This window comes from Eptatretus burgeri, chromosome 4 (genome assembly GCF_056783735.1).
Source record: "Eptatretus burgeri isolate ZD-2024b chromosome 4, Ebu_testis_v1, whole genome shotgun sequence".
Lineage (NCBI taxonomy): Eukaryota > Metazoa > Chordata > Myxini > Myxiniformes > Myxinidae > Eptatretus > Eptatretus burgeri.
In genome coordinates this window covers 83,800,789-83,871,808 of record NC_140964.1, presented here as the reverse complement: position 1 = coordinate 83,871,808, position 71,020 = coordinate 83,800,789, and the positions used below count along the sequence as shown (strand labels likewise).

At 50.2% G+C, this 71,020-nt stretch overlaps 2 protein-coding genes and 1 pseudogene across 7 annotated transcripts in view; all 3 read right to left on the bottom strand.

The window, feature by feature from the left end:
- Window positions 1-14,830: 14,830 nt before the first annotated feature.
- On the bottom strand, window positions 14,831-49,076 carry LOC147028561 (uncharacterized; annotated as a pseudogene).
- A 1,369-nt stretch (window positions 49,077-50,445) lies between these two features.
- LOC147028560 (uncharacterized) lies at window positions 50,446-54,459 on the bottom strand (the record flags this gene model as incomplete). The annotated part of the gene is made up of 4 exons (XM_085876558.1): window positions 50,446-50,488; window positions 52,204-52,978; window positions 53,088-53,216; window positions 53,454-54,459. Coding segments are annotated over 4 exons (1,953 nt in total), but the record flags the coding sequence as incomplete, so codon positions are not given.
- Window positions 54,460-65,177: 10,718 nt separating this feature from the next.
- TMCO4 (transmembrane and coiled-coil domains 4) overlaps window positions 65,178-71,020 on the bottom strand; it is a 38,028-nt gene continuing 32,185 nt past the window's right edge. For all 6 annotated transcript variants that reach the window (XM_085879073.1, XM_085879075.1, XM_085879069.1 and 3 more), the window contains 2 exons: window positions 67,989-68,106; window positions 65,178-66,908 (listed from right to left, as the gene is read on the bottom strand). In XM_085879073.1, the coding sequence (XP_085735199.1) occupies window positions 66,063-66,908; window positions 67,989-68,106 (964 nt within the window). In that variant the 3' untranslated portion in view covers window positions 65,178-66,062. The remainder of the gene's footprint in view (window positions 66,909-67,988; window positions 68,107-71,020) is intronic.

Sequence of the window (71,020 nt, the reverse complement as noted above, 5' to 3'; positions counted from 1 at the left end):
ACACAGAGTGACACAGTGAGAGTGAACCAGCGAGAGGGTGAACCAGCGAGAGAGTAAGCCAGTGACAATGAGGCAGAAAGAGAGTCACATCATGAGAGAGTGACACAGTGAGAGAGTGACACAGTGACAATGAGGTAGAAAGAGTTACATCGTGAGAGTGTGACACAGGGAGAGAGTGACACAGAGAAAGAGTGAACCAGTGAGAGAGTGAACCAGTGACAATGAGGCAGAAAGAGAGTTTCATCGTGAGAGAGTGAACCAGTGGGAGACTGACACAGTGAGAGAGTGAACCAGTGAGAGAGTGAACCAGTGAGAGAGTGAACCAGTGAGAGAATGAACCAGTGAGAGAGTCAGCCAGTGACAATGAGGCAGAAAGAGAGTTACATCGTGAGATTGTGACACAGGGAGAGAGTAATACAGTGAGAGAGTGAACCAGTGACAATGAGGCAGAAAGAGAGTTACATCGTGAGAGTGTGACACATGGAGAGAGTGAACCAGTGAGAGAGTGAACCAGTGGGAGACTGACAGTGAGAGAGTGACACAGGGAGAGAGTGAACCAGTGACAATGAGGCAGAAAGAGAGTTACATCGTGAGAGTGTGACACATGGAGAGAGTGAACCAGTGAGAGAGTGACACAGTGATTGAGTGAACCAGTGACAATGAGGCAGAAAGACAGTTACACAGGGAGAGAGTGACACAGTGAGAGAGTGAACCGGTGCCAGAGGCAGAAAGAGAGTTACATCGTGAGAGTGTGACACAGTGGGAGAGTGAACCAGTGGGAGAGTGAACCAGTGGGAGAGTGAACCAGTGGGAGAGTGAACCAGTGGGAGAGTGAACCAGTGGGAGAGTGAACCAGTGGGAGAGTGAACCAGTGGGAGAGTGAACCAGTGGGAGAGTGAACCAGTGGGAGAGTGAACCAGTGGGAGAGTGAACCAGTGGGAATGAACCTGTGAGAGAGTGAGCCAGTGACAGAGTGAACCGGTGAGAGAGTGATCTTGTGAGAGAGTGAACTGGTGAGAGAATGAACCAGTGAGAGAGTGACACAGGGAGAGAGTGAACCAGTGGGAGAGTGACACAGGGAGAGAGTGAACCAGTGACAATGAGGCAGAAAGAGAGTTTCGTCGTGGGAGAGTGAACCAGTGGGAGAGTGAACCAGTGAGAGTCAGCCAGTGACAATGAGGCAGAAAGAGAGTTACATTGTGAGATTGTGACACAGGGAGAGAGTGAGAGAGTGAAGCAGTGACAATAAAGCAGAAAGACAGTTATATCGTGAGAGAGTGAACCAGTGGGAGAGTGAACCAGTGGGAGAGTGACACAGTGAGAGAGTGAACCAGTGAGAGAGTGAACCAGTGAGAGAGTGAACCAGTGGGAGAGTGAACCAGTGAGAGAGTGAACCAGTGACAATGAGGCAGAAAGAGACTTTCATCGTGAGAGAGTGACACAGTGAGAGAGTGAACCAGTGGGAGACTGACACAGTGAGAGAGTGACCCAGTGAGGGAGTGAATCAGTGGGAGGGTGAACCAGTGAGAGAGTGAACCAGTGAGAGGGTGAACCAGGAAGAGTGAACCAGGAAGAGAGTGAACCAGGAAGAGAGTGAACCAGGAAGAGAGTGAACCAGGAAGAGTGAACCAGGAAGAGAGTGACACAGTGAGAGAGTGAACCAGTGAGAGAGTGAGGCAGAAAGAGAGTTACATCGTGAGAGTGTGACACAGGGAGGGAGTGAACCAGTGAGAGAGTGACAGTGAGAGAGTGAAGCAGTGACAATGAGGCAGAAAGAGAGTACATCGTGAGAGAGTGACACAGGGAGAGAGTAATACAGTGAGAGAGTGAACCAGTGACAATGAGGCAGAAAGAGAGTTACATCGTGAGAGTGTGACACGGAGAGAGTGACACAGTGAGAGAGTGAACCAGTGGGAGACTGACACAGTGAGGGAGTGAATCAGTGGGAGGGTGAACCAGTGAGAGAGTGAACCAGGAAGAGAGTGAGGCAGAAAGAGAGTTACATCGTGAGTGTGACACAGGGAGGGAGTGAACCAGTGAGAGAGTGAGAGAGTGACACAGTGGGAGAGTGAACCAGTGGGAGAGTGAACCAGTGAGAGAGTGAACCAGTGAGAGAGTGAACCAGTGACAATGAGGCATAAAGAGTTACATCGTGAGATTGTGACACAGGGAGAGAGTAAACCAGTGAGAGAGTGAACCAGTGAGAGAGTGAACTAGTGACAATGAGGCAGAAAGAGAGTTACATCGTGAGAGTGTGATACAGTGAGAGAGTGAACCAGTGACAATGAGGCAGAAAGAGAGTTTCATCGTGAGAGACTGACACAGTGAGAGAGAGTGAACCAGTGAGAGAGTGAACCACTGGGAGAGAGTGAACCAGTGAGAGTGAGGCAGAAAGAGAGTTACATCGTGAGAGTGTGACACAGGGAGGGAGTGAACCAGTGAGAGAGTGAACCAGTGAGAGAGTGAACCACTGGGAGAGAGTGAACCAGTGAGAGTGAGGCAGAAAGAGAGTTACATCGTGAGAGTGTGACACAGGGAGGGAGTGAACCAGTGAGAGGGTGAACCAGTGAGAGAGTGAAGCAGTGACAATGAGGCAGAAAGAGAGTTACATCGTGAGATTGTGACACAGGGAGAGAGTGAACCAGTGAGTGAGTGACACAGTGAGAGAGTGAAGCAGTGACAATGAGGCAGAAAGACAGTTATATCGTGAGAGAGTGAACCAGTGAGAGAGTGACACAGTGGGAGAGTGAACCAGTGAGAGAGTGAACCAGTGACAATGAGGCAGAAAGAGTTGCATCGTGAGAGAGTGAACCAGTGAGAGAGTGAAGCAGTGGGAGAGTGAACCAGTGGGAGAGTGAACCAGTGGGAGAGTGACACAGGGAGAGAGTGAACCAGTGACAATGAGGCAGAAAGAGAGTTACATCGTGAGAGTGTGACACAGGGAGAGAGTGAACCAGTGATAGAGTGAGAGAGTGAACCGGTGAGAGAATGAACCAGTGAGAGATTGAACCAGTGAGAGAGTGAACCAGTGACAATGAGGCAGAAAGAGAGTTACATCGTGAGAGTGTGACACAGGGAGGGAGTGAACCAGTGGGAGAGTGAACCAGTGAGAGAGTCAGCCAGTGACAATGAGGCAGAAAGAGAGTTGCATCGTGAGATTGTGACACAGGGAGAGAGTGATCCAGTGAGAGAGTGAAGCAGTGACAATAAGGCAGAAAGACAGTTTTATCGTGAGAGAGTGAACCAGTGAGAGAGTGAACCAGTGAGAGAGTGAACCAGTGGGAGAGTGAACCAGTGAGAGAGTGAACCAGTGACAATGAGGCAGAAAGAGACTTTCATCGTGAGAGAGTGACACAGTGAGAGAGTGAACCAGTGGGAGACTGACCCAGTGAGGGAGTGAACCAGTGAGAGAGTGAACCAGTGGGAGAGTGAACCAGGAAGAGAGTGAACCAGGAAGAGAGTGAACCAGGAAGAGAGTGAACCAGGAAGAGAGTGAACCAGGAAGAGAGTGAACCAGGAAGAGAGTGAACCAGGAAGAGAGTGAACCAGGAAGAGAGTGACACAGTGAGAGAGTGAACCAGTGAGAGAGTGAGGCAGAAAGAGAGTTCCATCGTGAGAGTGTGACACAGTGAGAGAGTGAACCAGTGAGAGAGTGACACAGTGGGAGAGTGACACAGAGGGAGAGTGACACAGAGGGAGAGTGAACCAGTGAGAGAGTGACACAGTGGGAGAGTGAACCAGTGAGAGTGAAGCAGTGACAATGAGGCAGAAAGACAGTTATATCGTGAGAGAGTGAACCAGTGGGAGAGTGACACAGGGAGAGAGTGACACAGTGGGAGAGTGAACCAGTGAGAGAGTGACAGTGGGAGAGTGAACCAGTGGGAGAGTGACACAGTGGGAGAGTGAACCAGTGGGAGAGTGAACCAGTGGGAGAGTGACACAGTGGGAGAGTAAACCAGTGAGAGAGTGAACCAGTGGGAGAGTAAACCAGTGAGAGAGTGAACCAGTGACAATGAGGCAGAAAGAGAGTGACATCGTGAGTGACAGTGGGAGAGTGAACCAGTGAGAGAGTCAACCAGTGGGAGAGTGACACAGTGAGAGAGTGACACAGTTTGAATGAACCAGTGAGAGAGTGAGCCAGTGAAAGAGTGAACCGGTGAGAGAGTGAACCAGTGGGAGAGTGAACCAGTGGGAGAGTGAACCAGTGGGAGAGTGAACCAGTGGGAGAGTGAACCAGTGGGAGAGTGAACCAGTGGGAGAGTGAACCAGTGGGAGAGTGAACCAGTGGGAGAGTGAACCAGTGGGAGAGTGAACCAGGAAGAGTGAACCACTGAGAGAGTGAGGCAGAAAGAGAGTTGCATCGTGAGAGTGTGACCCAGGGAGGGAGTGAACCAGTGGGAGAGTGACACAGTGAGAGAGTGAACCAGTGAGAGAGTGAACCAGTGAGAGAGTGAACCAGTGAGAGAGTGAACCAGTGAGAGAGTGAACCAGTGAGAGAGTGAACCAGTGAGAGAGTGAACCAGTGAGAGGGTGACAAGGTGAGAGGGTGACACAGTGAGAGGGTGAACCAGTGAGAGAGTGACACAGTGACAATGAGGCAGAAAGAGTTACATCGTGAGAGTGTGACACAGGGAGAGAGTGAACCAGTGTGAGAGTGACACAGTGATTGAGTGAACCAGTGACAATGAGGCAGAAAGACAGTTACATCGTGGGACAGTGACAGGGAGAGAGTGAACCAGTGACAGAGGCAGAAAGAGAGTTACATCGTGAGAGTGTGACACAGGGAGAGAGTGACACAGTGAGAGAGTGAACCAGTGACAATGAGGCAGAAAGACAGTTACATCGTGGGAGTGTGACAGGGAGAGAGTGACACAGTGAGAGAGTGAACCAGTGACAGAGGCAGAAAGACAGTTACATCGTGAGAGTGTGACACAGGGAGAGAGTGACACAGAGAAAGAGTGAACCAGTGAGAGAGTGAAACAGTGACAATGAGGCAGAAAGAGAGTTTCATCGTGAGAGAGTGAACCAGTGGGAGAGTGAACCAGTGGGAGAGTGAACCAGTGGGAGAGTGAACCAGGAAGAGAGTGAACCAGTGAGAGAGTGAACCAGTGGGAGAGTGAACCAGGAAGAGAGTGAACCAGTGAGAGAGTCAGCCAGTGACAATGAGGCAGAAAGAGAGTACATCGTGAGAGAGTGACACAGGGAGAGAGTAATACAGTGAGAGAGTGAACCAGTGACAATGAGGCAGAAAGAGAGTAAATCGTGAGAGAGTGACACAGGGAGAGAGTGACACAGAGAAAGAGTGAGCCAGTGAGAGAGTGAACCAGTGAGAGAGTGAACCAGTGGGAGAGTGACACAGTGAGAGAGTGAAGCAGTGACAGAGGCAGAAAGACAGTTACATCGTGGGAGTGTGACAGGGAGAGAGTGACACAGTGAGAGAGTGAACCAGTGACAGAGGCAGAAAGAGAGTTACATCGTGAGAGTGTGACACAGGGAGAGAGTGACACAGAGAAAGAGTGAACCAGTGAGAGAGTGAAACAGTGACAATGAGGCAGAAAGAGAGTTTCATCGTGAGAGAGTGAACCAGTGGGAGAGTGAACCAGTGGGAGAGTGAACCAGGAAGAGAGTGAACCAGTGGGAGAGTGAACCAGGAAGAGAGTGAACCAGTGAGAGAGTGAACCAGTGAGAGAGTGAACCAGTGAGAGAGTCAGCCAGTGACAATGAGGCAGAAAGAGAGTTACATCGTGAGATTGTGACACAGGGAGAGAGTGAACCAGTGAGAGAGTGAAGCAGTGACAATGAGGCAGAAAGAGAGTAAATCGTGAGAGAGTGACACAGGGAGAGAGTAATACAGTGAGAGAGTGAACCAGTGACAATGAGGCAGAAAGACAGTTACATCGTGGGAGTGTGACACAGGGAGAGAGTGACACAGAGAAAGAGTGAGCCAGTGAGAGAGTGAACCAGTGGGAGAGTGACACAGTGAGAGAGTGAACCAGTGGGAGACTGACACAGTGAGGGAGTGAATCAGTGGGAGGGTGAACCAGTGAGAGAGTGAACCAGGAAGAGACTGACACAGTGAGGGAGTGAATCAGTGGGAGGGTGAACCAGTGAGACAGTGAACCAGTGAGAGTGAACCAGTGAGAGAGTGAGGCAGAAAGAGAGTTACATCGTGAGAGTGTGACACAGGGAGGGAGTGAACCAGTGACACAGTGGGAGAGTGAACCAGTGAGAGAGTGAACCAGTGACAATGAGGCATAAAGAGAGTTACATCGTGAGATTGTGACACAGGGAGAGAGTGACAGTGAAAGAGTGAACCAGTGAGAGAGTGAACCAGTGACAATGAGGCAGAAAGACAGTTTCATCGTGAGAGACTGACACAGTGAGAGAGTGAACCAGTGAGAGAGTGAACCACTGGGAGAGAGTGAACCAGTGAGAGAGTGACACAGTGAGAGAATGAACCAGTGACAATGAGGCAGAAAGAGAGTGACATTGTGAGAGTGTGACACAGTGGGAGAGTGAACCAGTGAGAGATTGAGCCAGTGACAATGAGGCAGAAAGAGAGTAACATCGTGAGAGAGTGAACCAGTGAGAGGGTGACAGTGAGAGGGTGACAGTGAGAGGGTGACACAGTGAGAGGGTGACACAGTGGGAGAGTGAACCAGTGAGAGAGTGACACAGTGACAATGAGGCAGAAAGAGAGTGACATCGTGAGAGAGTGAACTAGTGAGAGTGACACAGTGAGAGTGACACAGAGTGAGTGACACAGAGTGAGTGACACAGAGTGACAGTGAGAGTGAACCAGCGAGAGAGTAAGCAAGTGACAATGAGGCAGAAAGAGAGTCACATCATGAGAGAGTGACACAGTGACAATGAGGTAGAAAGAGTTACATCGTGAGAGTGTGACACAGGGAGAGAGTGACACAGTGAACCAGTGACAATGAGGCAGAAAGACAGTTGCATCGTGGGAGTGTGACAGGGAGAGAGTGACACAGTGAGAGAGTGAACCAGTGACAGAGGCAGAAAGAGAGTTACATCGTGAGAGTGTGACACAGGGAGAGAGTGACACAGAGAAAGAGTGAACCAGTGAGAGAGTGAACCAGTGACAATGAGGCAGAAAGAGAGTTTCATCGTGAGAGAGTGAACCAGTGGGAGACTGACACAGTGAGAGAGTGAACCAGTGAGAGAGTGAACCAGTGAGAGAGTGAACCAGTGAGAGAGTGAACCAGTGAGAGAGTGAACCAGTGAGAGAGTGAACCAGTGAGAGAGTGAACCAGTGAGAGAGTGAACCAGTGAGAGAGTGAACCAGTGGGAGAGTGAACCAGTGGGAGAGTGAACCAGGAAGAGAGTGAACCAGGAAGAGAGTGAGGCAGAAAGAGTTACATCCTGAGAGTGTGACACAGGGAGGGAGTGAACCAGTGAGAGAGTGAACCAGTGAGAGGGTCAGCCAGTGACAATGAGGCAGAAAGAGAGTTGCATCGTGAGATTGTGACACAGGGAGAGAGTGAACCAGTGAGAGAGTGACACAGTGAGAGAGTGAAGCAGTGACAATGAGGCAGAATAACAGTTATATCATGAGAGAGTGAACCAGTGGGAGAGTGACACAGGGAGAGAGTGAACCAGTGAGAGTGACACAGTGGGAGAGTGAACCAGTGAGAGAGTGACACAGTGGGAGAGTTAACCATCGAGAGAGTGAACCAGTGAGAGAGTGAACCAGTGGGAGAGTGAACCAGTGGGAGAGTGAACCAGTGGGAGAGTGAACCAGTGGGAGAGTGAACCAGTGGGAGAGTGAACCAGTGGGAGAGTGAACCAGTGGGAGAGTGAACCAGGAAGAGAGTGAACCAGGAAGAGAGTGACAGTGAGAGAGTGAGGCAGAAAGAGAGTTACATCCTGAGAGTGTGACACAGGGAGGGAGTGAACCAGTGAGAGAGTGAACCAGTGAGAGGGTCAGCCAGTGACAATGAGGCAGAAAGAGAGTTGCATCGTGAGATTGTGACACAGGGAGAGAGTGACACAGTGAGAGAGTGAAGCAGTGACAATGAGGCAGAATAATAGTTATATCATGAGAGAGTGAACCAGTGGGAGAGTGACACAGGGAGAGAGTGAACCAGTGAGAGTGACACAGTGGGAGAGTGAACCAGTGAGAGAGTGACACAGTGGGAGAGTTAACCATTGAGAGAGTGAACCAGTGACAATGAGGCAGAAAGAGAGCTACATCGTGAGAGAGTGAACCAGTGAGAGTGAACCATTGAGAGAGTGAACCATTGAGAGAGTGAACCAGTGGAAGAGTAAACCAGTGAGAGAGTGAACCAGTGACAATGAGGCAGAAAGAGAGTTACATCGTGAGAGTGTGACAGGGAGAGAGTGAACCAGTGAGATAGTGACACAGTGAGAGAATGAACCAGTGACAATGAGGCAGAAAGAGAGTGACATCGTGAGTGTGACACTGTGAGAGAGTGACACAGTGGGAGAGTGAACCAGTGAGAGAGTGAACCAGTGAGAGAGTGAACCAGTGGGAGAATAAAGCAGTGGGAGAGTGAACCAGTGAGAGTGAAGCAGTGAGAGAGTGACACAGTGGGAGAGTGAACCAGTGGGAGAGTGACACAGTGAGAGAGTGACACAGTGAGAGAGTTAACCGGTGAGAGAGTGATCTTGTGAGAGAGTGAACCGGTGAGAGAATGAACCAGTGACAATGAGGCAGAAAGAGTTGCATCGTGAGAGAGTGAACCAGTGGGAGAGTGACACAGGGAGAGAGTGAACCAGTGGGAGAGTGACACAGGGAGAGAGTGAACCAGTGACAATGAGGCAGAGAGTAACATCGTGAGAGTGTGACACAGGGAGAGAGTGAACCAGTGAGAGAGTGACACAGTGAGAGAATGAACCAGTGACAATGAGGCAGAAAGAGAGTGACATCGTGTGAGTGTGACAGTGGGAGAGTGAACCAGTGAGAGATTGAGCCAGTGATAGAGTGAACCATTGACAATGAGGCAGAAAGAGAGTCACATCGTGAGAGAGTGACACAGTGGGAGAGTGACACAGTGGGAGAGTGACACAGTGGGAGAGTGACACAGTGGGAGAGTGACACAGTGGGAGAGTGACACAGTGGGAGAGTGACACAGTGGGAGAGTGACACAGTGGGAGAGTGACACAGTGGGAGAGTGACACAGTGGGAGAGTGACACAGTGGGAGAGTGACACAGTGGGAGAGTGACACAGTGGGAGAGTGAACCAGTGGGAGAGTGAACCAGTGGGAGAGTGAACCAGTGGGAGAGTGAACCAGTGGGAGAGTGAACCAGTGGGAGAGTGACAATGAGGCAGAAAGAGAGTGACATCGTGAGAGAGTGAACTAGTGAGAGTGACACAGAGTGAGTGACAGAGTGACACAGTGAGAGTGAACCAGCGAGAGGGTGAACCAGCGAGAGAGTAAGCCAGTGACAATGAGGCAGAAAGAGAGTCACATCATGAGAGTGTGACACAGTGAGAGAGTGAACCAGTGACAATGAGGTAGAAAGAGTGAACCAGTGAGAGAGTGACACAGGGAGAGAGTGAACAGTGACAATGAGGCAGAAAGAGAGTTACATTGTGAGAGAGTGACACAGTGGGAGAGTGACAGTGGGAGAGTGACAGTGGGAGAGTGAACCAGAGACAATGAGGCAGAAAGAGTACATCGTGAGAGAGTGACACAGTGGGAGAGTGAAACAGTGACAATGAGGCAGAAAGAGAGTGACATTGTGAGAGTGTGACACAGTGGGAGAGTGACAGTGGGAGAGTGAACCAGAGACAATGAGGCAGAAAGAGTACATCGTGAGAGAGTGACACAGTGGGAGAGTGAACCAGTGACAATGAGGCAGAAAGAGAGTGAACCAGTGAGAGAGTGACACAGTGGGAGAGTGAACCAGTGAGAGATTGAGCCAGTGACAATGAGGCAGAAAGAGAGTTACATCGTGAGAGAGTGAACCAGTGAGAGGGTGACACAGTGGGAGAGTGAACCAGTGAGAGAGTGACACAGTGACAATGAGGCAGAAAGAGAGTGACATCGTGAGAGAGTGAACTAGTGAGAGTGACACAGAGTGAGGGACACAGAGTGACACAGTGAGAGTGAACCAGCGAGAGAGTAAGCCAGTGACAATGCGGCAGAAAGAGAGTCACATCATGAGAGAGTGAACCAGTGACAATGAGGTAGAAAGAGTGAACCAGTGAGAGAGTGACACAGTGAGAGAGTGACACAGGGAGAGAGTGAACAGTGACAATGAGGCAGAAAGAGAGTTACATTGTGAGAGAGTGACACAGTGGGAGAGTGACAGTGAGAGAGTGACACAGTGGGAGAGTGACAGTGGGAGAGTGAACCAGTGACAATGAGGCAGAAAGAGAGTGACATTGTGAGAGTGTGACACAGTGGGAGAGTGAACCAGTGAGAGATTGAGCCAGTGACAATGAGGCAGAAAGAGAGTTACATCGTGAGAGAGTGAACCAGTGAGAGGGTGACACAGTGGGAGAGTGAACCAGTGAGAGAGTGACACAGTGACAATGAGGCAGAAAGAGAGTGACATCGTGAGAGAGTGAACTAGTGAGAGTGACACAGAGTGAGTGACACAGAGTGACACAGTGAGAGTGAACCAGCGAGAGGGTGAACCAGCGAGAGAGTAAGCCAGTGACAATGAGGCAGAAAGAGAGTCACATCATGAGAGAGTGACACAGTGAGAGAGTGACACAGTGACAATGAGGTAGAAAGAGTTACATCGTGAGAGTGTGACACAGGGAGAGAGTGACACAGAGAAAGAGTGAACCAGTGAGAGAGTGAACCAGTGACAATGAGGCAGAAAGAGAGTTTCATCGTGAGAGAGTGAACCAGTGGGAGACTGACACAGTGAGAGAGTGAACCAGTGAGAGAGTGAACCAGTGAGAGAGTGAACCAGTGAGAGAATGAACCAGTGAGAGAGTCAGCCAGTGACAATGAGGCAGAAAGAGAGTTACATCGTGAGAGAGTGACACAGGGAGAGAGTAATACAGTGAGAGAGTGAACCAGTGACAATGAGGCAGAAAGAGAGTTACATCGTGAGAGTGTGACACATGGAGAGAGTGAACCAGTGAGAGAGTGAACCAGTGGGAGACTGACAGTGAGAGTGTGACACAGGGAGAGAGTGAACCAGTGACAATGAGGCAGAAAGAGAGTTACATCGTGAGAGTGTGACACATGGAGAGAGTGAACCAGTGAGAGAGTGACACAGTGATTGAGTGAACCAGTGACAATGAGGCAGAAAGACAGTTACACAGGGAGAGAGTGACACAGTGAGAGAGTGAACCAGTGACAGAGGCAGAAAGAGAGTTACATCGTGAGAGTGTGACAGTGGGAGAGTGAACCAGTGGGAGAGTGAACCAGTGGGAGAGTGAACCAGTGGGAGAGTGAACCAGTGGGAGAGTGAACCAGTGGGAGAGTGAACCAGTGGGAGAGTGAACCAGTGGGAGAGTGAACCAGTGGGAGAGTGAACCAGTGGGAGAGTGAACCAGTGGGAGAGTGAACCAGTGGGAGAGTGAACCAGTGGGAGAGTGAACCAGTGGGAATGAACCTGTGAGAGAGTGAGCCAGTGACAGAGTGAACCGGTGAGAGAGTGATCTTGTGAGAGAGTGAACTGGTGAGAGAATGAACCAGTGAGAGAGTGACACAGGGAGAGAGTGAACCAGTGGGAGAGTGACACAGGGAGAGAGTGAACCAGTGACAATGAGGCAGAAAGAGAGTTTCGTCGTGGGAGAGTGAACCAGTGAGAGAGTGAACCAGTGAGAGAGTCAGCCAGTGACAATGAGGCAGACAGAGAGTTACATTGTGAGATTGTGACACAGGGAGAGAGTGAGAGAGTGAAGCAGTGACAATAAAGCAGAAAGACAGTTATATCGTGAGAGAGTGAACCAGTGGGAGAGTGAACCAGTGGGAGAGTGACACAGTGAGAGAGTGAACCAGTGAGAGAGTGAACCAGTGAGAGAGTGAACCAGTGAGAGAGTGAACCAGTGGGAGAGTGAACCAGTGAGAGAGTGAACCAGTGACAATGAGGCAGAAAGAGACTTTCATCGTGAGAGAGTGACACAGTGAGAGAGTGAACCAGTGGGAGACTGACACAGTGAGAGAGTGACCCAGTGAGGGAGTGAATCAGTGGGAGGGTGAACCAGTGAGAGAGTGAACCAGTGAGAGGGTGAACCAGGAAGAGAGTGAACCAGGAAGAGAGTGACACAGTGAGAGAGTGAACCAGTGGGAGAGTGACACAGGGAGAGAGTGAACCAGTGACAATGAGGCAGAAAGAGAGTTTCGTCGTGGGAGAGTGAACCAGTGAGAGAGTCAGCCAGTGACAATGAGGCAGAAAGAGAGTTACATTGTGAGATTGTGACACAGGGAGAGAGTGAGAGAGTGAAGCAGTGACAATAAAGCAGAAAGACAGTTATATCGTGAGAGAGTGAACCAGTGGGAGAGTGACACAGTGAGAGAGTGAACCAGTGAGAGAGTGAACCAGTGAGAGAGTGAACCAGTGGGAGAGTGAACCAGTGAGAGTGAGGCAGAAAGAGAGTTACATCGTGAGAGTGTGACACAGGGAGGGAGTGAACCAGTGAGAGAGTGAACCAGTGAGAGAGTGAACCACTGGGAGAGAGTGAACCAGTGAGAGTGAGGCAGAAAGAGAGTTACATCGTGAGAGTGTGACACAGGGAGGGAGTGAACCAGTGAGAGGGTGAACCAGTGAGAGAGTGAAGCAGTGACAATGAGGCAGAAAGACAGTTATATCGTGAGAGAGTGAACCACTGGGAGAGTGAACCAGTGGGAGAGTGACACAGGGAGAGAGTGAACCAGTGAGAGTGACACAGTGGGAGAGTGAACCAGTGAGAGAGTGAACCAGTGACAATGAGGCAGAAAGAGAGTTACATCGTGAGATTGTGACACAGGGAGAGAGTGAACCAGTGAGTGAGTGACACAGTGAGAGAGTGAAGCAGTGACAATGAGGCAGAAAGACAGTTATATCGTGAGAGAGTGAACCAGTGAGAGAGTGACACAGTGGGAGAGTGAACCAGTGAGAGAGTGAACCAGTGACAATGAGGCAGAAAGAGTTGCATCGTGAGAGAGTGAACCAGTGAGAGAGTGAAGCAGTGGGAGAGTGAACCAGTGGGAGAGTGAACCAGTGGGAGAGTGACACAGGGAGAGAGTGAACCAGTGACAATGAGGCAGAAAGAGAGTTACATCGTGAGAGTGTGACACAGGGAGGGAGTGAACCAGTGGGAGAGTGAACCAGTGAGAGAGTCAGCCAGTGACAATGAGGCAGAAAGAGAGTTGCATCGTGAGATTGTGACACAGGGAGAGAGTGATCCAGTGAGAGAGTGAAGCAGTGACAATAAGGCAGAAAGACAGTTTTATCGTGAGAGAGTGAACCAGTGGGAGAGTGAACCAGTGAGAGAGTGAACCAGTGAGAGAGTGAACCAGTGGGAGAGTGAACCAGTGAGAGAGTGAACCAGTGACAATGAGGCAGAAAGAGACTTTCATCGTGAGAGAGTGACACAGTGAGAGAGTGAACCAGTGGGAGAGTGAACCAGGAAGAGAGTGAACCAGGAAGAGAGTGAACCAGGAAGAGAGTGAACCAGGAAGAGAGTGAACCAGGAAGAGAGTGAACCAGGAAGAGAGTGAACCAGGAAGAGAGTGAACCAGGAAGAGAGTGAACCAGGAAGAGAGTGACACAGTGAGAGAGTGAACCAGTGAGAGAGTGAGGCAGAAAGAGAGTTCCATCGTGAGAGTGTGACACAGTGAGAGAGTGAACCAGTGAGAGAGTGACACAGAGGGAGAGTGACACAGAGGGAGAGTGAACCAGTGAGAGAGTGACACAGTGGGAGAGTGAACCAGTGAGAGTGAAGCAGTGACAATGAGGCAGAAAGACAGTTATATCGTGAGAGAGTGAACCAGTGGGAGAGTGACACAGGGAGAGAGTGACACAGTGGGAGAGTGAACCAGTGAGAGAGTGACAGTGGGAGAGTGAACCAGTGGGAGAGTGACACAGTGGGAGAGTGAACCAGTGGGAGAGTGACACAGTGGGAGAGTAAACCAGTGAGAGAGTGAACCAGTGGGAGAGTAAACCAGTGAGAGAGTGAACCAGTGACAATGAGGCAGAAAGAGAGTGACATCGTGAGTGACACAGTGGGAGAGTGAACCAGTGAGAGAGTCAACCAGTGGGAGAGTGACACAGTGAGAGAGTGACACAGTTTGAATGAACCAGTGAGAGAGTGAGCCAGTGAAAGAGTGAACCGGTGAGAGAGTGAACCAGTGGGAGAGTGAACCAGTGGGAGAGTGAACCAGTGGGAGAGTGAACCAGTGGGAGAGTGAACCAGTGGGAGAGTGAACCAGTGGGAGAGTGAACCAGTGGGAGAGTGAACCAGGAAGAGAGTGAACCAGGAAGAGAGTGAACCAGGAAGAGAGTGAACCAGGAAGAGAGTGAACCAGGAAGAGAGAGTGAACCAGGAAGAGTGAACCACTGAGAGAGTGAGGCAGAAAGAGAGTTGCATCGTGAGAGTGTGACCCAGGGAGGGAGTGAACCAGTGGGAGAGTGACACAGTGAGAGAGTGACACAGTGAGAGAGTGAACCAGTGAGAGAGTGAACCAGTGAGAGAGTGAACCAGTGAGAGAGTGAACCAGTGAGAGGGTGACAAGGTGAGAGGGTGACACAGTGAGAGGGTGAACCAGTGAGAGAGTGACACAGTGACAATGAGGCAGAAAGAGTTACATCGTGAGAGTGTGACACAGGGAGAGAGTGAACCAGTGTGAGAGTGACACAGTGATTGAGTGAACCAGTGACAATGAGGCAGAAAGACAGTTACATCGTGGGACTGTGACAGGGAGAGAGTGCACCAGTGACAGAGGCAGAAAGAGAGTTACATCGTGAGAGTGTGACACAGGGAGAGAGTGACACAGTGAGAGAGTGAACCAGTGACAATGAGGCAGAAAGACAGTTACATCGTGGGAGTGTGACAGGGAGAGAGTGACACAGTGAGAGAGTGAACCAGTGACAGAGGCAGAAAGACAGTTACATCGTGGGAGTGTGACAGGGAGAGAGTGACACAGTGAGAGAGTGAACCAGTGACAGAGGCAGAAAGAGAGTTACATCGTGAGAGTGTGACACAGGGAGAGAGTGACACAGAGAAAGAGTGAACCAGTGAGAGAGTGAAACAGTGACAATGAGGCAGAAAGAGAGTTTCATCGTGAGAGAGTGAACCAGTGGGAGAGTGAACCAGTGGGAGAGTGAACCAGGAAGAGAGTGAACCAGTGAGAGAGTGAACCAGTGGGAGAGTGAACCAGGAAGAGAGTGAACCAGTGAGAGAGTGAACCAGTGAGAGAGTCAGCCAGTGACAATGAGGCAGAAAGAGAGTACATCGTGAGAGAGTGACACAGGGAGAGAGTAATCCAGTGAGAGAGTGAACCAGTGACAATGAGGCAGAAAGACAGTTACATCGTGGGAGTGTGACACAGGGAGAGAGTGACACAGAGAAAGAGTGAGCCAGTGAGAGAGTGAACCAGTGAGAGAGTGAACCAGTGGGAGAGTGACACAGTGAGAGAGTGAAGCAGTGACAGAGGCAGAAAGACAGTTACATCGTGGGAGTGTGACAGGGAGAGAGTGACACAGTGAGAGAATGAACCAGTGGGAGAGTGAACCAGTGGGAGAGTGAACCAGTGGGAGAGTGAACCAGTGGGAGAGTGAACCAGTGGGAGAGTGAACCAGTGGGAGAGTGAACCAGTGGGAGAGTGAACCAGTGGGAGAGTGAACCAGGAAGAGAGTGAACCAGGAAGAGAGTGACAGTGAGAGAGTGAGGCAGAAAGAGAGTTACATCCTGAGAGTGTGACACAGGGAGGGAGTGAACCAGTGAGAGAGTGAACCAGTGAGAGGGTCAGCCAGTGACAATGAGGCAGAAAGAGAGTTGCATCGTGAGATTGTGACACAGGGAGAGAGTGAACCAGTGAGAGAGTGACACAGTGAGAGAGTGAAGCAGTGACAATGAGGCAGAATAACAGTTATATCATGAGAGAGTGAACCAGTGGGAGAGTGACACAGGGAGAGAGTGAACCAGTGAGAGTGACACAGTGGGAGAGTGAACCAGTGAGAGAGTGACACAGTGGGAGAGTTAACCATCGAGAGAGTGAACCAGTGAGAGAGTGAACCAGTGGGAGAGTGAACCAGTGGGAGAGTGAACCAGTGGGAGAGTGAACCAGTGGGAGAGTGAACCAGTGGGAGAGTGAACCAGTGGGAGAGTGAACCAGTGACAATGAGGCAGAAAGACAGTTACATCGTGGGAGTGTGACACAGGGAGAGAGTGACACAGAGAAAGAGTGAGCCAGTGAGAGAGTGAACCAGTGAGAGAGTGAACCAGTGGGAGAGTGACACAGTGAGAGAGTGAAGCAGTGACAGAGGCAGAAAGACATTTACATCGTGGGAGTGTGACAGGGAGAGAGTGACACAGTGAGAGAGTGAACCAGTGACAGAGGCAGAAAGAGAGTTACATCGTGAGAGTGTGACACAGGGAGAGAGTGACACAGAGAAAGAGTGAACCAGTGAGAGAGTGAACCAGTGACAATGAGGCAGAAAGAGAGTTTCATCGTGAGAGAGTGAACCAGTGGGAGAGTGAACCAGTGGGAGAGTGAACCAGGAAGAGAGTGAACCAGTGAGAGAGTGAACCAGTGGGAGAGTGAACCAGGAAGAGAGTGAACCAGTGAGAGAGTGAACCAGTGAGAGAGTCAGCCAGTGACAATGAGGCAGAAAGAGAGTACATCGTGAGAGAGTGACACAGGGAGAGAGTAATCCAGTGAGAGAGTGAACCAGTGACAATGAGGCAGAAAGACAGTTACATCGTGGGAGTGTGACACAGGGAGAGAGTGACACAGAGAAAGAGTGAGCCAGTGAGAGAGTGAACCAGTGAGAGAGTGAACCAGTGGGAGAGTGACACAGTGAGAGAGTGAAGCAGTGACAGAGGCAGAAAGACAGTTACATCGTGGGAGTGTGACAGGGAGAGAGTGACACAGTGAGAGAATGAACCAGTGGGAGAGTGAACCAGTGGGAGAGTGAACCAGTGGGAGAGTGAACCAGTGGGAGAGTGAACCAGTGGGAGAGTGAACCAGTGGGAGAGTGAACCAGTGGGAGAGTGAACCAGTGGGAGAGTGAACCAGGAAGAGAGTGAACCAGGAAGAGAGTGACAGTGAGAGAGTGAGGCAGAAAGAGAGTTACATCCTGAGAGTGTGACACAGGGAGGGAGTGAACCAGTGAGAGAGTGAACCAGTGAGAGGGTCAGCCAGTGACAATGAGGCAGAAAGAGAGTTGCATCGTGAGATTGTGACACAGGGAGAGAGTGAACCAGTGAGAGAGTGACACAGTGAGAGAGTGAAGCAGTGACAATGAGGCAGAATAACAGTTATATCATGAGAGAGTGAACCAGTGGGAGAGTGACACAGGGAGAGAGTGAACCAGTGAGAGTGACACAGTGGGAGAGTGAACCAGTGAGAGAGTGACACAGTGGGAGAGTTAACCATCGAGAGAGTGAACCAGTGAGAGAGTGAACCAGTGGGAGAGTGAACCAGTGGGAGAGTGAACCAGTGGGAGAGTGAACCAGTGGGAGAGTGAACCAGTGGGAGAGTGAACCAGTGGGAGAGTGAACCAGTGACAATGAGGCAGAAAGACAGTTACATCGTGGGAGTGTGACACAGGGAGAGAGTGACACAGAGAAAGAGTGAGCCAGTGAGAGAGTGAACCAGTGAGAGAGTGAACCAGTGGGAGAGTGACACAGTGAGAGAGTGAAGCAGTGACAGAGGCAGAAAGACATTTACATCGTGGGAGTGTGACAGGGAGAGAGTGACACAGTGAGAGAGTGAACCAGTGACAGAGGCAGAAAGAGAGTTACATCGTGAGAGTGTGACACAGGGAGAGAGTGACACAGAGAAAGAGTGAACCAGTGAGAGAGTGAACCAGTGACAATGAGGCAGAAAGAGAGTTTCATCGTGAGAGAGTGAACCAGTGGGAGAGTGAACCAGTGGGAGAGTGAACCAGGAAGAGAGTGAACCAGTGGGAGAGTGAACCAGGAAGAGAGTGAACCAGTGAGAGAGTGAACCAGTGAGAGAGTGAACCAGTGAGAGAGTCAGCCAGTGACAATGAGGCAGAAAGAGAGTTACATCGTGAGATTGTGACACAGGGAGAGAGTGAACCAGTGAGAGAGTGAAGCAGTGACAATGAGGCAGAAAGAGAGTAAATCGTGAGAGAGTGACACAGGGAGAGAGTAATACAGTGAGAGAGTGAACCAGTGACAATGAGGCAGAAAGACAGTTACATCGTGGGAGTGTGACACAGGGAGAGAGTGACACAGAGAAAGAGTGAGCCAGTGAGAGAGTGAACCAGTGGGAGAGTGACACAGTGAGAGAGTGAACCAGTGGGAGACTGACACAGTGAGGGAGTGAATCAGTGGGAGGGTGAACCAGTGAGAGAGTGAACCAGGAAGAGACTGACACAGTGAGGGAGTGAATCAGTGGGAGGGTGAACCAGTGAGACAGTGAACCAGTGAGAGTGAACCAGTGAGAGAGTGAGGCAGAAAGAGAGTTACATCGTGAGAGTGTGACACAGGGAGGGAGTGAACCAGTGACACAGTGGGAGAGTGAACCAGTGAGAGAGTGAACCAGTGACAATGAGGCATAAAGAGAGTTACATCGTGAGATTGTGACACAGGGAGAGAGTGACAAAGGGAGAGAGTGACAGTGAAAGAGTGAACCAGTGAGAGAGTGAACCAGTGACAATGAGGCAGAAAGACAGTTTCATCGTGAGAGACTGACACAGTGAGAGAGTGAACCAGTGAGAGAGTGAACCACTGGGAGAGAGTGAACCAGTGAGAGAGTGACACAGTGAGAGAATGAACCAGTGACAATGAGGCAGAAAGAGAGTGACATTGTGAGAGTGTGACACAGTGGGAGAGTGAACCAGTGAGAGATTGAGCCAGTGACAATGAGGCAGAAAGAGAGTTACATCGTGAGAGAGTGAACCAGTGAGAGGGTGACAGTGAGAGGGTGACAGTGAGAGGGTGACACAGTGAGAGGGTGACACAGTGGGAGAGTGAACCAGTGAGAGAGTGACACAGTGACAATGAGGCAGAAAGAGAGTGACATCGTGAGAGAGTGAACTAGTGAGAGTGACACAGTGAGAGTGACACAGAGTGAGTGACACAGAGTGACAGTGAGAGTGAACCAGCGAGAGAGTAAGCAAGTGACAATGAGGCAGAAAGAGAGTCACATCATGAGAGAGTGACACAGTGACAATGAGGTAGAAAGAGTTACATCGTGAGAGTGTGACACAGGGAGAGAGTGACACAGTGAACCAGTGACAATGAGGCAGAAAGACAGTTGCATCGTGGGAGTGTGACAGGGAGAGAGTGACACAGTGAGAGAGTGAACCAGTGACAGAGGCAGAAAGAGAGTTACATCGTGAGAGTGTGACACAGGGAGAGAGTGACACAGAGAAGGAGTGAACCAGTGAGAGAGTGAACCAGTGACAATGAGGCAGAAAGAGAGTTTCATCGTGAGAGAGTGAACCAGTGGGAGACTGACACAGTGAGAGAGTGAACCAGTGAGAGAGTGAACCAGTGAGAGAGTGAACCAGTGGGAGAATGAACCAGTGGGAGAGTGAACCAGTGGGAGAGTGAACCAGTGGGAGAGTGAACCAGTGGGAGAGTGAACCAGTGGGAGAGTGAACCAGTGGGAGAGTGAACCAGTGGGAGAGTGAACCAGTGGGAGAGTGAACCAGTGGGAGAGTGAACCAGTGGGAGAGTGAACCAGTGGGAGAGTGAACCAGTGGGAGAGTGAACCAGGAAGAGAGTGAACCAGGAAGAGAGTGACAGTGAGAGAGTGAGGCAGAAAGAGAGTTACATCCTGAGAGTGTGACACAGGGAGGGAGTGAACCAGTGAGAGAGTGAACCAGTGAGAGGGTCAGCCAGTGACAATGAGGCAGAAAGAGAGTTGCATCGTGAGATTGTGACACAGGGAGAGAGTGAACCAGTGAGAGAGTGACACAGTGAGAGAGTGAAGCAGTGACAATGAGGCAGAATAACAGTTATATCATGAGAGAGTGAACCAGTGGGAGAGTGACACAGGGAGAGAGTGAACCAGTGAGAGTGACACAGTGGGAGAGTGAACCAGTGAGAGAGTGACACAGTGGGAGAGTTAACCATCGAGAGAGTGAACCAGTGAGAGAGTGAACCAGTGGGAGAGTGAACCAGTGGGAGAGTGAACCAGTGGGAGAGTGAACCAGTGGGAGAGTGAACCAGTGGGAGAGTGAACCAGTGGGAGAGTGAACCAGTGGGAGAGTGAACCAGTGGGAGAGTGAACCAGTGGGAGAGTGAACCAGGAAGAGAGTGAACCAGGAAGAGAGTGACAGTGAGAGAGTGAGGCAGAAAGAGAGTTACATCCTGAGAGTGTGACACAGGGAGGGAGTGAACCAGTGAGAGAGTGAACCAGTGAGAGGGTCAGCCAGTGACAATGAGGCAGAAAGAGAGTTGCATCGTGAGATTGTGACACAGGGAGAGAGTGAACCAGTGAGAGAGTGACACAGTGAGAGAGTGAAGCAGTGACAATGAGGCAGAATAATAGTTATATCATGAGAGAGTGAACCAGTGGGAGAGTGACACAGGGAGAGAGTGAACCAGTGAGAGTGACACAGTGGGAGAGTGAACCAGTGAGAGAGTGACACAGTGGGAGAGTTAACCATTGAGAGAGTGAACCAGTGACAATGAGGCAGAAAGAGAGCTACATCATGAGAGAGTGAACCAGTGAGAGTGAACCATTGAGAGAGTGAACCATTGAGAGAGTGAACCAGTGGAAGAGTAAACCAGTGAGAGAGTGAACCAGTGACAATGAGGCAGAAAGAGAGTTACATCGTGAGAGTGTGACAGGGAGAGAGTGAACCAGTGAGAGAGTGACACAGTGAGAGAATGAACCAGTGACAATGAGGCAGAAAGAGAGTGACATCGTGAGTGTGACACTGTGAGAGAGTGACACAGTGGGAGAGTGAACCAGTGAGAGAGTGAACCAGTGAGAGAGTGAACCAGTGAGAGAGTGAACCAGTGGGAGAATAAAGCAGTGGGAGAGTGAACCAGTGAGAGTGACACAGTGGGAGAGTGAACCAGTGGGAGAGTGACACAGTGAGAGAGTGACACAGTGAGAGAGTGAACCGGTGAGAGAGTGATCTTGTGAGAGAGTGAACCGGTGAGAGAATGAACCAGTGACAATGAGGCAGAAAGAGTTACATCGTGAGAGAGTGAACCAGTGGGAGAGTGACACAGGGAGAGAGTGAACCAGTGGGAGAGTGACACAGGGAGAGAGTGAACCAGTGACAATGAGGCAGAGAGTAACATCGTGAGAGTGTGACACAGGGAGAGAGTGAACCAGTGAGAGAGTGACACAGTGAGAGAATGAACCAGTGACAATGAGGCAGAAAGAGAGTGACATCGTGTGAGTGTGACAGTGGGAGAGTGAACCAGTGAGAGATTGAGCCAGTGATAGAGTGAACCATTGACAATGAGGCAGAAAGAGAGTCACATCGTGAGAGAGTGACACAGTGGGAGAGTGACACAGTGGGAGAGTGACACAGTGGGAGAGTGACACAGTGGGAGAGTGACACAGTGGGAGAGTGACACAGTGGGAGAGTGACACAGTGGGAGAGTGACACAGTGGGAGAGTGACACAGTGGGAGAGTGACACAGTGGGAGAGTGACACAGTGGGAGAGTGACACAGTGGGAGAGTGACACAGTGGGAGAGTGACACAGTGGGAGAGTGACACAGTGGGAGAGTGACACAGTGGGAGAGTGAACCAGTGGGAGAGTGAACCAGTGGGAGAGTGAACCAGTGGGAGAGTGAACCAGTGAGAGAGTGAACCAGTGACAATGAGGCAGAAAGAGAGTTTCATCGTGAGAGAGTGAACCAGTGGGAGACTGACACAGTGAGAGAGTGAACCAGTGAGAGAGTGAACCAGTGAGAGAGTGAACCAGTGAGAGAATGAACCAGTGAGAGAGTCAGCCAGTGACAATGAGGCAGAAAGAGAGTTACATCGTGAGAGTGTGACACATGGAGAGAGTGAACCAGTGAGAGAGTGAACCAGTGGGAGACTGACAGTGAGAGAGTGACACAGGGAGAGAGTGAACCAGTGACAATGAGGCAGAAAGAGAGTTACATCGTGAGAGTGTGACACATGGAGAGAGTGAACCAGTGAGAGAGTGACACAGTGATTGAGTGAACCAGTGACAATGAGGCAGAAAGACAGTTACACAGGGAGAGAGTGACACAGTGAGAGAGTGAACCAGTGACAGAGGCAGAAAGAGAGTTACATCGTGAGAGTGTGACACAGTGGGAGAGTGAACCAGTGGGAGAGTGAACCAGTGGGAGAGTGAACCAGTGGGAGAGTGAACCAGTGGGAGAGTGAACCAGTGGGAGAGTGAACCAGTGGGAGAGTGAACCAGTGGGAGAGTGAACCAGTGGGAGAGTGAACCAGTGGGAGAGTGAACCAGTGGGAGAGTGAACCAGTGGGAGAGTGAACCAGTGGGAGAGTGAACCAGTGGGAATGAACCTGTGAGAGAGTGAGCCAGTGACAGAGTGAACCGGTGAGAGAGTGATCTTGTGAGAGAGTGAACTGGTGAGAGAATGAACCAGTGAGAGAGTGACACAGGGAGAGAGTGAACCAGTGGGAGAGTGACACAGGGAGAGAGTGAACCAGTGACAATGAGGCAGAAAGAGAGTTTCGTCGTGGGAGAGTGAACCAGTGGGAGAGTGAACCAGTGAGAGAGTCAGCCAGTGACAATGAGGCAGAAAGAGAGTTACATTGTGAGATTGTGACACAGGGAGAGAGTGAAGCAGTGACAATAAAGCAGAAAGACAGTTATATCGTGAGAGAGTGAACCAGTGGGAGAGTGAACCAGTGGGAGAGTGACACAGTGAGAGAGTGAACCAGTGAGAGAGTGAACCAGTGAGAGTGAACCAGTGAGAGTGAACCAGTGAGAGAGTGAACCAGTGGGAGAGTGAACCAGTGAGAGAGTGAACCAGTGACAATGAGGCAGAAAGAGACTTTCATCGTGAGAGAGTGACACAGTGAGAGAGTGAACCAGTGGGAGACTGACACAGTGAGAGAGTGACCCAGTGAGGGAGTGAATCAGTGGGAGGGTGAACCAGTGAGAGAGTGAACCAGTGAGAGGGTGAACCAGGAAGAGAGTGAACCAGGAAGAGAGTGACACAGTGAGAGAGTGAACCAGTGGGAGAGTGACACAGGGAGAGAGTGAACCAGTGACAATGAGGCAGAAAGAGAGTTTCGTCGTGGGAGAGTGAACCAGTGAGAGAGTCAGCCAGTGACAATGAGGCAGAAAGAGAGTTACATTGTGAGATTGTGACACAGGGAGAGAGTGAGAGAGTGAAGCAGTGACAATAAAGCAGAAAGACAGTTATATCGTGAGAGAGTGAACCAGTGGGAGAGTGACACAGTGAGAGAGTGAACCAGTGAGAGAGTGAACCAGTGAGAGAGTGAACCAGTGAGAGAGTGAACCAGTGGGAGAGTGAACCAGTGAGAGAGTGAACCAGTGAGAGAGTGAACCAGTGGGAGAGTGAACCAGTGAGAGAGTGAACCAGTGACAATGAGGCAGAAAGAGACTTTCATCGTGAGAGAGTGACACAGTGAGAGAGTGAACCAGTGGGAGACTGACACAGTGAGAGAGTGACCCAGTGAGGGAGTGAATCAGTGGGAGGGTGAACCAGTGAGAGAGTGAACCAGTGAGAGGGTGAACCAGGAAGAGTGAACCAGGAAGAGAGTGAACCAGGAAGAGAGTGAACCAGGAAGAGTGAACCAGGAAGAGAGTGACACAGTGAGAGAGTGAACCAGTGAGAGAGTGAGGCAGAAAGAGTTACATCGTGAGAGTGTGACACAGGGAGGGAGTGAACCAGTGAGAGAGTGACAGTGAGAGAGTGAAGCAGTGACAATGAGGCAGAAAGAGAGTACATCGTGAGAGAGTGACACAGGGAGAGAGTAATACAGTGAGAGAGTGAACCAGTGACAATGAGGCAGAAAGAGTTACATCGTGAGAGTGTGACACGGAGAGAGTGACACAGTGAGAGAGTGAACCAGTGGGAGACTGACACAGTGAGGGAGTGAATCAGTGGGAGGGTGAACCAGTGAGAGAGTGAACCAGGAAGAGAGTGAGGCAGAAAGAGAGTTACATCGTGAGAGTGTGACACAGGGAGGGAGTGAACCAGTGAGAGAGTGAGAGAGTGACACAGTGGGAGAGTGAACCAGTGGGAGAGTGAACCAGTGAGAGAGTGAACCAGTGAGAGAGTGAACCAGTGACAATGAGGCATAAAGAGTTACATCGTGAGATTGTGACACAGGGAGAGAGTGAACCAGTGAGTGAGTGACACAGTGAGAGAGTGAAGCAGTGACAATGAGGCAGAAAGACAGTTATATCGTGAGAGAGTGAACCAGTGAGAGAGTGACACAGTGGGAGAGTGAACCAGTGAGAGAGTGAACCAGTGACAATGAGGCAGAAAGAGTTGCATCGTGAGAGAGTGAACCAGTGGGAGAGTGAACCAGTGGGAGAGTGACACAGGGAGAGAGTGAACCAGTGACAATGAGGCAGAAAGAGAGTTACATCGTGAGAGTGTGACACAGGGAGAGAGTGAACCAGTGATAGAGTGAGAGAGTGAACCGGTGAGAGAATGAACCAGTGAGAGATTGAACCAGTGAGAGAGTGAACCAGTGACAATGAGGCAGAAAGAGAGTTACATCGTGAGAGTGTGACACAGGGAGGGAGTGAACCAGTGGGAGAGTGAACCAGTGAGAGAGTCAGCCAGTGACAATGAGGCAGAAAGAGAGTTGCATCGTGAGATTGTGACACAGGGAGAGAGTGAAGCAGTGACAATAAGGCAGAAAGACAGTTTTATCGTGAGAGAGTGAACCAGTGGGAGAGTGAACCAGTGAGAGAGTGAACCAGTGAGAGAGTGAACCAGTGGGAGAGTGAACCAGTGAGAGAGTGAACCAGTGACAATGAGGCAGAAAGAGACTTTCATCGTGAGAGAGTGACACAGTGAGAGAGTGAACCAGTGGGAGACTGACACAGTGAGGGAGTGACCCAGTGAGGGAGTGAACCAGTGAGAGAGTGAACCAGTGGGAGAGTGAACCAGGAAGAGAGTGAACCAGGAAGAGAGTGAACCAGGAAGAGAGTGAACCAGGAAGAGAGTGAACCAGGAAGAGAGTGAACCAGGAAGAGAGTGAACCAGGAAGAGAGTGACACAGTGAGAGAGTGAACCAGTGAGAGAGTGAGGCAGAAAGAGAGTTCCATCGTGAGAGTGTGACACAGTGAGAGAGTGAACCAGTGAGAGAGTGACACAGTGGGAGAGTGACACAGAGGGAGAGTGACACAGAGGGAGAGTGAACCAGTGAGAGAGTGAACCAGTGAGAGAGTGACACAGTGGGAGAGTGAACCAGTGGGAGAGTGACACAGTGGGAGAGTAAACCAGTGAGAGAGTGAACCAGTGGGAGAGTAAACCAGTGAGAGAGTGAACCAGTGACAATGAGGCAGAAAGAGAGTGACATCGTGAGTGACACAGTGGGAGAGTGAACCAGTGAGAGAGTCAACCAGTGGGAGAGTGACACAGTGAGAGAGTGACACAGTTTGAATGAACCAGTGAGAGAGTGAGCCAGTGAAAGAGTGAACCGGTGAGAGAGTGAACCAGTGGGAGAGTGAACCAGTGGGAGAGTGAACCAGTGGGAGAGTGAACCAGTGGGAGAGTGAACCAGTGGGAGAGTGAACCAGTGGGAGAGTGAACCAGTGGGAGAGTGAACCAGGAAGAGAGTGAACCAGGAAGAGAGTGAACTAGGAAGAGAGTGAACCAGGAAGAGAGTGAACCAGGAAGAGAGAGTGAACCAGGAAGAGTGAACCACTGAGAGAGTGAGGCAGAAAGAGAGTTGCATCGTGAGAGTGTGACCCAGGGAGGGAGTGAACCAGTGGGAGAGTGACACAGTGAGAGAGTGAACCAGTGAGAGAGTGAACCAGTGAGAGAGTGAACCAGTGAGAGAGTGAACCAGTGAGAGAGTGAACCAGTGAGAGGGTGACAAGGTGAGAGGGTGACACAGTGAGAGGGTGAACCAGTGAGAGAGTGACACAGTGACAATGAGGCAGAAAGAGTTACATCGTGAGAGTGTGACACAGGGAGAGAGTGAACCAGTGTGAGAGTGACACAGTGATTGAGTGAACCAGTGACAATGAGGCAGAAAGACAGTTACATCGTGGGAGTGTGACAGGGAGAGAGTGACACAGTGAGAGAGTGAACCAGTGACAGAGGCAGAAAGACAGTTACATCGTGGGAGTGTGACAGGGAGAGAGTGACACAGTGAGAGAGTGAACCAGTGACAGAGGCAGAAAGAGAGTTACATCGTGAGAGTGTGACACAGGGAGAGAGTGACACAGAGAAAGAGTGAACCAGTGAGAGAGTGAAACAGTGACAATGAGGCAGAAAGAGAGTTTCATCGTGAGAGAGTGAACCAGTGGGAGAGTGAACCAGTGGGAGAGTGAACCAGGAAGAGAGTGAACCAGTGAGAGAGTGAACCAGTGGGAGAGTGAACCAGGAAGAGAGTGAACCAGTGAGAGAGTGAACCAGTGAGAGAGTCAGCCAGTGACAATGAGGCAGAAAGAGAGTACATCGTGAGAGAGTGACACAGGGAGAGAGTAATACAGTGAGAGAGTGAACCAGTGACAATGAGGCAGAAAGACAGTTACATCGTGGGAGTGTGACACAGGGAGAGAGTGACACAGAGAAAGAGTGAGCCAGTGAGAGAGTGAACCAGTGAGAGAGTGAACCAGTGGGAGAGTGACACAGTGAGAGAGTGAAGCAGTGACAGAGGCAGAAAGACAGTTACATCGTGGGAGTGTGACAGGGAGAGAGTGACACAGTGAGAGAGTGAACCAGTGACAGAGGCAGAAAGAGAGTTACATCGTGAGAGTGTGACACAGGGAGAGAGTGACACAGAGAAAGAGTGAACCAGTGAGAGAGTGAAACAGTGACAATGAGGCAGAAAGAGAGTTTCATCGTGAGAGAGTGAACCAGTGGGAGAGTGAACCAGTGGGAGAGTGAACCAGGAAGAGAGTGAACCAGTGGGAGAGTGAACCAGGAAGAGAGTGAACCAGTGAGAGAGTGAACCAGTGAGAGAGTGAACCAGTGAGAGAGTCAGCCAGTGACAATGAGGCAGAAAGAGAGTTACATCGTGAGATTGTGACACAGGGAGAGAGTGAACCAGTGAGAGAGTGAAGCAGTGACAATGAGGCAGAAAGAGAGTAAATCGTGAGAGAGTGACACAGGGAGAGAGTAATACAGTGAGGGAGTGAACCAGTGACAATGAGGCAGAAAGACAGTTTCATCGTGGGAGTGTGACACAGGGAGAGAGTGACACAGAGAAAGAGTGAGCCAGTGAGAGAGTGAACCAGTGGGAGAGTGACACAGTGAGAGAGTGAACCAGTGGGAGACTGACACAGTGAGGGAGTGAATCAGTGGGAGGGTGAACCAGTGAGAGAGTGAACCAGGAAGAGACTGACACAGTGAGGGAGTGAATCAGTGAGACAGTGAACCAGTGAGAGTGAACCAGTGAGAGAGTGAGGCAGAAAGAGAGTTACATCGTGAGAGTGTGACACAGGGAGAGAGTGACAAAGGGAGAGAGTGACAGTGAAAGAGTGAACCAGTGAGAGAGTGAACCAGTGACAATGAGGCAGAAAGACAGTTTCATCGTGAGAGACTGACACAGTGAGAGAGTGAACCAGTGAGAGAGTGAACCACTGGGAGAGAGTGAACCAGTGAGAGAGTGACACAGTGAGAGAATGAACCAGTGACAATGAGGCAGAAAGAGAGTGACATTGTGAGAGTGTGACACAGTGGGAGAGTGAACCAGTGAGAGATTGAGCCAGTGACAATGAGGCAGAAAGAGAGTTACATCGTGAGAGAGTGAACCAGTGAGAGGGTGACAGTGAGAGGGTGACAGTGAGAGGGTGACACAGTGAGAGGGTGACACAGTGGGAGAGTGAACCAGTGAGAGAGTGACACAGTGACAATGAGGCAGAAAGAGAGTGACATCGTGAGAGAGTGAACTAGTGAGAGTGACACAGTGAGAGTGACACAGAGTGAGTGACACAGAGTGAGTGACACAGAGTGACAGTGAGAGTGAACCAGCGAGAGAGTAAGCAAGTGACAATGAGGCAGAAAGAGAGTCACATCATGAGAGAGTGACACAGTGACAATGAGGTAGAAAGAGTTACATCGTGAGAGTGTGACACAGGGAGAGAGTGACACAGTGAACCAGTGACAATGAGGCAGAAAGACAGTTGCATCGTGGGAGTGTGACAGGGAGAGAGTGACACAGTGAGAGAGTGAACCAGTGACAGAGGCAGAAAGAGAGTTACATCGTGAGAGTGTGACACAGGGAGAGAGTGACACAGAGAAAGAGTGAACCAGTGAGAGAGTGAACCAGTGACAATGAGGCAGAAAGAGAGTTTCATCGTGAGAGAGTGAACCAGTGGGAGACTGACACAGTGAGAGAGTGAACCAGTGAGAGAGTGAACCAGTGAGAGAGTGAACCAGTGGGAGAATGAACCAGTGGGAGAGTGAACCAGTGGGAGAGTGAACCAGTGGGAGAGTGAACCAGTGGGAGAGTGAACCAGTGGGAGAGTGAACCAGTGGGAGAGTGAACCAGTGGGAGAGTGAACCAGTGGGAGAGTGAACCAGGAAGAGAGTGAACCAGGAAGAGAGTGACAGTGAGAGAGTGAGGCAGAAAGAGAGTTACATCCTGAGAGTGTGACACAGGGAGGGAGTGAACCAGTGAGAGAGTGAACCAGTGAGAGGGTCAGCCAGTGACAATGAGGCAGAAAGAGAGTTGCATCGTGAGATTGTGACACAGGGAGAGAGTGAACCAGTGAGAGAGTGACACAGTGAGAGAGTGAAGCAGTGACAATGAGGCAGAATAATAGTTATATCATGAGAGAGTGAACCAGTGGGAGAGTGACACAGGGAGAGAGTGAACCAGTGAGAGTGACACAGTGGGAGAGTGAACCAGTGAGAGTGACACAGTGGGAGAGTTAACCATTGAGAGAGTGAACCAGTGACAATGAGGCAGAAAGAGAGCTACATCGTGAGAGAGTGAACCAGTGAGAGTGAACCATTGAGAGAGTGAACCATTGAGAGAGTGAACCAGTGGAAGAGTAAACCAGTGAGAGAGTGAACCAGTGACAATGAGGCAGAAAGAGAGTTACATCGTGAGAGTGTGACAGGGAGAGAGTGAACCAGTGAGAGAGTGACACAGTGAGAGAATGAACCAGTGACAATGAGGCAGAAAGAGAGTGACATCGTGAGTGTGACACTGTGAGAGAGTGACAGTGGGAGAGTGAACCAGTGAGAGAGTGAACCAGTGAGAGAGTGAACCAGTGGGAGAATAAAGCAGTGGGAGAGTGAACCAGTGAGAGTGAAGCAGTGAGAGAGTGACACAGTGGGAGAGTGAACCAGTGGGAGAGTGACACAGTGAGAGAGTGACACAGTGAGAGAGTGACACAGTGAGAGAGTGATCTTGTGAGAGAGTGAACCGGTGAGAGAATGAACCAGTGACAATGAGGCAGAAAGAGTTACATCGTGAGAGAGTGAACCAGTGGGAGAGTGACACAGGGAGAGAGTGAACCAGTGGGAGAGTGACACAGGGAGAGAGTGAACCAGTGACAATGAGGCAGAGAGTAACATCGTGAGAGTGTGACACAGGGAGAGAGTGAACCAGTGAGAGAGTGACACAGTGAGAGAATGAACCAGTGACAATGAGGCAGAAAGAGAGTGACATCGTGTGAGTGTGACAGTGGGAGAGTGAACCAGTGAGAGATTGAGCCAGTGATAGAGTGAACCATTGACAATGAGGCAGAAAGAGAGTCACATCGTGAGAGAGTGACACAGTGGGAGAGTGACACAGTGGGAGAGTGACACAGTGGGAGAGTGACACAGTGGGAGAGTGACACAGTGGGAGAGTGACACAGTGGGAGAGTGACACAGTGGGAGAGTGACACAGTGGGAGAGTGACACAGTGGGAGAGTGACACAGTGGGAGAGTGACACAGTGGGAGAGTGACACAGTGGGAGAGTGACACAGTGGGAGAGTGACACAGTGGGAGAGTGACACAGTGGGAGAGTGAACCAGTGGGAGAGTGAACCAGTGGGAGAGTGAACCAGTGGGAGAGTGAACCAGTGGGAGAGTGAACCAGTGGGAGAGTGAACCAGTGGGAGAGTGAACCAGTGGGAGAGTGAACCAGTGGGAGAGTGAACCAGTGGGAGAGTGAACCAGTGGGAGAGTGAACCAGTGGGAGAGTGAACCAGTGGGAGAGTGAACCAGTGGGAGAGTGAACCAGTGGGAGAGTGAACCAGTGGGAGCGTGAACCAGTGGGAGCGTGAACCAGTGGGAGAGTGAACCAGTGAGAGAGTGAACCAGTGAGAGAGTGACACGGTGAGAGAGTGACACGGTGAGAGAGTGACACGGTGAGAGAGTGACACGGTGATAGAGTGAACCGGTGAGAGAGTGTTCATGTGAGAGAGTGAACCGGTGAGAGAGTGACAGTGAGAGAGTGAACCGTGAGAGAGTGACAGTGAGAGAGTGAACCAGTGAGAGAGTGAACCAGTGAGAGAGTAAACCAGTGGGAGAGTAAACCAGTGGGAGAGTGAACCAGTGAGAGAGTGACACAGTGGGAGAGTGACACAGTGGGAGAGTGACAGTGGGAGAGTGACACAGTGGGAGAGTGACACAGTGGGAGAGTGACACAGTGGGAGAGTGACACAGTGGGAGAGTGACACAGTGGGAGAGTGACACAGTGGGAGAGTGACACAGTGGGAGAGTGACACAGTGGGAGAGTGACACAGTGGGAGAGTGACACAGTGGGAGAGTGACACAGTGGGAGAGTGACACAGTGGGAGAGTGACACAGTGGGAGAGTGACAGTGGGAGAGTGACAGTGGGAGAGTGACAGTGGGAGAGTGACACAGTGACAATGAGGCAGAAAGAGAGTGACATCGTGAGAGAGTGAACCAGTGAGAGGGTGACACAGTGAGAGAATGAACCAGTGACAATGAGGCAGAAAGAGAGTGACATCGTGAGTGTGACACTGTGAGAGAGTGACACAGTGGGAGAGTGAACCAGTGGGAGAATAAAGCAGTGGGAGAGTGAAGCAGTGGGAGAGTGAACCAGTGAGAGTGAAGCAGTGAGAGAGTGACACAGTGGGAGAGTCAACCAGTGGGAGAGTGAACCAGTGAGAGAGTGACACAGTGAGAGAGTGACACAGTGAGAGAGTGAACCAGTGACAATGAGGCAGAAAGACAGTAACATCGTGGGAGTGTGACACAGGGAGAGAGTGACACAGTGAAAGAGTGAACCAGTGACAATGAGGCAGAAAGAGAGTTTCATCGTGAGAGACTGACACAGTGAGAGAGTGAACCAGTGAGAGAGTGAACCACTGGGAGAGAGTGAACCAGTGAGAGAGTGAACCAGTGACAATGAGGCAGAAAGAGACTTTCATCGTGAGAGAGTGACACAGTGAGAGAGTGAACCAGTGGGAGACTGACACAGTGAGAGAGTGACCCAGTGAGGGAGTGAATCAGTGGGAGGGTGAACCAGTGAGAGAGTGAACCAGTGAGAGGGTGAACCAGGAAGAGAGTGAACCAGGAAGAGAGTGACACAGTGAGAGAGTGAACCAGTGGGAGAGTGACACAGGGAGAGAGTGAACCAGTGACAATGAGGCAGAAAGAGAGTTTCGTCGTGGGAGAGTGAACCAGTGAGAGAGTCAGCCAGTGACAATGAGGCAGAAAGAGAGTTACATTGTGAGATTGTGACACAGGGAGAGAGTGAGAGAGTGAAGCAGTGACAATAAAGCAGAAAGACAGTTATATCGTGAGAGAGTGAACCAGTGGGAGAGTGACACAGTGAGAGAGTGAACCAGTGAGAGAGTGAACCAGTGAGAGAGTGAACCAGTGAGAGAGTGAACCAGTGGGAGAGTGAACCAGTGAGAGAGTGAACCAGTGAGAGAGTGAACCAGTGGGAGAGTGAACCAGTGAGAGAGTGAACCAGTGACAATGAGGCAGAAAGAGACTTTCATCGTGAGAGAGTGACACAGTGAGAGAGTGACCCAGTGAGGGAGTGAATCAGTGGGAGGGTGAACCAGTGAGAGAGTGAACCAGTGAGAGGGTGAACCAGGAAGAGTGAACCAGGAAGAGAGTGAACCAGGAAGAGAGTGAACCAGGAAGAGTGAACCAGGAAGAGAGTGACACAGTGAGAGAGTGAACCAGTGAGAGAGTGAGGCAGAAAGAGTTACATCGTGAGAGTGTGACACAGGGAGGGAGTGAACCAGTGAGAGAGTGACAGTGAGAGAGTGAAGCAGTGACAATGAGGCAGAAAGAGAGTACATCGTGAGAGAGTGACACAGGGAGAGAGTAATACAGTGAGAGAGTGAACCAGTGACAATGAGGCAGAAAGAGTTACATCGTGAGAGTGTGACACGGAGAGAGTGACACAGTGAGAGAGTGAACCAGTGGGAGACTGACACAGTGAGGGAGTGAATCAGTGGGAGGGTGAACCAGTGAGAGAGTGAACCAGGAAGAGAGTGAGGCAGAAAGAGAGTTACATCGTGAGAGTGTGACACAGGGAGGGAGTGAACCAGTGAGAGAGTGAGAGAGTGACACAGTGGGAGAGTGAACCAGTGGGAGAGTGAACCAGTGAGAGAGTGAACCAGTGAGAGAGTGAACCAGTGACAATGAGGCATAAAGAGTTACATCGTGAGATTGTGACACAGGGAGAGAGTGAACCAGTGAGTGAGTGACACAGTGAGAGAGTGAAGCAGTGACAATGAGGCAGAAAGACAGTTATATCGTGAGAGAGTGAACCAGTGAGAGAGTGACACAGTGGGAGAGTGAACCAGTGAGAGAGTGAACCAGTGACAATGAGGCAGAAAGAGTTGCATCGTGAGAGAGTGAACCAGTGAGAGAGTGAAGCAGTGGGAGAGTGAACCAGTGGGAGAGTGAACCAGTGGGAGAGTGACACAGGGAGAGAGTGAACCAGTGACAATGAGGCAGAAAGAGAGTTACATCGTGAGAGTGTGACACAGGGAGAGAGTGAACCAGTGATAGAGTGAGAGAGTGAACCGGTGAGAGAATCAACCAGTGAGAGATTGAACCAGTGAGAGAGTGAACCAGTGACAATGAGGCAGAAAGAGAGTTACATCGTGAGAGTGTGACACAGGGAGGGGAGTGAACCAGTGGGAGAGTGAACCAGTGAGAGAGTCAGCCAGTGACAATGAGGCAGAAAGAGAGTTGCATCGTGAGATTGTGACACAGGGAGAGAGTGATCCAGTGAGAGAGTGAAGCAGTGACAATAAGGCAGAAAGACAGTTTTATCGTGAGAGAGTGAACCAGTGGGAGAGTGAACCAGTGAGAGAGTGAACCAGTGAGAGAGTGAACCAGTGGGAGAGTGAACCAGTGAGAGAGTGAACCAGTGACAATGAGGCAGAAAGAGACTTTCATCGTGAGAGAGTGACACAGTGAGAGAGTGAACCAGTGGGAGACTGACACAGTGAGGGAGTGACCCAGTGAGGGAGTGAACCAGTGAGAGAGTGAACCAGTGGGAGAGTGAACCAGGAAGAGAGTGAACCAGGAAGAGAGTGAACCAGGAAGAGAGTGAACCAGGAAGAGAGTGAACCAGGAAGAGAGTGAACCAGGAAGAGAGTGAACCAGGAAGAGAGTGAACCAGGAAGAGAGTGACACAGTGAGAGAGTGAACCAGTGAGAGAGTGAGGCAGAAAGAGAGTTCCATCGTGAGAGTGTGACACAGTGAGAGAGTGAACCAGTGAGAGAGTGACACAGTGGGAGAGTGACACAGAGGGAGAGTGACACAGAGGGAGAGTGAACCAGTGAGAGAGTGAACCAGTGAGAGAGTGACACAGTGGGAGAGTGAACCAGTGAGAGTGAAGCAGTGACAATGAGGCAGAAAGACAGTTATATCGTGAGAGTGAACCAGTGGGAGAGTGACACAGGGAGAGAGTGACACAGTGGGAGAGTGAACCAGTGAGAGAGTGACAGTGGGAGAGTGAACCAGTGGGAGAGTGACACAGTGGGAGAGTGAACCAGTGGGAGAGTGACACAGTGGGAGAGTAAACCAGTGAGAGAGTGAACCAGTGGGAGAGTAAACCAGTGAGAGAGTGAACCAGTGACAATGAGGCAGAAAGAGAGTGACATCGTGAGTGACACAGTGGGAGAGTGAACCAGTGAGAGAGTCAACCAGTGGGAGAGTGACACAGTGAGAGAGTGACACAGTTTGAATGAACCAGTGAGAGAGTGAGCCAGTGAAAGAGTGAACCGGTGAGAGAGTGAACCAGTGGGAGAGTGAACCAGTGGGAGAGTGAACCAGTGGGAGAGTGAACCAGTGGGAGAGTGAACCAGTGGGAGAGTGAACCAGTGGGAGAGTGAACCAGGAAGAGAGTGAACCAGGAAGAGAGTGAACTAGGAAGAGAGTGAACCAGGAAGAGAGTGAACCAGGAAGAGAGAGTGAACCAGGAAGAGTGAACCACTGAGAGAGTGAGGCAGAAAGAGAGTTGCATCGTGAGAGTGTGACCCAGGGAGGGAGTGAACCAGTGGGAGAGTGACACAGTGAGAGAGTGAACCAGTGAGAGAGTGAACCAGTGAGAGAGTGAACCAGTGAGAGAGTGAACCAGTGAGAGAGTGAACCAGTGAGAGGGTGACAAGGTGAGAGGGTGACACAGTGAGAGGGTGAACCAGTGAGAGAGTGACACAGTGACAATGAGGCAGAAAGAGTTACATCGTGAGAGTGTGACACAGGGAGAGAGTGAACCAGTGTGAGAGTGACACAGTGATTGAGTGAACCAGTGACAATGAGGCAGAAAGACAGTTACATCGTGGGAGTGTGACAGGGAGAGAGTGACACAGTGAGAGAGTGAACCAGTGACAGAGGCAGAAAGACAGTTACATCGTGGGAGTGTGACAGGGAGAGAGTGACACAGTGAGAGAGTGAACCAGTGACAGAGGCAGAAAGAGAGTTACATCGTGAGAGTGTGACACAGGGAGAGAGTGACACAGAGAAAGAGTGAACCAGTGAGAGAGTGAAACAGTGACAATGAGGCAGAAAGAGAGTTTCATCGTGAGAGAGTGAACCAGTGGGAGAGTGAACCAGTGGGAGAGTGAACCAGGAAGAGAGTGAACCAGTGAGAGAGTGAACCAGTGGGAGAGTGAACCAGGAAGAGAGTGAACCAGTGAGAGAGTGAACCAGTGAGAGAGTCAGCCAGTGACAATGAGGCAGAAAGAGAGTACATCGTGAGAGAGTGACACAGGGAGAGAGTAATACAGTGAGAGAGTGAACCAGTGACAATGAGGCAGAAAGACAGTTACATCGTGGGAGTGTGACAGGGAGAGAGTGACACAGTGAGAGAGTGAACCAGTGACAGAGGCAGAAAGACAGTTACATCGTGGGAGTGTGACAGGGAGAGAGTGACACAGTGAGAGAGTGAACCAGTGACAGAGGCAGAAAGAGAGTTACATCGTGAGAGTGTGACACAGGGAGAGAGTGACACAGAGAAAGAGTGAACCAGTGAGAGAGTGAAACAGTGACAATGAGGCAGAAAGAGAGTTTCATCGTGAGAGAGTGAACCAGTGGGAGAGTGAACCAGTGGGAGAGTGAACCAGGAAGAGAGTGAACCAGTGAGAGAGTGAACCAGTGGGAGAGTGAACCAGGAAGAGAGTGAACCAGTGAGAGAGTGAACCAGTGAGAGAGTCAGCCAGTGACAATGAGGCAGAAAGAGAGTACATCGTGAGAGAGTGACACAGGGAGAGAGTAATACAGTGAGAGAGTGAACCAGTGACAATGAGGCAGAAAGACAGTTACATCGTGGGAGTGTGACACAGGGAGAGAGTGACACAGAGAAAGAGTGAGCCAGTGAGAGAGTGAACCAGTGAGAGAGTGAACCAGTGGGAGAGTGACACAGTGAGAGAGTGAAGCAGTGACAGAGGCAGAAAGACAGTTACATCGTGGGAGTGTGACAGGGAGAGAGTGACACAGTGAGAGAGTGAACCAGTGACAGAGGCAGAAAGAGAGTTACATCGTGAGAGTGTGACACAGGGAGAGAGTGACACAGAGAAAGAGTGAACCAGTGAGAGAGTGAAACAGTGACAATGAGGCAGAAAGAGAGTTTCATCGTGAGAGAGTGAACCAGTGGGAGAGTGAACCAGTGGGAGAGTGAACCAGGAAGAGAGTGAACCAGTGGGAGAGTGAACCAGGAAGAGAGTGAACCAGTGAGAGAGTGAACCAGTGAGAGAGTGAACCAGTGAGAGAGTCAGCCAGTGACAATGAGGCAGAAAGAGAGTTACATCGTGAGATTGTGACACAGGGAGAGAGTGAACCAGTGAGAGAGTGAAGCAGTGACAATGAGGCAGAAAGAGAGTAAATCGTGAGAGAGTGACACAGGGAGAGAGTAATACAGTGAGAGAGTGAACCAGTGACAATGAGGCAGAAAGACAGTTTCATCGTGGGAGTGTGACACAGGGAGAGAGTGACACAGAGAAAGAGTGAGCCAGTGAGAGAGTGAACCAGTGGGAGAGTGACACAGTGAGAGAGTGAACCAGTGGGAGACTGACACAGTGAGGGAGTGAATCAGTGGGAGGGTGAACCAGTGAGAGAGTGAACCAGGAAGAGACTGACACAGTGAGGGAGTGAATCAGTGAGACAGTGAACCAGTGAGAGTGAACCAGTGAGAGAGTGAGGCAGAAAGAGAGTTACATCGTGAGAGTGTGACACAGGGAGGGAGTGAACCAGTGACACAGTGGGAGAGTGAACCAGTGAGAGAGTGAACCAGTGACAATGAGGCATAAAGAGAGTTACATCGTGAGATTGTGACACAGGGAGAGAGTGACAAAGGGAGAGAGTGACAGTGAAAGAGTGAACCAGTGAGAGAGTGAACCAGTGACAATGAGGCAGAAAGACAGTTTCATCGTGAGAGACTGACACAGTGAGAGAGTGAACCAGTGAGAGAGTGAACCACTGGGAGAGAGTGAACCAGTGAGAGAGTGACACAGTGAGAGAATGAACCAGTGACAATGAGGCAGAAAGAGAGTGACATTGTGAGAGTGTGACACAGTGGGAGAGTGAACCAGTGAGAGATTGAGCCAGTGACAATGAGGCAGAAAGAGAGTTACATCGTGAGAGAGTGAACCAGTGAGAGGGTGACAGTGAGAGGGTGACAGTGAGAGGGTGACACAGTGAGAGGGTGACACAGTGGGAGAGTGAACCAGTGAGAGAGTGACACAGTGACAATGAGGCAGAAAGAGAGTGACATCGTGAGAGAGTGAACTAGTGAGAGTGACACAGTGAGAGTGACACAGAGTGAGTGACACAGAGTGAGTGACACAGAGTGACAGTGAGAGTGAACCAGCGAGAGAGTAAGCAAGTGACAATGAGGCAGAAAGAGAGTCACATCATGAGAGAGTGACACAGTGACAATGAGGTGGAAAGAGTTACATCGTGAGAGTGTGACACAGGGAGAGAGTGACACAGTGAACCAGTGACAATGAGGCAGAAAGACAGTTGCATCGTGGGAGTGTGACAGGGAGAGAGTGACACAGTGAGAGAGTGAACCAGTGACAGAGGCAGAAAGAGAGTTACATCGTGAGAGTGTGACACAGGGAGAGAGTGACACAGAGAAAGAGTGAACCAGTGAGAGAGTGAACCAGTGACAATGAGGCAGAAAGAGAGTTTCATCGTGAGAGAGTGAACCAGTGGGAGACTGACACAGTGAGAGAGTGAACCAGTGAGAGAGTGAACCAGTGAGAGAGTGAACCAGTGGGAGAATGAACCAGTGGGAGAGTGAACCAGTGGGAGAGTGAACCAGTGGGAGAGTGAACCAGTGGGAGAGTGAACCAGTGGGAGAGTGAACCAGTGGGAGAGTGAACCAGTGGGAGAGTGAACCAGTGGGAGAGTGAACCAGTGGGAGAGTGAACCAGGAAGAGAGTGAACCAGGAAGAGAGTGACAGTGAGAGAGTGAGGCAGAAAGAGAGTTACATCCTGAGAGTGTGACACAGGGAGGGAGTGAACCAGTGAGAGAGTGAACCAGTGAGAGGGTCAGCCAGTGACAATGAGGCAGAAAGAGAGTTGCATCGTGAGATTGTGACACAGGGAGAGAGTGAACCAGTGAGAGAGTGACACAGTGAGAGAGTGAAGCAGTGACAATGAGGCAGAATAATAGTTATATCATGAGAGAGTGAACCAGTGGGAGAGTGACACAGGGAGAGAGTGAACCAGTGAGAGTGACACAGTGGGAGAGTGAACCAGTGAGAGTGACACGGTGGGAGAGTTAACCATTGAGAGAGTGAACCAGTGACAATGAGGCAGAAAGAGAGCTACATCGTGAGAGAGTGAACCAGTGAGAGTGAACCATTGAGAGAGTGAACCATTGAGAGAGTGAACCAGTGGAAGAGTAAACCAGTGAGAGAGTGAACCAGTGACAATGAGGCAGAAAGAGAGTTACATCGTGAGAGTGTGACAGGGAGAGAGTGAACCAGTGAGAGAGTGACACAGTGAGAGAATGAACCAGTGACAATGAGGCAGAAAGAGAGTGACATCGTGAGTGTGACACTGTGAGAGAGTGACAGTGGGAGAGTGAACCAGTGAGAGAGTGAACCAGTGAGAGAGTGAACCAGTGGGAGAATAAAGCAGTGGGAGAGTGAACCAGTGAGAGTGAAGCAGTGAGAGAGTGACACAGTGGGAGAGTGAACCAGTGGGAGAGTGACACAGTGAGAGAGTGACACAGTGAGAGAGTGACACAGTGAGAGAGTGATCTTGTGAGAGAGTGAACCGGTGAGAGAATGAACCAGTGACAATGAGGCAGAAAGAGTTACATCGTGAGAGAGTGAACCAGTGGGAGAGTGACACAGGGAGAGAGTGAACCAGTGGGAGAGTGACACAGGGAGAGAGTGAACCAGTGACAATGAGGCAGAGAGTAACATCGTGAGAGTGTGACACAGGGAGAGAGTGAACCAGTGAGAGAGTGACACAGTGAGAGAATGAACCAGTGACAATGAGGCAGAAAGAGAGTGACATCGTGTGAGTGTGACAGTGGGAGAGTGAACCAGTGAGAGATTGAGCCAGTGATAGAGTGAACCATTGACAATGAGGCAGAAAGAGAGTCACATCGTGAGAGAGTGACACAGTGGGAGAGTGACACAGTGGGAGAGTGACACAGTGGGAGAGTGACACAGTGGGAGAGTGACACAGTGGGAGAGTGACACAGTGGGAGAGTGACACAGTGGGAGAGTGACACAGTGGGAGAGTGACACAGTGGGAGAGTGACACAGTGGGAGAGTGACACAGTGGGAGAGTGACACAGTGGGAGAGTGACACAGTGGGAGAGTGACACAGTGGGAGAGTGACACAGTGGGAGAGTGACACAGTGGGAGAGTGACACAGTGGGAGAGTGAACCAGTGGGAGAGTGAACCAGTGGGAGAGTGAACCAGTGGGAGAGTGAACCAGTGGGAGAGTGAACCAGTGGGAGAGTGAACCAGTGGGAGAGTGAACCAGTGGGAGAGTGAACCAGTGGGAGAGTGAACCAGTGGGAGAGTGAACCAGTGGGAGAGTGAACCAGTGGGAGAGTGAACCAGTGGGAGAGTGAACCAGTGGGAGAGTGAACCAGTGGGAGAGTGAACCAGTGGGAGAGTGAACCAGTGGGAGAGTGAACCAGTGGGAGAGTGAACCAGTGGGAGAGTGAACCAGTGGGAGCTTGAACCAGTGGGAGAGTGAACCAGTGAGAGAGTGAACCAGTGAGAGAGTGACACGGTGAGAGAGTGACACGGTGAGAGAGTGACACGGTGAGAGAGTGACACGGTGATAGAGTGAACCGGTGAGAGAGTGAACCGGTGAGAGAGTGTTCATGTGAGAGAGTGAACCGGTGAGAGAGTGACAGTGAGAGAGTGATCCAGTGAGAGAGTGAACCAGTGAGAGAGTGAACCAGTGAGAGAGTGAACCAGTGGGAGAGTGAACCAGTGGGAGAGTGAACCAGTGGGAGAGTGAACCAGTGAGAGAGTGACACAGTGAGAGAGTGACACAGTGAGAGAGTGACACAGTGAGAGAGTGACACAGTGAGAGAGTGACACAGTGAGAGAGTGACACAGTGAGAGAGTGACACAGTGAGAGAGTGACACAGTGGGAGAGTGACACAGTGGGAGAGTGACACAGTGGGAGAGTGACACAGTGGGAGAGTGACACAGTGGGAGAGTGACACAGTGGGAGAGTGACACAGTGGGAGAGTGACACAGTGGGAGAGTGACACAGTGGGAGAGTGACACAGTGGGAGAGTGACAGTGGGAGAGTGACAGTGGGAGAGTGACACAGTGACAATGAGGCAGAAAGAGAGTGACATCGTGAGAGAGTGAACCAGTGAGAGTGACACAGTGAGAGAATGAACCAGTGACAATGAGGCAGAAAGAGAGTGACATCGTGAGTGTGACACTGTGAGAGAGTGACACAGTGGGAGAGTGAACCAGTGGGAGAATAAAGCAGTGGGAGAGTGAAGCAGTGGGAGAGTGAACCAGTGAGAGTGAAGCAGTGAGAGAGTGACACAGTGGGAGAGTCAACCAGTGGGAGAGTGAACCAGTGAGAGAGTGACACAGTGAGAGAGTGACACAGTGAGAGAGTGAACCAGTGACAATGAGGCAGAAAGACAGTAACATCGTGGGAGTGTGACACAGGGAGAGAGTGACACAGTGAAAGAGTGAACCAGTGACAATGAGGCAGAAAGAGAGTTTCATCGTGAGAGACTGACACAGTGAGAGAGTGAACCAGTGAGAGAGTGAACCACTGGGAGAGAGTGAACCAGTGAGAGAGTGAACCAGTGACAATGAGGCAGAAAGACAGTTACATCGTGGGAGTGTGACAGGGAGAGAGTGACACAGTGAGAGAGTGAACCAGTGACAGAGGCAGAAAGAGAGTTACATCGTGAGAGTGTGACACAGGGAGAGAGTGACACAGAGAAAGAGTGAACCAGTGAGAGAGTGAAACAGTGACAATGAGGCAGAAAGAGAGTTTCATCGTGAGAGAGTGAACCAGTGGGAGAGTGAACCAGTGGGAGAGTGAACCAGGAAGAGAGTGAACCAGTGGGAGAGTGAACCAGTGGGAGAGTGAACCAGTGGGAGAGTGAACCAGTGAGAGAGTGAACCAGTGAGAGAGTCAGCCAGTGACAATGAGGCAGAAAGAGAGTTACATCGTGAGATTGTGACACAGGGAGAGAGTGAACCAGTGAGAGAGTGAACCAGTGAGAGAGTCAGCCAGTGACAATGAGGCAGAAAGAGAGTACATCGTGAGAGAGTGACACAGGGAGAGAGTAATACAGTGAGAGAGTGAACCAGTGACAATGAGGCAGAAAGACAGTTACATCGTGGGAGTGTGACACAGGGAGAGAGTGACACAGAGAAAGAGTGAGCCAGTGAGAGAGTGAACCAGTGAGAGAGTGAACCAGTGGGAGAGTGACACAGTGAGAGAGTGACACAGTGAGAGAGTGAATCAGTGGGAGGGTGAACCAGTGAGAGAGTGAACCAGGAAGAGACTGACACAGTGAGGGAGTGAATCAGTGAGAGTGAACCAGTGAGAGAGTGAGGCAGAAAGAGAGTTACATCGTGAGAGTGTGACACAGGGAGGGAGTGAACCAGTGACACAGTGGGAGAGTGAACCAGTGAGAGAGTGAACCAGTGACAATGAGGCATAAAGAGAGTTACATCGTGAGATTGTGACACAGGGAGAGAGTGACAAAGGGAGAGAGTGACACAGTGAAAGAGTGAACCAGTGAGAGAGTGAACCAGTGACAATGAGGCAGAAAGAGAGTGACATTGTGAGAGTGTGACACAGTGGGAGAGTGAACCAGTGAGAGATTGAGCCAGTGACAATGAGGCAGAAAGAGAGTTACATCGTGAGAGAGTGAACCAGTGAGAGGGTGACAGTGAGAGGGTGACAGTGGGAGAGTGAACCAGTGAGAGAGTGAACCAGTGAGAGAGTGACACAGTGACAATGAGGCAGAAAGAGAGTGACATCGTGAGAGAGTGAACTAGTGAGAGTGACACAGTGAGAGTGACACAGAGTGAGTGACACAGAGTGAGTGACACAGAGTGAGTGACACAGAGTGAGTGACACAGAGTGACAGTGAGAGTGAACCAGCGAGAGAGTAAGCAAGTGACAATGAGGCAGAAAGAGAGTCACATCATGAGAGAGTGACACAGTGACAATGAGGTAGAAAGAGTTACATCGTGAGAGTGTGACACAGGGAGAGAGTGACACAGTGAACCAGTGACAATGAGGCAGAAAGACAGTTGCATCGTGGGAGTGTGACAGGGAGAGAGTGACACAGTGAGAGAGTGAACCAGTGACAGAGGCAGAAAGAGAGTTACATCGTGAGAGTGTGACACAGGGAGAGAGTGACACAGAGAAAGAGTGAACCAGTGAGAGAGTGAACCAGTGACAATGAGGCAGAAAGAGAGTTTCATCGTGAGAGAGTGAACCAGTGGGAGACTGACACAGTGAGAGAGTGAACCAGTGAGAGAGTGAACCAGTGAGAGAGTGAACCAGTGAGAGAGTGAACCAGTGGGAGAATGAACTAGTGGGAGAATGAACCAGTGGGAGAGTGAACCAGTGGGAGAGTGAACCAGTGGGAGAGTGAACCAGTGGGAGAGTGAACCAGTGGGAGAGTGAACCAGTGGGAGAGTGAACCAGTGGGAGAGTGAACCAGTGGGAGAGTGAACCAGTGGGAGAGTGAACCAGTGGGAGAGTGAACCAGTGGGAGAGTGAACCAGTGGGAGAGTGAAGCAGTGACAATGAGGCAGAATAACAGTTATATCATGAGAGAGTGAACCAGTGGGAGAGTGACACAGGGAGAGAGTGAACCAGTGAGAGTGACACAGTGGGAGAGTGAACCAGTGAGAGAGTGACACAGTGGGAGAGTTAACCATTGAGAGAGTGAACCAGTGACAATGAGGCAGAAAGAGAGCTACATCGTGAGAGAGTGAACCAGTGAGAGTGAACCATTGAGAGAGTGAACCATTGAGAGAGTGAACCAGTGGAAGAGTAAACCAGTGAGAGAGTGAACCAGTGACAATGAGGCAGAAAGAGAGTTACATCGTGAGAGTGTGACAGGGAGAGAGTGAACCAGTGAGAGAGTGACACAGTGAGAGAATGAACCAGTGACAATGAGGCAGAAAGAGAGTGACATTGTGAGAGTGTGACACAGTGGGAGAGTGAACCAGTGAGAGATTGAGCCAGTGACAATGAGGCAGAAAGAGAGTTACATCGTGAGAGAGTGAACCAGTGAGAGGGTGACAGTGAGAGGGTGACAGTGAGAGGGTGACAGTGGGAGAGTGAACCAGTGAGAGAGTGAACCAGTGAGAGAGTGACACAGTGACAATGAGGCAGAAAGAGAGTGACATCGTGAGAGAGTGAACTAGTGAGAGTGACACAGTGAGAGTGACACAGAGTGAGTGACACAGAGTGAGTGACACAGAGTGACAGTGAGAGTGAACCAGCGAGAGAGTAAGCAAGTGACAATGAGGCAGAAAGAGAGTCACATCATGAGAGAGTGACACAGTGACAATGAGGTAGAAAGAGTTACATCGTGAGAGTGTGACACAGGGAGAGAGTGACACAGTGAACCAGTGACAATGAGGCAGAAAGACAGTTGCATCGTGGGAGTGTGACAGGGAGAGAGTGACACAGTGAGAGAGTGAACCAGTGACAGAGGCAGAAAGAGAGTTACATCGTGAGAGTGTGACACAGGGAGAGAGTGACACAGAGAAAGAGTGAACCAGTGACAATGAGGCAGAAAGAGAGTTTCATCGTGAGAGAGTGAACCAGTGGGAGACTGACACAGTGAGAGAGTGAACCAGTGAGAGAGTGAACCAGTGAGAGAGTGAACCAGTGGGAGAATGAACCAGTGGGAGAGTGAACCAGTGGGAGAGTGAACCAGTGGGAGAGTGAACCAGTGGGAGAGTGAACCAGTGGGAGAGTGAACCAGTGGGAGAGTGAACCAGTGGGAGAGTGAACCAGTGAGAGAGTGACACAGTGGGAGAGTTAACCATTGAGAGAGTGAACCAGTGACAATGAGGCAGAAAGAGAGCTACATCGTGAGAGAGTGAACCAGTGAGAGTGAACCATTGAGAGAGTGAACCATTGAGAGAGTGAACCAGTGGAAGAGTAAACCAGTGAGAGAGTGAACCAGTGACAATGAGGCAGAAAGAGAGTTACATCGTGAGAGCGTGACAGGGAGAGAGTGAACCAGTGAGAGAGTGACACAGTGAGAGAATGAACCAGTGACAATGAGGCAGAAAGAGAGTGACATCGTGAGTGTGACACTGTGAGAGAGTGACACAGTGGGAGAGTGAACCAGTGAGAGAGTGAACCAGTGAGAGAGTGAACCAGTGAGAGAGTGAACCAGTGGGAGAATAAAGCAGTGGGAGAGTGAACCAGTGAGAGTGAAGCAGTGAGAGAGTGACACAGTGGGAGAGTGAACCAGTGGGAGAGTGAACCAGTGAGAGAGTGACACAGTGAGAGAGTGACACAGTGAGAGAGTGAACCGGTGAGAGAGTGATCTTGTGAGAGAGTGAACCGGTGAGAGAGTGATCTTGTGAGAGAGTGAACCGGTGAGAGAATGAACCAGTGACAATGAGGCAGAAAGAGTTACATCGTGAGAGAGTGAACCAGTGGGAGAGTGACACAGGGAGAGAGTGAACCAGTGGGAGAGTGACACAGGGAGAGAGTGAACCAGTGACAATGAGGCAGAGAGTAACATCGTGAGAGTGTGACACAGGGAGAGAGTGAACCAGTGAGAGAGTGACACAGTGAGAGAATGAACCAGTGACAATGAGGCAGAAAGAGAGTGACATCGTGTGAGTGTGACAGTGGGAGAGTGAACCAGTGAGAGATTGAGCCAGTGATAGAGTGAATCATTGACAATGAGGCAGAAAGAGAGTCACATCGTGAGAGAGTGACACAGTGAGAGAGTGACACAGTGAGAGAGTGAACCAGTGAGAGAGTGAACCAGTGAGAGAGTGACAGTGGGAGAGTGAACCAGTGAGAGAGTGAACCAGTGAGAGAGTAAACCAGTGGGAGAGTGACACAGTGGGAGAGTGACACAGTGGGAGAGTGACACAGTGAGAGAGTGAACCAGTGAGAGAGTGACAGTGGGAGAGTGAACCAGTGGGAGAGTGAACCAGTGGGAGAGTGAACCAGTGGGAGAGTGAACCAGTGGGAGAGTGAACCAGTGGGAGAGTGACACGGTGAGAGAGTGACACGGTGAGAGAGTGACACGGTGAGAGAGTGACACGGTGAGAGAGTGACACGGTGAGAGAGTGACACGGTGAGAGAGTGACACGGTGAGAGAGTGACACGGTGAGAGAGTGACACGGTGATAGAGTGAACCGGTGAGAGAGTGTTCACGTGAGAGAGTGAACCGGTGAGAGAGTGAACCAGTGAGAGAGTGACAGTGAGAGAGTGATCCAGTGAGAGAGTGAACCAGTGAGAGAGTGACACAGTGGGAGAGTGACACAGTGGGAGAGTGACACAGTGGGAGAGTGACACAGTGGGAGAGTGACACAGTGGGAGAGTGAACCAGTGGGAGAGTGAACCAGGAAGAGAGTGAACCAGTGAGAGAGTGAACCAGTGGGAGAGTGAACCAGGAAGAGAGTGAACCAGTGAGAGAGTGAACCAGTGAGAGAGTCAGCCAGTGACAATGAGGCAGAAAGAGAGTGACATCGTGAGATTGTGACACAGGGAGAGAGTGAACCAGTGAGAGAGTGAAGCAGTGACAATGAGGCAGAAAGAGAGTACATCGTGAGAGAGTGACACAGGGAGAGAGTAATTCAGTGAGAGAGTGAACCAGTGACAATGAGGCAGAAAGACAGTTACATCGTGGGAGTGTGACACAGGGAGAGAGTGACACAGAGAAAGAGTGAGCCAGTGAGAGAGTGAACCAGTGAGAGAGTGAACCAGTGGGAGAGTGACACAGTGACAATGAGGCAGAAAGAGTTACATCGTGAGAGTGTGACACGGAGAGAGTGACACAGTTAGAGAGTGAACCAGTGAGAGAGTGACACAGTGAGAGAGTGAACCAGTGGGAGACTGACACAGTGAGGGAGTGAATCAGTGGGAGGGTGAACCAGTGAGAGAGTGAACCAGGAAGAGAGTGAACCAGGAAGAGAGTGACAGTGAGAGAGTGAGGCAGAAAGAGAGTTACATCCTGAGAGTGTGACACAGGGAGGGAGTGAACCAGTGCGAGAGTGAACCAGTGAGAGGGTCAGCCAGTGACAATGAGGCAGAAAGAGAGTTGCATCGTGAGATTGTGACACAGGGAGAGAGTGAACCAGTGAGAGAGTGACACAGTGAGAGAGTGAAGCAGTGACAATGAGGCAGAATAACAGTTATATCATGAGAGAGTGAACCAGTAGGAGAGTGACACAGGGAGAGAGTGAACCAGTGAGAGTGACACAGTGGGAGAGTGAACCAGTGAGAGAGTGACACAGTGGGAGAGTTAACCATTGAGAGAGTGAACCAGTGACAATGAGGCAGAAAGAGAGCTACATCGTGAGAGAGTGAACCAGTGAGAGTGAACCATTGAGAGAGTGAACCATTGAGAGAGTGAACCAGTGGAAGAGTAAACCAGTGAGAGAGTGAACCAGTGACAATGAGGCAGAAAGAGAGTTACATCGTGAGAGCGTGACAGGGAGAGAGTGAACCAGTGAGAGAGTGACACAGTGAGAGAATGAACCAGTGACAATGAGGCAGAAAGAGAGTGACATCGTGAGTGTGACACTGTGAGAGAGTGACACAGTGGGAGAGTGAACCAGTGAGAGAGTGAACCAGTGAGAGAGTGAACCAGTGAGAGAGTGAACCAGTGGGAGAATAAAGCAGTGGGAGAGTGAACCAGTGAGAGTGAAGCAGTGAGAGAGTGACACAGTGGGAGAGTGAACCAGTGGGAGAGTGACACAGTGAGAGAGTGACACAGTGAGAGAGTGAACCGGTGAGAGAGTGATCTTGTGAGAGAGTGAACCGGTGAGAGAGTGATCTTGTGAGAGAGTGAACCGGTGAGAGAATGAACCAGTGACAATGAGGCAGAAAGAGTTACATCGTGAGAGAGTGAACCAGTGGGAGAGTGACACAGGGAGAGAGTGAACCAGTGGGAGAGTGACACAGGGAGAGAGTGAACCAGTGACAATGAGGCAGAGAGTTACATCGTGAGAGTGTGACACAGGGAGAGAGTGAACCAGTGAGAGAGTGACACAGTGAGAGAATGAACCAGTGACAATGAGGCAGAAAGAGAGTGACATCGTGTGAGTGTGACACAGTGGGAGAGTGAACCAGTGAGAGATTGAGCCAGTGATAGAGTGAACCATTGACAATGAGGCAGAAAGAGAGTCACATCGTGAGAGAGTGACACAGTGAGAGAGTGACACAGTGAGAGAGTGAACCAGTGAGAGAGTGACAGTGGGAGAGTGAACCAGTGAGAGAGTGAACCAGTGAGAGAGTAAACCAGTGGGAGAGTGACACAGTGGGAGAGTGACACAGTGAGAGAGTGAACCAGTGAAAGAGTGACAGTGGGAGAGTGAACCAGTGGGAGAGTGAACCAGTGGGAGAGTGAACCAGTGGGAGAGTGAACCAGTGGGAGAGTGAACCAGTGGGAGAGTGAACCAGTGGGAGAGTGACACGGTGAGAGAGTGACACGGTGAGAGAGTGACACGGTGAGAGAGTGACACGGTGAGAGAGTGACACGGTGAGAGAGTGACACGGTGAGAGAGTGACACGGTGATAGAGTGAACCGGTGAGAGAGTGTTCACGTGAGAGAGTGAACCGGTGAGAGAGTGAACCAGTGAGAGAGTGACAGTGAGAGAGTGATCCAGTGAGAGAGTGAACCAGTGAGAGAGTGAACCAGTGAGAGAGTAAACCAGTGAGAGAGTGACCCAGTGAGAGAGTGACACAGTGAGAGAGTGACACAGTGAGAGAGTGACACAGTGAGAGAGTGACACAGTGGGAGAGTGACACAGTGGCAAAGTAAACCAGTGGGAGAGTGACACAGTGGGAGAGTGACACAGTGGGAGATTGACACAGTGGGAGAGTGACACAGTGGGAGAGTGACACAGTGGGAGAGTGACACAGTGGGAGAGTGACACAGTGGGAGAGTGACACAGTGGGAGAGTGACACAGTGGGAGAGTGACACAGTGGGAGAGTGACACAGTGGGAGAGTGACACAGTGGGAGAGTGACACAGTGGGAGAGTGACACAGTGGGAGAGTGACACAGTGGGAGAGTGACACAGTGGGAGAGTGACACAGTGGGAGAGTGACACAGTGGGAGAGTGACACAGTGGGAGAGTGAACCAGTGGGAGAGTGACACAGTGGGAGAGTGAACCAGTGGGAGAGTGACACAGTGGGAGAGTAAACCAGTGGGAGAGTAAACCAGTGAGAGAGTGAACCAGTGACAATGAGGCAGAAAGAGAGTGACATCGTGAGTGACACAGTGGGAGAGTGAACCAGTGAGAGAGTGAACCAGTGACAATGAGGCAGAAAGAGAGTGACATCGTGAGTGACAGTGGGAGAGTGAACCAGTGAGAGAGTCAACCAGTGGGAGAGTGACACAGTGAGAGAGTGACACAGTTTGAATGAACCAGTGAGAGAGTGAGCCAGTGAGAGAGTGAGCCAGTGGGAGAGTGAACCAGTGGGAGAGTGAACCAGTGGGAGAGTGAACCAGTGGGAGAGTGAACCAGTGGGAGAGTGAACCAGTGGGAGAGTGAACCAGTGGGAGAGTGAACCAGTGGGAGAGTGAACCAGTGGGAGAGTGAACCAGTGGGAGAGTGAACCAGGAAGAGAGTGAACCAGGAAGAGAGTGAACTAGGAAGAGAGTGCACCAGGAAGAGAGTGAACCAGGAAGAGAGAGTGAACCAGTGAGAGTGAACCACTGAGAGAGTGAGGCAGAAAGAGAGTTGCATCGTGAGAGTGTGACCCAGGGAGGGAGTGAACCAGTGGGAGAGTCAGCCAGTGACAATGAGGCAGAAAGACAGTTATATCGTGGGAGAGTGAACCAGTGGGAGAGTGAACCAGTGAGAGAGTGAACCAGTGAGAGAGTGAACCAGTGAGAGAGTGAACCAGTGAGAGAGTGAACCAGTGAGAGAGTGAACCAGTGAGAGAGTGAACCAGTGAGAGAGTGAACCAGTGAGAGAGTGAACCAGTGAGAGGGTGACACAGTGAGAGGGTGAACCAGTGAGAGAGTGACACAGTGACAATGAGGCAGAAAGAGTTACATCGTGAGAGTGTGACACAGGGAGAGAGTGAACCAGTGTGAGAGTGACACAGTGATTGAGTGAACCAGTGACAATGAGGCAGAAAGACAGTTACATCGGGAGAGTGTGACACAGGGAGAGAGTGACACAGTGAGAGAGTGAACCAGTGACAATGAGGCAGAAAGACAGTTACATCGTGGGAGTGTGACAGGGAGAGAGTGACACAGTGAGAGAGTGAACCAGTGACAGAGGCAGAAAGACAGTTACATCGTGGGAGTGTGACAGGGAGAGAGTGACACAGTGAGAGAGTGAACCAGTGACAGAGGCAGAAAGAGAGTTACATCGTGAGAGTGTGACACAGGGAGAGAGTGACACAGAGAAAGAGTGAACCAGTGAGAGAGTGAAACAGTGACAATGAGGCAGAAAGAGAGTTTCATCGTGAGAGAGTGAACCAGTGGGAGAGTGAACCAGTGGGAGAGTGAACCAGTGGGAGAGTGAACCAGGAAGAGAGTGAACCAGTGAGAGAGTGAACCAGTGGGAGAGTGAACCAGGAAGAGAGTGAACCAGTGAGAGAGTGAACCAGTGAGAGAGTCAGCCAGTGACAATGAGGCAGAAAGAGAGTGACATCGTGAGATTGTGACACAGGGAGAGAGTGAACCAGTGAGAGAGTGAAGCAGTGACAATGAGGCAGAAAGAGAGTACATCGTGAGAGAGTGACACAGGGAGAGAGTAATACAGTGAGAGAGTGAACCAGTGACAATGAGGCAGAAAGACAGTTACATCGTGGGAGTGTGACACAGGGAGAGAGTGACACAGAGAAAGAGTGAGCCAGTGAGAGAGTGAACCAGTGAGAGAGTGAACCAGTGGGAGAGTGACACAGTGACAATGAGGCAGAAAGAGTTACATCGTGAGAGTGTGACACGGAGAGAGTGACACAGTTAGAGAGTGAACCAGTGAGAGAGTGACACAGTGAGAGAGTGAACCAGTGGGAGACTGACACAGTGAGGGAGTGAATCAGTGGGAGGGTGAACCAGTGAGAGAGTGAACCAGGAAGAGAGTGACACAGTGAGGGAGTGAATCAGTGGGAGGGTGAACCAGTGAGAGAGTGAACCAGGAAGAGACTGACACAGTGAGGGAGTGAATCAGTGGGAGGGTGAACCAGTGAGAGTGAACCAGTGAGAGAGTGAGGCAGAAAGAGAGTTACATCGTGAGAGTGTGACACAGGGAGGGAGTGAACCAGTGACACAGTGGGAGAGTGAACCAGTGAGAGAGTGAACCAGTGACAATGAGGCATAAAGAGAGTTACATCGTGAGATTGTGACACAGGGAGAGAGTGACAAAGGGAGAGAGCGACACAGTGGGAGAGCGACACAGTGGGAGAGCGACACAGTGGGAGAGCGACACAGTGGGAGAGCGACACAGTGGGAGAGCGACACAGTGGGAGAGCGACACAGTGGGAGAGCGACACAGTGGGAGAGCGACACAGTGGGAGAGCGACACAGTGGGAGAGCGACACAGTGGGAGAGCGACACAGTGGGAGAGCGACACAGTGGGAGAGCGACACAGTGGGAGAGCGACACAGTGGGAGAGCGACACAGTGGGAGAGCGACACAGTGGGAGAGCGACACAGTGGGAGAGCGACACAGTGGGAGAGCGACACAGTGGGAGAGCGACACAGTGGGAGAGCGACACAGTGGGAGGCGACACAGTGGGAAGGCGACACAGTGGGAGAGCGACACAGTGGGAGAGCGACACAGTGGGAGAGCGACACAGTGGGAGAGCGACACAGTGGGAGAGCGACACAGTGGGAGAGCGACACAGTGGGAGAGCGACACAGTGGGAGAGCGACACAGTGGGAGAGCGACACAGTGGGAGGACGACACAGTTGGAGCGCGACACAGTGGGAGAAGCGACACAGTGGGAGAGACGACACAGTGGGAGAGCGACACAGTGGGAGGCGACACAGTGGGAGAGCGACACAGTGGGAGAGCGACACAGTGGGAGAGCGACACAGTGGGAGAGCGACACAGTGGGAGAGCGACACAGTGGGAGAGCGACACAGTGGGAGAGCGACACAGTGGGAGAGCGACACAGTGGGAGAGCGACACAGTGGGAGAGCGACACAGTGGGAGAGCGACACAGTGGGAGAGCGACACAGTGGGAGAGCGCCACAGCGGAGGGGCGACACAGGGGGTGAGCGACACAGTGGGAGAGCGACACACGGGGAGCGCGACACAGTGGGAGAGCGACACAGTGGGAGAGCGACACAGTGGGAGAGCGACACAGTGGGAAGCGACACAGTGGGAGAGCGACACAGTGGGAGAGCGACACAGTGGGAGAGCGACACAGTGGGAGAGCGACACAGTGGGAGAGCGACACAGTGGGAGAGCGACACAGTGGGAGAGCGACACAGTGGGAGAGCGACACAGTGGGAGAGCGACACAGTGGGAAGGGCGACACAGTGGGGAGAGCGACACAGTGGGAGAGCGACACAGTGGGAGGGCGACACAGTGGGAGAGCGACACAGTGGGAGAGCGACACAGTGGGAGAGCGACACAGTGGGAGGGAAGCGACACAGTGGGAGAGCGACACAGTGGGAGAGCGACACAGTGGGAGAGCGACACAGTGGGAGAGCGACACAGTGGGAGAGCGACACAGTGGGAGAGCGACACAGTGGGAGAGCGACACAGTGGGAGAGCGACACAGTGGGAGGGCGACACAGTGGGAGGGCGGCACAGTGGGAGGCGACACAGTGGGAGAAGCGACACAGTGGGAGGGCGACACAGTGGGAGAGCGACACAGTGGGAGGAAGGCGACACAGTGGGAGAGGCGACACAGTGGGAGGAGAGCGACACAGTGGGAGAGCGACACAGTGGGAGAGCGACACAGTGGGAGAGCGACACAGTGGGAGAGCGACACAGTGGGAAGGCGACACAGTGGGAGAGCGACACAGTGGGAGAGCGACACAGTGGGAGGCGACACAGTGGGAGAGCGACACAGTGGGAGAGCGACACAGTGGGAGAGCGACACAGTGGGAGAGCGACACAGTGGGAGAGCGACACAGTGGGAGAGCGACACAGTGGGAGAGCGACACAGTGGGAGAGCGACACAGTGGGAGAGCGACACAGTGGGAGGAAGCGACACAGTGGGAGGCGACACAGTGGGAGAGCGACACAGTGGGGAGAGCGACACAGTGGGAGGCGACACAGTGGAGAGCGACACAGTGGGAGAGCGACACAGTGGGAGAGCGACACAGTGGGAGAGCGACACAGTGGGAGAGCGACACAGTGGGAGAGCGACACAGTGGGAGAGCGACACAGTGGGAGAGCGACACAGTGGGAGAGCGACACAGTGGGAGAGCGACACAGTGGGAGGGCGACACAGTGGGAGAGCGACACAGTGGGAGAGCGACACAGTGGGAGAGAGCGACACAGTGGGAGAAGCGACACAGTGGGAGGAAGCGACACAGTGGGAGAGCGACACAGTGGGAGAGCGACACAGTGGGAGAGCGACACAGTGGGAGAGGCGACACAGTGGGAGAGCGACACAGTGGGAGAGCGACACAGTGGGAGAGGCGACACAGTGGGAGAGAACGACACAGTGGGAGAGGCGACACAGTGGGAGGGGGAGACAGTGGGAGAGCGACACAGTGGGAGAGCGACACAGTGGGAGAGCGACACAGTGGGAGAGCGACACAGTGGGAGAGCGACACAGTGGGAGAGCGACACAGTGGGAGAGCGACACAGTGGGAGAGCGACACAGTGGGAGAGCGACACAGTGGGAGAGCGACACAGTGGGAGAGCGACACAGTGGGAGAAGCGACACAGTGGGAGAGCGACACAGTGGGAGAGCGACACAGTGGGAGGGAAGCGACACAGTGGGAGAGCGACACAGTGGGAGAGCGACACAGTGGGAGAGCGACACAGTGGGAGAGCGACACAGTGGGAAAGCGACACAGTGGGAGAGCGACACAGTGGGAGAGCGACACAGTGGGAGAGCGACACAGTGGGAGGAAGCGACACAGTGGGAGAGCGACACAGTGGGAGAGCGACACAGTGGGAGAGCGACACAGTGGGAGAGGGACACAGTGGGAGGGCGACACAGTGGGAGAGCGACACAGCGGGAGAGGGAGACAGGGGGAGAGCGACACAGTGGGAGAGCGACACAGTGGGAGAGCGACACAGTGGGAGGCGACACAGTGGGAGAGCGACACAGTGGGAGAGCGACACAGTGGGAGAGCGACACAGTGGGAGAGCGACACAGTGGGAGAGCGACACAGTGGGAGAGCGACACAGTGGGAGAGCGACACAGTGGGAGAGCGACACAGTGGGAGAGCGACACAGTGGGAGAGCGACACAGTGGGAGAGCGACACAGTGGGAGAGCGACACAGTGGGAGAGCGACACAGTGGGAGAGCGACACAGTGGGAGAGCGACACAGTGGGGAGAGCGACACAGTGGGAGAGCGACACAGTGGGAGAGCGACACAGTGGGAGGCGACACAGTGGGAGAGCGACACAGTGGGGAGGAGCGACACAGTGGGAGAGCGACACAGTGGGAGGAAGCGACACAGTGGGAGAGCGACACAGTGGGAGGCGACACAGTGGGAGAGCGACACAGTGGGAGAGCGACACAGTGGAGAGCGACACAGTGGGAGAGCGACACAGTGGGAGAGCGACACAGTGGGAGAGCGACACAGTGGGAGAAGCGACACAGTGGGAGAGCGACACAGTGGGAGAGCGACACAGTGGGAGAGCGACACAGTGGGAGAGCGACACAGTGGGAGAGCGACACAGTGGGAGAGCGACACAGTGGGAGAGCGACACAGTGGGAGAGCGACACAGTGGGAGAGCGACACAGTGGGAGAGCGACACAGTGGGAGAGCGACACAGTGGGAGAGCGGCACAGTGGGAGAGCGAAACAGTGGGAGGCGACACAGTGGGAGAGCGACACAGTGGGAGAGCGACACAGTGGGAGAGCGACACAGTGGGAGAGCGACACAGTGGGAGAGCGACACAGTGGGAGAGCGACACAGTGGGAGAGCGACACAGTGGGAGAGCGACACAGTGGGAGAGCGACACAGTGGGAGAGCGAACCAGTGGGAGAGCGAACCAGTGGGAGAGCGAACCGGTGAGAGATTGAGCCAGTGATCGAGTGAACCAGTGACAATGAGGCAGAAAGAGAGTTACATCGTGAGAGAGTGAACCAGTGAGAGAGTGAACCAGTGGGAGAGTGAACCAGTGGGAGAGTGAACCAGTGGGAGAGTGTGACAGGGAGAGAGTGAACCAGTGAGAGAGTGACACAGCGAGAGAATGAACCAGTGACAATGAGGCAGAAAGAGTGACATCGTGAGTGTGACACAGTGAGAGAGTGACACAGTGGGAGAGTGAACCAGTGAGAGAGTGACACAGTGGGAGAGTCAACCAGTGGGAGAGTCAACCAGTGAGAGAGTGACACAGTGAGAGAGTGACACAGTGAGAGAGTGAACCGGTGAGAGAGTGATCTTGTGAGAGAGTGAACCGGTGAGAGAATGACCCAGTGACAATGAGGCAGAAAGAGTTACATCGTGAGAGAGTGAACCAGTGGGAGAGTGACACAGGGAGAGAGTGAACCAGTGACAATAAGGCAGAAAGAGAGTTACATCGTGAGAGTGTGACACAGGGAAAGAGTGAACCAGTGAGAGAGTGACACAGTGAGAGAATGAACCAGTGACAATGAGGCAGAAAGAGAGTGACATCGTGTGAGTGTGACACAGTCGGAGAGTGAACCAGTGAGAGAGTGAGAGAGTGAACCAGTGAGAGAGTGAGAGAGTGAACCAGTGAGAGATTGAGCCAGTGATAGAGTGAACCAGTGACAATGAGGCAGAAAGAGAGTTACATTGTGAGAGAGTGAACCAGTGAGAGGGTGACACAGTGAGAGGGTGACACAGTGAGAGGGTGACACAGTGAGAGGGTGACACAGTGAGAGGGTGACACAGTGAGAGGGTGACACAGTGAGAGGGTGACACAGTGAGAGGGTGACACAGTGAGAGGGTGACACAGTGAGAGGGTGACCCAGTGAGAGGGTGAACCAGTGGGAGAGTGAACCAGTGGGAGAGTGAACCAGTGGGAGAGTGAACCAGTGGGAGAGTGAACCAGTGGGAGAGTGAACCAGTGGGAGAGTGAACCAGTGAGAGAGTGAACCAGTGAGACAGTGACACAGTGAGTGACACAGCGAGAGGGTGAACCAGCGAGAGGGTGAACCAGCGAGAGGGTGAACCAGCGAGAGGGTGAACCAGCGAGAGGGTGAACCAGCGAGAGAGTAAGCCAGTGACAATGAGGCAGAAAGAGAGTCACATCGTGAGAGAGTGACACAGTGAGAGAGTGAACCAGTGGGAGAGTGAACCAGTGGGAGAGTGACACAGTGGGAGAGTGACACAGTGGGAGAGTGACACAGTGGGAGAGTGACACAGTGGGAGAGTGACACAGTGGGAGAGTGACACAGTGGGAGAGTGACACAGTGGGAGAGTGACACAGTGGGAGAGTGACACAGTGGGAGAGTGACACAGTGGGAGAGTGACACAGTGGGAGAGTGACACAGTGGGAGAGTGACACAGTGGGAGAGTGACACAGTGGGAGAGTGACACAGTGGGAGAGTGACACAGTGGGAGAGTGACACAGTGGGAGAGTGACACAGTGGGAGAGTGACACAGTGGGAGAGTGACACAGTGGGAGAGTGACACAGTGGGAGAGTGACACAGTGGGAGAGTGACACAGTGGGAGAGTGACACAGTGGGAGAGTGACACAGTGGGAGAGTGACACAGTGGGAGAGTGACACAGTGGGAGAGTGACACAGTGGGAGAGTGACACAGTGGGAGAGTGACACAGTGGGAGAGTGACACAGTGGGAGAGTGACACAGTGGGAGAGTGACACAGTGGGAGAGTGACACAGTGGGAGAGTGACACAGTGGGAGAGTGACTCAGTGGGAGAGTGACTCAGTGGGAGAGTGACTCAGTGGGAGAGTGACTCAGTGGGAGAGTGACTCAGTGGGAGAGTGACTCAGTGGGAGAGTGACACAGTGGGAGAGTGACACAGTGGGAGAGTGACACAGTGGGAGAGTGACACAGTGGGAGAGTGACACAGTGGGAGAGTGACACAGTGGGAGAGTGACACAGTGGGAGAGTGACACAGTGGGAGAGTGAACCAGTGGGAGAGTGAACCAGTGGGAGAGTGAACCAGTGGGAGAGTGAACCAGTGGGAGAGTGAACCAGTGGGAGAGTGAACCAGTGGGAGAGTGAACCAGTGGGAGAGTGAACCAGTGGGAGAGTGAACCAGTGGGAGAGTGAACCAGTGGGAGAGTGAACCAGTGGGAGAGTGAACCAGTGGGAGAGTGAACCAGTGGGAGAGTGAACCAGTGGGAGAGTGAACCAGTGGGAGAGTGACACAGTGGGAGAGTGACACAGTGAGAGAGTGATCCTGTGAGAGAGTGAACCGGTGAGAGAGTGATCTTGTGAGAGAGTGAACCGGTGAGAGAATGAACCTGTGAGAGAGTGAACCAGTGAGAGAGTGAACCAGTGACAATGAGGCAGAAAGAGTTCCATCGTGAGAGAGTGAACCAGTGGGAGAGTGACACAGGGAGAGAGTGAACCAGTGGGAGAGTGACACAGGGAGAGAGTGAACCAGTGACAATGAGGCAGAGAGTTACATCGTGAGAGTGTGACACAGGGAGAGAGTGAACCAGTGAGAGAGTGACACAGTGAGAGAATGAACCAGTGAGAGATTGAGCCAGTGATAGAGTGAACCATTGACAATGAGGCAGAAAGAGTGACACAGTGAGAGAGTGAACCAGTGAGAGAGTGACAGTGGGAGAGTGAACCAGTGAGAGAGTGAACCAGTGAGAGAGTGAACCAGTGAGAGAGTGAACCAGTGGGAGAGTGAACCAGTGGGAGAGTGAACCAGTGGGAGAGTGAACCAGTGGGAGAGTGAACCAGTGGGAGAGTGAACCAGTGGGAGAGTGAACCAGTGGGAGAGTGAACCAGTGGGAGAGTGAACCAGTGGGAGAGTGAACCAGTGGGAGAGTGAACCAGTGGGAGAGTGAACCAGTGGGAGAGTGAACCAGTGGGAGAGTGAACCAGTGGGAGAGTGACACAGTGAGAGAGTGACACAGTGATAGAGTGAACCAGTGATAGAGTGATCTTGTGAGAGAGTGAACCGGTGAGAGAGTGAACCGGTGAGCGAGTGATCTTGTGAGAGAGTGAACCGGTGAGAGAATGAACCTGTGAGAGAGTGAACCAGTGAGAGAGTGAACCAGTGACAATGAGGCAGAAAGAGTTACATCGTGAGAGAGTGAACCAGTGGGAGAGTGACACAGTGAGAGAGTGAACCAGTGAGAGAGTGAACCAGTGGGAGAGTGAACCAGTGAGAGAGTGAACCAGTGGGAGAGTGAACCAGTGGGAGAGTGAACCAGTGGGAGAGTGAACCAGTGGGAGAGTGAACCAGTGGGAGAGTGAACCAGTGAGAGAGTGAACCAGTGAGAGAGTGAACCAGTGAGAGAGTGAACCAGTGGGAGAGTGAACCAGTGAGAGAGTGAACCAGTGGGAGAGTGAACCAGTGGGAGAGTGAACCAGTGGGAGAGTGAACCAGTGGGAGAGTGAACCAGTGGGAGAGTGAACCAGTGGGAGAGTGAACCAGTGGGAGAGTGAACCAGTGGGAGAGTGAACCAGTGGGAGAGTGAACCAGTGGGAGAGTGAACCAGTGGGAGAGTGAACCAGTGGGAGAGTGAACCAGTGGGAGAGTGAACCAGTGGGAGAGTGAACCAGTGGGAGAGTGAACCAGTGGGAGAGTGAACCAGTGGGAGAGTGAACCAGTGGGAGAGTGAACCAGTGAGAGAGTGAACCAGTGACAATGAGGCAGAAAGAGTTACATCGTGAGAGAGTGAACCAGTGGGAGAGTGACACAGGGAGAGAGTGAACCAGTGACAATGAGGCAGAAAGAGAGTGACATCGTGTGAGTGTGACACAGTGGGAGAGTGAACCAGTGAGAGAGTGAGAGAGTGAACCAGTGAGAGATTGAGCCAGTGATAGAGTGAACCAGTGACAATGAGGCAGAAAGACAGTTACATCGTGAGAGAGTGAACCAGTGAGAGAGTGAACCGGTGAGAGAGTGAACCAGTGAGAGTGAACCAGTGAGAGAGTGAACCAGTGAGAGAGTGAACCAGTGAGAGAGTGAACCAGTGAGAGAGTGAACCAGTGAGAGAGTGAACCAGTGAGAGAGTGAACCAGTGAGAGAGTGAACCAGCGAGAGTGAACCAGCGAGAGTGAACCAGCGAGAGTGAACCAGCGAGAGTGAACCAGCGAGCGTGACACAGCGAGCGTGACACAGCGAGAGTGACACAGCGAGAGTGACACAGCGAGAGTGACACAGCGAGAGTGACACAGCGAGAGTGACACAGCGAGAGAGTGAACCAGCGAGAGAGTGAACCAGCGAGAGAGTGAACCAGCGAGAGTGTGAACCAGCGAGAGAGTGAACCAGCGAGAGAGTGAACCAGCGAGAGAGTGAACCAGCGAGAGAGTGAACCAGCGAGAGAGTGAACCAGCGAGAGAGTGACACAGCGAGAGTGACACAGCGAGAGAGTGAACCAGCGAGAGGGTGAACCAGCGAGAGGGTGAACCAGCGAGAGGGTGAACCAGCGAGAGGGTGAACCAGCGAGAGGGTGAACCAGCGAGAGGGTGAACCAGCGAGAGGGTGAACCAGCGAGAGGGTGAACCAGCGAGAGGGTGAACCAGCGAGAGAGTAAGCCAGTGACAATGAGGCAGAAAGAGAGTCACATCGTGAGAGAGTGACACAGTGACAATGAGGTAGAAAGAGTTACATCGTGAGAGTGTGACACAGGGAGAGAGTGACACAGTGACAATGAGGTAGAAAGAGTTACTTCGTGAGAGTGTGACACAGTGAGAGTGACACAGTGAGAGAGTGACAGTGGGAGAGTGAACCAGTGAGAGAGTGACACAGTGGGAGAGTAAACCAGTGGGAGAGTGTACCAGTGGGAGAGTGTACCAGTGGGAGAGTGAACCAGCGAGAGGGTAAGCCAGTGACAATGAGGCAGAAAGAGAGTCACATCGTGAGAGAGTGACACAGTGAGAGAGTGACACAGTGACAATGAGGTAGAAAGAGTTACATCGTGAGAGTGTGACACAGGGAGAGAGTGACACAGTGACAATGAGGTAGAAAGAGTTACTTCGTGAGTGTGTGACACAGTGAGAGTGACAGTGAGAGAGTGACAGTGGGAGAGTGAACCAGTGAGAGAGTGACACAGTGGGAGAGTGACACAGTGGGAGAGTCAACCAGTGAGAGAGTGACACAGTGGGAGAGTGACACAGTGGGAGAGTGACACAGTGAGAGAGTGAACCAGTGGGAGAGTGAACCAGTGAGAGAGTGACACAGTGGGAGAGTGAACCAGTGAGAGAGTAAGCCAGTGACAATGAGGAACAAAGAGAGTTGCATCGTGAGAGAGTGACAGTTCGAGTAAACCAGTGAGAGAGTGAACCAGTGAGAGAGTAAGCCGGTGAGAAAGTGATCTTGTGAGAGAGTGAACCGGTGAGAGAGTGAACCGGTGATAGAGTGAACCGGTGAGAGATTGAACTGTTGAGAGAGTGACACAGTGAGAGAGTGAACCGGTGAGAGCGTGAACGGGTGAGAGAGTGAACGGGTGATAGAGTGAGCTAGTGATAGAGTGAACCCTTGAGAGAGTGAACCAGTGATAGAGTGATCTTGTGAGTGAACCAGTGAGAGTGACACAGTGAGAGAGTGAACCAGTGAGAGACTAAGCCAGTGACAATGAGGCAGAAAGAGAGTTACATCGTGAGAGTGTGTGTCGAATACTGATCTCCACACCAACTGGATCACCAGGTGGCTTCACCACTCAAGCAAGCAATCCAACGAAATGGTTCATGAGGAACGGCTCGCTTGACAAGTGATCGCAAACCCATTGGTCATAAAACACCTCAACATGGAATTTTTTTCCCAGGTGAGGAAAAAGGTTAAAAAAAGGGAATTCCTCCGGATTTTTTTGCAGTCGAGTCGCAAGCAACATTGGCAAAGCACATGTGAGAATAACACGGAGTCCGCTTTTTGGGGAGTTTTGGGTCGAAAAATATTTTGTGCCAGGGCCGTCAACAAAAATAATCTTTATCCACCTCTGACAGGCCTGATATTCCAAACTAAATTTTCCTGAATTCCCAATCGTGTTGTGTACTTTCCCCGAATACAGTACATTGTCAATCGTGTTAATCCTTGCTGACCTGATGTGGTGGACGGGATGCTCCACTTCTGAGGACGGTGATCACGAACACGGCGATGAGAAAACACGACCTGTCTGGTGTACGACTGTCCACAAACTGACGCTTCAATGACACAGTTCTGTCTTATGATTTCCCTCTTGTTGGAATTCTCATTGTAACCGTGAACAACCACTGTGACGTCACAATGGACTCTGGCCATGCCCCCTTCACATCGTTTCTCTTGATATCTCAACGTAAATGTAATTTTTACATTTTTTTTTCCTCCAAATCATCTCTTCCAGTGAAAACCACATGTTCCAAGGTTGATGAATAACACGCGTCTTTTGTCTTTCAAAAATTTGACACCAATGACAACAGGACTGTAAAACGTTCAGTTTGATAAGTTGGGTCACTGATTACTGACATTGTATACCAGACATGTGTCCATTTAATTTACTTGTACACCCACTCTCTACAGAAGCGGTGCCACGGGTCGTGTTACTATACCTGGTGGGGTATGTAGATGACAGTCGATCTCGATTCCGGTCCATTATTCTGTGGTGGATGCGATGAGCATTGAATGCGTCAGGGTGTCGGGATTCCTCCAAATTTCTCTCTGTTCAGTGTTAAACAGCACCACGGACTGTTTAAAAAGGTAAATCATACGTGTTTGTAATTACCTTCGCAAACTTTGTTGCGAATGTTATGTTTTGATCGCTGTGTATTATTTATTTGTGAATATGTGTGTTTGTTTGTTTGTTTGTTATTCGCATAACTCCAAAAGTATTGAACTGAATCGCAGCAAATTTGATGGGATGATTGGTTATTATCCGAGGACCATTTGATTAGATTTTGGAGCAATCGGGTCAAAGGTCAAGGTCAAGGTCATGAAAAGGTCAAAATCGTCTTTTTACCATAGCGCGGTCAATTTGTATCCAATTTGCATGCAACTAATGCCAAAATGTTCAGAATTCAATGCCCCATCTTGTGATATGTGACATGACACAATGACGTAATAACCCTTATTAGCGGTTGGGAGTCAAAGGTCAGGGGGATCACGACATTGCAAAATGTGAGGTCTTCGTCAAAACACGGTCAATTCTTACCCTCGGCCACACCCTCGGCAGGCTTTGTCCGAACCGGGTCACTGTTACCGACTCGGATCCGGCGTAACTGAGCAGGAATTATCAAAGCCGCGCCGGTCCAAATGACAATTTACGCACAATCGGCCTCCCTAATTCTCAATCCCGAACCATACTGGGTCAATGAAAGAAAGCACAGACAATGAACTGGAACATTTAACAGTTATTTATTTACAATGTAATAGGGAGGGAAACACAGAGCAGACTTAATCACGAATATAGATGTCGGCAAATGTACAATGGCAATCACTTAAACGATTTGTACTTATCAGACTGGCCACAGACAGACACACACACCCAAAAAGAAATGGATCGTGTGGGTCTTTATTCGGCCCTTCAGCTTGGGATGGAAGGCGAGCTGAGGGTCAGAGTCTGGCCGGGTACCTGGTCGCCTCGTGCGGTTTTACCGACTCGCACTTGTGGAGCTCGGAGTCCGTGGACAGGAACGGGGATCCCAGCTCGAGTGCTCCAACACAACCCACCATGGTGGGACTCGAACCCACGACCCAGAATCGAACAAGCGCAACCAGGATCCCCCGAACGACGATCGACGACATGAGCACCACGAAACACCTCTGCCACTACCACCACCACCACAACCACCAACATGTGGCACTAAATGGTGTTCTCTCACCCCCTCTTCCTGTCCATGCTGGAGTTCCTCAAGCTAGCATTCTGGGCCCTGTTCTTTTCCTGGTTTTCATCAATGATCTCTCTGACTCTCTGGAAAATCCTCTTTATCTCTTTGCTGATGCCTCCACCCTCTATCATCCCATGACATCCCTCAGACCGGCAAGCCGCAGCTTCTTCACTCTCTGCAGATCTGGGTAAAATCATAAACTGGTCAAACATGTGGAACATGTCTTTCAATCCTGACAAATTTCACACTCTATGTCTCTCCAAAAGGAAAGTTTGTAACCCCCCCCCCCATATACTTTCTCAACAATCCCCTGGAAGAAGTGATTTCATTAAAGCGTCTGGGTCTCACCATCTGCCATGATCGTTCCTGGGAAACCCATATTTCCAACCTAACCTCCAAAGTCAGTCACTGACTGGGAATCCTTCGTCATGCAAAGTCTTTCCTCGGCTCATCTGAGCTCCTGACCACATACAAAGCTTTCGTCTGCAGTCTGATGGAGTATTGCTCTCACCTTTCTCGGCTTCACGCTGTGGAAACCAAGGCATTTTGGATCATTGGTATCTCCCGCGATGATGCTGAGTCTTTGGGCCTCTTACTCTCTCACTTCAGGCAGGTCGGTGGTCTTTCTGTCTTCTCACGTCTCCTCTCTGGTCTCACCCCCCCCCCCACTGTTCTGTCTGTGATATGTCCCCCCATATTTCCGCAGGGTGTTCAAGGTCCACCAACAACCCCCTTCTGATAAAACTACCAAAATCACGAATCACTGCTCACCTTCACTCTTTCATTCCTCTTTTTTCCCGCCTTTGGAATAAACTCCCTCACTCTGTTCAATCCCATTCTTCCCTCCAGGCCTTCAAAACAGCAGTTCCCGACCCCCATACAAAACCTCAATCTTTTCCATCGCTGTTAATCCACCCCAAACCTACCTCCTTCAAATTCCCTGCTTTCCCTCCTGAAAGTCCCTGGAATGTCCATTTTGTATAGCCTGTGTTCCCCACCCCATCCCTCTCCCTTCCACAGATCTAATGTCTCTGTTCCCCACTGTTTTGGCCTTCCCTCTCCCGCCCCTGTTGTCTCATGCCCCCCTTGCTGTGCGTTGTGTGTTAGCTGTCATACGAGCCTCGTCAATGTATACAAAAAAAACACGTACCCCACCGCTCTGCCCACCCTTTCAACCTGCTGATGCTGTGTTCCCATCCATGCTTACTCAATACCTCCCATATATACATATTTAACAACCCTCCCTCCTCCCTCTCCGTGCCCTCATTCTCTGTTCATTACACCCATTTTGAAATTTCAGTTAAAGCTTCACATTCAAGATTGTAATCCATGGTTTTTGAGCAGCAGCTCTATCATGACAACATAATTGCACAGATGCACATTCACTTGTTGTGGAATCCTCCACCCCACCCCCCTTTTAACACTCCAACCCTAAAATCTATATATTTTATTTTATTTCTGTTAACGTCTGCATGTAATTTGATGCATCTCCTCCGAAACTGCCGGACGGATTGTCGTCATTTTCGGCATGTGGGTGCTCTGTGGCCTAATGAACAGCATGGGCTATGTGAGATCGTGCCAGACGGATATGTTTGGGAATTTTTGGCGATTTTCTAATTTTTACGTTTGTTTGCATGGCGACGTGTGACGTCACCGCTGAGAGGCGTAATTCCGTCATGACATCATCGGTCATTCGCTGATGTTACGTCTGTCGTCAATAGACCGTCACCACCGAGAGGCGTAATGCCACTCCTAGAAAACAGCGTCTGCAAGGTAAAACACTCTTCTGCACATGCTGACTACCTCAGAAGGTGAATTTGACACAAAAAAATGTAACAAGAAGCATTGTATTTAAAGTAAAGATATATTTTTTAAAATATTATTTCTGTTCACGTCTGCGCGTATTTTGACATTTCTCAACCGCCATCGTTACCTGTGTTGTGTCTTGCGTGTGTAATCTTCAAATTAAAGCGTCCAGCGGTGTTCGATCGTCGGATGTGCACCAAAAAGTGCCGTTCATTGAAATTTGCATTCTGATTCTCGGTCACCCTCCACTGCTCCTGTTCAGTCTCGGGCTAGGCCTATATCATGTTAAACTTGCCCCATCAGACGCCAACCTTCCAGTCACACTGCAGAGGATGCAATTTCCAGTCAGACTCACATACTCGATGACCATAAACAAATCCCAGGGCCAAACATTTGACAAACTCAGAATATACCTTCCAGCCCCTGTGTTCTCCCATGGCCAACTATATGTTGCATTTTCACGTGCAAGAGGTTACTCCTATATATCTATCAAAGTGGACAATAATTCCTCACAAGGACTATTCAGCAACAAGACAGTCACCCAAAATGTCATCTACAGGGAGGTCCTTTAGAAAACTAAGGAAGGGTAACCATAGCGCATCACATCCCAAATGACACCCTCCCCAGCTTCCCATAACATCAACTATTATGCCTCATCCACCTTTTGCCACCCATTCAACTCCGTGCGGAGCATGGGTATATGCTAGTAACCATTTAATGTTGGTATTCTCAGCTCTTTATTCTTTGGCATCTTACATTGCAACCGAGTGTCAATACCAACAGCACACCCCTATCAAACAATTGCTGCTTTGCAATGCCGAGAAAAATATGTACTAGTCATGTCGAGAGTTCGGGATGATGTCACAATCCTTATCAGTTGGCATTTCATTATTATTACCCTAAGTGAAGGCAAAGTTGTGAGTTGACCATTTCTAGTGATCACATTTATTTTCACTCAAATCACATTACTTTTGTCATTTTATTTGCTCCATTAGAAGACCTTCATTATAATGGCAGGGCATGAATTCCATTGCGAATAAATAATGATATATTACACAAAAAAAAAGAAAAATACAACCAAATATAAAGTGCAGGTGTTGACAATCACATTAATTAATATGATGACCCTGCCATGTTCAAGACAAAAAAAAACCATCATCTGTACATCTTGCATAAGTAATGATTATGTTAAGTGCTTGAGTGGAACACCAACGAAGGATAAACATTCATGATAGACAATTGAATGAAATGGGGTTAATTACAAATAATTTAGTGTTTACCAATCAACATATTTTCAGGTAAGCCTTGCTTCTCTCGATTCATTTATAAACATGTTCGTTAACGTTTTCATTAAAAACTAAAGATTTCTAAACAAGATCACCTCGTGAGAGGACAAAATTCCACCACGTACTTTCACTCTTTCTGTGCTATATCAAAATAACCCCTTAATTTTCCAAACGATTTCTACAATACCAAGGTGCTGGTTCAGGAATCAACAAAGCAGGTTGTGCGATTGTTCTACCATTACATATACATTTTTTTAACAACTTGATGACCCATATAAAGTCCCCTATATGCTCTCATTTTAAAGCTAATAAACAGACACGCAGTTTGCATTTCTCTTTTCACGTCTTCATCTCTCAATGGATTCAGTTTATCTTTCCTCATGCATCACATCTCGTTTTCATCCATCAGTTTCTCATTATATTTATGCAATACACCCCGATCTATTCTTCCATTCTTCTTGGTTATTACTGAATGCTAATATTTGGACCTCACATCAATATTTTCTGCTCTTGGATCTTCACCTGGGACTTTCATGTCCTCTTCCTGAAACGAATTTGTTTATTTCAGTCTACATTTGGCACCGTCAGTTCAATTTTATTTTGAATTACACGCTCAAAATCTTCAGTTTCCGTTTGCATTCCATGCTCATCTTCAATTTCCTTCTGCATTTCATGCTCATCTTCAATTTCCTTTTGAATTACATGCTCATCTTCAATTTCCTTTTGAATTACATGCTCATCTTCAATTTCCTTTTGAATTACATGCTCATCTTCAATTTCCTTTTGAATTACATGCTCATCTTCAATTTCCTTATGCATTACATGCTCATCTTCAATTTCCTTTTGCATTTCATGCTCATCTTCAATTTCCTTTTGATTTACATGCTCATCTTCAATTTCCTTTTGAATTACATGCTCATCTTCAATTTCCTTTTGCATTTCATGCTCATCTTTAATTTCCTTTTGCATTTCATGCTCATCTTCAATTTCCTTTTGATTTACATGCTCATCTTCAATTTCCTTTTGAATTACATGCTCATCTTCAGTTTCCTTTTGCATTCCATGCTTCTCATCTTCAATTTCCTTTTGCATTCCATGCTTCTCATCTTCAATTTCCTTTTGCATTCCATGCTTCTCATCTTCAATTTCCTTTCCTTTTTGCATTTCTTGCACCTCATTCTCATTTGTACTCACATTTGCATTCACCCAAACCCATTTTTCCTGTTTCTCCATTACGTGCTGCATATTTTCTGTCATGTGTTCGGCAGCAGTGGCCTTTTCTGGATCACCAGGACGACACACCAATTGACCAAGTCCCCTGCTATCAACAGCTAGGGCCTCTCGAGTCTTCACACCCACAGTTTTTAATATAATGTCCATCTTCTTGTTGTAATCTAGGTGTCCTTCCACCTAGAACACAAGTGGTTGGAAGTTATTTCAATGAAGTTTTATCGGTTTCCTTTTTTTCAGTCCACAATAAAGATCGAACCTCAACTATGGAGCAAATTATTAGGCCAAAAAAAAAAAAAAATACATACCAGTTGATACGTCCACATGTTTTTTTTTAAAAAAGGAAGGAGGAGGCCCTTGTTATTTGTTACTATTTATTTATTTTCAAAATGGCTGCCGGCTTTTAGTACCCAGCAAATCATGTATCTGACATGCCAATTTTTTACCCCCAAACAAACATGACGTATGTCATACACCTGACACGTCACATACACACTCATTAAGCCTATTAAAATACAATCCACAGTTCTAAACAAATATGTAATAAATGTATGGCGAAACACAAAAAACTACACACTTCGTGCATATTAAAATTATTGGCTATGCCATCTCTCTGTCCAGATCTACAGTAAACATTTGATTTACATATGTGGGATGTGGACTCACCAACACTCCCTGGTCCAACTCAGTAGAAGTTATAAAAACTCAGCATCGACATGGGGAAAATGATTGATTCAAAGAATTGTGTAAGAGTCGTACACGAAGATATGGATTTTTAATTGGTGCAAACCGCTTCCGCTTCAATATACCATGTGTCCTTTCTAACTCACCCTGTTTCATTCATTTCTAGTTTGTTGTTGTTTAGTTTTTTTTGTGTTATTCTTTAGTTTGGGGTTTATTGTTTAGCCTGTTGGAAAAGTAGCCATCAGTCCCCCATGGGGTTACTTTTTAAGTGGTGCAGCAGTTTCACTGCAAAGTTTCCTTCAGTCACGGGTGCGATTATTTTTTTCTCGTGATGTTTGATAAAATAACAAATAACAAAAAAAAACCAGGCGGCTTCAAAAAAGGAAGTGGGACGATCAACTGGTGTTTTGTTTAATTTAGCCTTATGAATAGAATAAGTCCATATAGCTCAAGTCCTAAAAACACTTCACAAGACTTTCAAATCTTAATATCGTGCTTCACAGCAATCCAAAAAAAAATGTAACATTATCCACACTGTATACAAAATGAAGAACACGTCTGAAATGAGCATCTCACTATAGTGGTGAGGTTTATATTGAAGATCCGGTGGTTTTCAAGTTCCAAAGGCTGCAGGCCAGCTACACTCAATTCTGCGGATGAACTTCGATACAAGAACTTGAGTAGCCAGTCACCCCTGTGTTGTACAAAGAGCAAATTCAGGGAATGTAAAAATTGAAAGTCCAAACAATACTCCCCCTTCCCCCTCCAAGTAAGAAAACAATGAGTTGCACATGCTGTGCACGAGGATGAACATGCACCATTGCTGTCAGGCTGTTTATTTGGATGGCTCTCCTTATATGCTGTTACAGCACTACATTCTGTAATCATGTACTGGAAGGTCTCGACATCTGCAGGGGTCGTCTTTCTGAAAATGGTCACATACATCGAATACTGTCGGACCCCGACATTCGCGGTTCTGCTATTCCTGGTTCATAAAATGTGACCTGCTTTTACATTTGCGGCCCTGTGCTTCATGTATACGCGAGAGTATTCGTGGTTTTTCTGACCTGCTTCCACATTCGCACACTTTGCTTCACATATTCACGGTTTTTCATAAGCATATTCACTATTTTTTTGACCTGATTCTACATTCAAGGCCCTGTGCTTCACACGTATTCACACTTTTTCACGAACATATTTGCGATTTTTCTGACCTTGAACGTTTGAGGCCCTGTGCTAACGGATTCGCAGATTTTCACGAGCATATTTGCGATTTTTCTGACCTTGAACGTTTGAGGCCCTGTGCTTCGCGGATTCGCACATTTTCACGAGCATATTTGCGATTTTTCTGACCTTGAACATTTGAGGCCCTGTGCTTCGCAGATTCGCAGATTTTCAAGAGCATATTTGCAATTTTTCTGACTTTGAACGTTTGAGGCCCTGTGCTTCGCGGATTCGCAGATTTTCACGAGCATATTTGCAATTTTTCTGACTTTGAACGTTTGAGGCCCTGTGCTTCGCGGATTCGCAGATTTTCATGAGCATATTTGCAATTTTTCTGACCTTGAACGTTTGAGGCCCTGTGCTTCGCGGATTCGCAGATTTTCACGAGCATATTTTTCTGACCTTGAACGTTTGAGGCCCTGTGCTTCACGGATTCGCAGATTTTCACGAGCATATTTGCGATTTTTCTGACCTTGAACGTTTGAGGCCCTGTGCTTCGCAGATTCACAGATTTTCACGAGCATATTTTTCTGACCTTGAACGTTTGAGGCCCTGTGCTTCGCGGATTCGCAGATTTTTCACGAGCATATTTGCAATTTTTCTGACCTTGAACGTTTGAGGCCCTGTGCTTAGCGGATTCGCAGATTTTCACGAGCATATTTGAAATTTTTTCTGACTTTGAACGTTTGAGGCCCTGTGCTTCGCGGATTCGCAGATTTTCATGAGCATATTTTTCTGACCTTGAACGTTTGAGGCCCTGTGCTTCGCGGATTCGCAGATTTTCACGAGCATATTTGCGATTTTTCTGACCTCGAACGTTTGAGGCCCTGTGCTTCGCGGATGCGCAGATTTTCACGAGCATATTTTTCTGACCTTGAACATTTGAGGCCCTGTGCTTCACGGATTCGCAGATTTTCACGAGCATATTTGCGATTTTTCTGACCTTGAACGTTTGAGGCCCTGTGCTTCGCAGATTCACAGATTTTCACGAGCATATTTTTCTGACCTTGAACGTTTGAGGCCCTGTGCTTCGGGATTCGCAGATTTTCACGAGCATATTTGCAATTTTTCTGACCTTGAACGTTTGAGGCCCTGTGCTTAGCGGATTCGCAGATTTTCACGAGCATATTTGCAATTTTTCTGACCTTGAACGTTTGAGGCCCTGTGCTTCGCAGATTCACAGATTTTCACGAGCATATTTTTCTGACCTTGAATGTTTGAGGCCCTGTGCTTCGCGGATTAGCAGATTTTCACGAGCATATTTGCAATTTTTCTGACCTTGAACGTTTGAGGCCCTGTGCTTCGCGGATTCGCAGATTTTCACGAGCATATTTTTCTGACCTTGAACGTTTGAGGCCCTGTGCTTCGCGGATTCGCAGATTTTCACGAGCATATTTGCAATTTTTCTGACCTTGAACGTTTGAGGCCCTGTGCTTCGCGGATTCGCAGATTTTCACAAGCATATTTGCAATTTTTCTGACCTTGAACGTTTGAGGCCCTGTGCTTAGTGGATTCGCAGATTTTCACAAGCATATTTGCAATTTTTCTGACCTTGAACGTTTGAGGCCCTGTGCTAACGGATTCGCAGATTTTCACAAGCATATTTGCGATTTTTCTGACCTTGAACGTTTGAGGCCCTGTGCTTCGCGGATTCGCAGATTTTCACTAGCATATTTGCGATTTTTTCTGACCTTAAACGTTTGAGGCCCTGTGCTTAGCGGATTCGCAGATTTTCACGAGCATATTTTTCTGACCTTGAACGTTTGAGGCCCTGTGCTTCGCGGATTAGCAGATTTTCACGAGCATATTTGCAATTTTTCTGACCTTGAACGTTTGAGGCCCTGTGCTTCGCAGATTCACAGATTTTCACGAGCATATTTTTCTGACCTTGAACGTTTGAGGCCCTGTGCTTCGCGTATTCGCAGATTTTCACGAGCATATTTGTGATTTTTCTGACCTTGAACGTTTGAGGCCCTGTGCTTAGTGGATTCGCAGATTTTCACAAGCATATTTGCGATTTTTCTGACCTTGAACGTTTGAGGCCCTGTGCTTCGCATATTCGCAGATTTTCGCGAGCATATTTGCGATTTTTCTGACCTTGAACATTTGAGGCCCTGTGCTTAGCGGATTCGCAGATTTTCACGAGCATATTTTTCTGACCTTGAACGTTTGAGGCCCTGTGCTTCGCAGATTCACAGATTTTCACGAGCATATTTTTCTGACCTTGAACGTTTGAGGCCCTGTGCTTCGCGGACTAGCAGATTTTCACGAGCATATTTGCAATTTTTCTGACCTTGAACGTTTGAGGCCCTGTGCTTCGCGGATTCGCAGATTTTCACAAGCATATTTTTCTGACCTTGAACGTTTGAGGCCCTGTGCTTCGC